The 60,948-nt window shown below is 70.1% G+C and overlaps 3 protein-coding genes across 4 annotated transcripts in view; 2 read left to right on the top strand and 1 right to left on the bottom strand.

Annotated features, from left to right (window-relative positions):
* Positions 1–275: 275 nt before the first annotated feature.
* On the bottom strand, positions 276–13,369 carry LOC123814970 (translation initiation factor IF-2-like). Its single transcript, XM_045833125.1, has 4 exons — positions 12,623–13,369; positions 8,043–8,498; positions 4,319–4,722; positions 276–649 (listed from the first exon to the last, which is right to left on the bottom strand). The coding sequence occupies exons 1-3, from the start codon at positions 13,367–13,369 to the stop codon at positions 4,336–4,338; spliced, it is 1,590 nt and encodes a 529-aa protein (XP_045689081.1). The 3' UTR covers positions 276–649; positions 4,319–4,335.
* On the top strand, positions 12,974–31,174 carry SLCO4A1 (solute carrier organic anion transporter family member 4A1). Of its 2 annotated transcripts, none has more exons than XM_045833433.1 (12): positions 12,974–13,116; positions 20,144–21,013; positions 21,383–21,473; positions 22,863–22,984; positions 23,285–23,396; positions 25,489–25,643; positions 26,731–26,926; positions 27,443–27,608; positions 27,707–27,879; positions 28,033–28,097; positions 28,375–28,523; positions 29,157–30,296. In XM_045833433.1, exons 2-12 carry the CDS (start codon positions 20,194–20,196, stop codon positions 29,253–29,255), a joined length of 2,148 nt encoding a protein of 715 aa, XP_045689389.1. In that variant the 5' UTR covers positions 12,974–13,116; positions 20,144–20,193; the 3' UTR covers positions 29,256–30,296. The 2 variants fall into 2 exon arrangements, with proteins under 2 accessions (XP_045689389.1, XP_045689388.1); XM_045833432.1 differs by having other exon boundaries at positions 12,977–13,116; positions 30,158–31,174.
* Positions 31,175–44,370: 13,196 nt separating this feature from the next.
* Positions 44,371–60,948, top strand: part of NTSR1 (neurotensin receptor 1) — an 18,982-nt gene continuing 2,404 nt past the window's right edge. Inside the window, exons 1-2 of the mRNA XM_045833675.1 lie at positions 44,371–45,075; positions 59,615–59,816. Of these exons, the coding sequence (XP_045689631.1) occupies positions 44,371–45,075; positions 59,615–59,816 (907 nt within the window). The remainder of the gene's footprint in view (positions 45,076–59,614; positions 59,817–60,948) is intronic.

Genomic DNA, 60,948 nt, shown 5'->3' with positions numbered 1-60,948 from the left:
TGAAGGCATGAGCCCCCCGTTCACAGTTCCCACCAGGTGCTGTGCGTCCAGACTGGTCGCTGCCAGTAGGAACACCGTGCAGAAATACCCCGGCCGGGCGGGCCAGGGGGCTCTGAGGGGCCCCGGGGGGCTCTGGAGGCTCGAGCCCCGGTTGGGGCCTGTATGAGGTCACTGTCTCTCTCTCTCTCTTTCACTTCCACCCTCTCTAAAAGCAACGAACATATCCTTGGGTGAGGATTAGAAACACAAACGAAACATACAATGCAGACCGTGCGTGTGATTTTTACATGAACGAGGGGGAATTCATTTGCATCGCTTTTAACTTAATCCAATATCACCCCACACTAGCATTTCAACATGTCACGGGCATCAGGAATTATTAATGAGGTGTTTTAATTTCCTTTTCCTCCGCGGAGCCTTCGAAATCTGGCGTGCGCTCTTCTAGGCTGGCAGCTCGCCTCCACGCAGCGGGGACACGTTTGCCGGGAACTGTTGGCGGTCCTCAAACTCCGTGAAGTGTGTCGTCAGGAGGGGACATCCGTTCGCCTGAGCTGCTCCACACACGTGTGATGGTTTCCAGCGGCCTGAGTTGGATTTGAAGTTTTAAATTTGGCCCCAGCTGGTGTGGCTCCGTAGACTGAGCACCAGCCTGCGAACCAAAGGGTTGCCGGTTTGATTCCCAGTCGGGGCACAGGCCTGGGGTGCAGGCCATGATCCCCAGCAGGGGGCGTGCGAGAGGCAGCCACAGGTGGATGTTTCTCTCCCTCTCGTTCTCCCTCCCTTGCCTTCTCTGTAACAATAAAATGTTTAAATCTTTTTCTTAATTGAACAGATGTCGTGTTGGGGTGCTCCGGGGCTGCTGCCCGGGGGTTGGGATTGCAAAGCCCCCAGGCCCCTCCCCCCACATCCTCCACCCAACTCTCAGACGGCGGCATCCGGAGGACACCGTGAGCCCGAGCCCGGCACCGGCACCGGCACCGTCCCCTCCCCCGCTCCTCTCCCTCCCAGCTCCTTCCCAGCACCAGGCCCCGGCCCACCCCTCCCCCCAGCCCCGGACCCTGACCTGGCTTCCGACCCCGCCGTCTGGTCTCAGGGTCGCACTCTGTGACCCGGTCACGCCAGGGGGCTGCGAGGCCACCCCCGCGCACCTGCCCGGGTGTGGAGGCTTGCTTTCTGCCGCGGCCCCAGACATGGCCCCAAGTCCCCTCGCTGGGCGGCCCCGTCAGGCCGCTGCGGTCCCCCGGCCCCTCCTCGGCGACCTGCCGGACGCTGAGCGTAGCTCCTTCGGAGAGCTCAGGCCCCGCCCTGGGGCTGCGGCCTGCACCTGTGTGTGCGGGGGTGGCGGTGCCCCACCGGCCACGGAGGGGAGCGGGGGGAGGGGAGACCTGAGGCCTCGGTCACCTGTGCAGGCCGGGGGGCTCCGTGAGCTTGGGCCTGCCGGGACTCAGAGCCTGACCCGGGCCCCGGCGTGTTCTGGGGCCTGGGGGCTGATGGGGCGCCTGTGCCCCTGTCCGTCACTGCGGGGCCCCGCGCTCCTGGAGGGAGCCTTGGGTCTGCACACGCCGCTCGGAGCCGGAGCGTGCACCCGCGCGGGGGTGCCTGGGACGCGGCCCCCGCTGGCCCGGCGAGGGGCTGCTCTCCCGGAGGCTGCCCCCGGGAGGGAGCCCGGTCCCCCGGCCGGCCGGGGCCGGCAGGGGACACTTCTCCCTCACGCCTCCCGGGGCGCAAACCGCTCGAGCGCTCTGGCCTGGTGATTTTCCAGAGCAGAATTTTCCCTCTGGGGCAGGAAGGGCGTTGAGACAGCAGCAGCTCGACCAGCAGCGGCTGCACCCCAACCGAAGTCAGTGGCAGGTGCGAGAGCGGGCTGTGACTCAGCAGCTGGAGGGAAGTGGGCAGCCTGGGGGGGGGGGGGGGGGGGGCTGAGCCGTCGGGCTCTCCCCCAGCTTTCCGCCTGCGTGCATCGCTGCCCGCACTCCAGCGGCGGTACGTGCAGAACTGGCCGTGGCCGGAGGCTCCCGGGAGCCAGGACTCAGGCCCTGGCCAGGGCGGGCGAGAGGGCAGCAGGGGCGGCTCACTCCGGCCCCCCCCTCCCGTGGTGGGAGCATCGGGAAGCAGGAGGTGCAGGCCCTGTCCACCCCGAGGCCGCAGGGCCCCTGTCCCTGAGCACCTTGACTGTGGCCCCGGGGCTGGAGTCTGCCAGCTTCTCCAGGAGCGAACCCTGCACCAACCCCCAAGGAAGGGCGCCCTGCTGTGCTGGGCCCAGGCCCCTGTCCGCCCTCATGGCCCGTGGCAGGGGGCCCTCCCCCCACCGTGGACAGGGGGCCCACTTGGGAGGCATCGGGAAGGGCCCACCCCCGTCTGTTGGGAGCCTCAGGACCCCTCCCTCCCGACCGGAGGCAGACGAGGTCGGGCTCTGCACCGAGGCACCGGGCCTGCTGGACCTGCCCGTCAGGGCACGGTGACAAGGCGGTGACAGGGCCACCTCGGGACGGGGTGCGGCCCAGAAGCAACACAGACTGAGCTCTGTCTTCGGAGCCACTTCCGGGCAGTTCCGTATTTGAGTATGTAAAGGAAGCTGTTAATTATTATCTAAATATGTCATTGTCAGAAAGGGGAAATGCCCACCCAGACCGCATGGCTGCCAGTTCCGCCCGGCAGGGCAGGCTCCCGAGACTCGGAGCGGGAGGCCGCCGCAGGCCTGTGCTGCAGGCGGGACCCTGGGCCCCGGGGAGGGGGCGCAGGCGGGCTCCAGCCAGGAGTCTCCGGGCAACGCGGATGATGGGAGGGCAGCAGGCCGCGTCCCCAGGTCCCTGCCTCCCCAGGCCCCCGAGTCCCGGTGCCCCCGTGTCCCTGCCAGCCACTGGTCTGAAGAGAGGCCGGGGGTGCATGCGGGCCCCGGCCCCCGCCTCCCTCCCCAGGCCAGAGGCGAAGACAACATGAATGCCAAGCCCCTTCCACGAGCTCAGGTCCCCACAGACGGTTTGCCCACGTCCCGGGGGCGGGTCTGCCCGGGAGGGGCAGCAGCTTGGAGCCCAGCCTGCCTGGGGCAGAGGAGGCCCTGCCCCGGGTGCAGGTGGGAGCAGCCGGGTGGGTCCCCGCCCCGTCCCCCTGAGGCAGGGACACCTCATCACCATCACCGAAACTCCACTGTGCCGTGTGCTGTGACGTTCCCAACGCGTCTCTCCTTCGGTTTACCTCCGTGCCGCCCTGAACCGGAACAGGACAAGCCGTGACCAAGAACGCCCGTCCTGGGCCGCCTTCCCTCCGCCCACGCGGGGGCCGCAGGGCCCGGGACAGCAGCTCCGGGAACGCAGTGTCCTGGCTGGGCCGGGTGCTGCAGAGACGGGGCCCAGAAGGCCGCCCAGCCCTGCCTGGGCACGTGCGGCCCCCGGGGCAGTCCCGCCGGCCGGGCGCGGGCTGGTCAGGGAGGGAGGCAGGGAGGCAGGTCTCCACGTCCGGGGCCGAGTGCCGTGGAGCAGCTGAGCCCAGGCTGGGACGGGCAGGGGCCACTCAGCGGGGCCCCGGGCGCCGGCTCCGTTCAGGTGGCGGACCAGGCGGACAGCAGCCCCCCTCCCCTGCGGCCTGGCCCTTTCTGGGTCCCCTCCCTTCACAGCGGCTCGTCCCAGACGCCTCAGGGACGACGCCCAAGGCCTCGGACCAGGGCCCGGACTCTGCAGAGCTGAGGCTGCGTCTGAGGGGGCGGGGAGTTCGGTTCTGTCCCTTTATGAGTGGGGAAACTGAGGCTCTGAGGAGGTTTGGGACTCGCCCCAAGCGCCTCAGGGTGCCTGACGGGGCGCAGGGACCGGGGGCCTCGCCGGGTGGCCTTCCTGGGTCTTCCTACGGACCCTCCCGCTGGGCCGCCGGAGCCGGCCCAGCCTCCAGCCAGGCATCGTGGGCCAGGCGCCCCTCCTGCCGGGCCCCCAGCAGACTCCGGGCTCTGGTCAGCCTCAGCTGAACCTCCGGGTGGAGGAGCCCCTGGGGAGGGGTCGGCCGCCTCCCCGTGGGCATCTGGGTGCTGCCGGCAGCCTCCAGGGTCGCCAGAAAGGTGGTGACCCATGCCCTCCTCTCTGAGCCCCACCCGCCCTCTCCGTCACCCCCACCCAGACCCCCGAGGGGCCAGACCCCCGGCCTCGGAGCCACCTGGAGGCCACAGCAGGTGTCCCGCTTTGCACCCCCAGGCCCGACCGTCCTTGGAACCCAGGGCGGTTTCCCCAGCTGCTGACTCACTGTCACCTGAGGGGCCAGCGGGCCTCTGGAGCTGCCCGGGGCAGACACCTGGGTTTCCACACCTGAGACCTCTCCCCAACCCCTCACTCACCGGCGGCCCCCTGTGCCTCAGCCGCATCCGCTCCGGGCTCGCCCCGCCCCCACCAGTCTGTGGAGGGGCGAGGGGCTAAACAAGAGGTGTGAGTGCCCGCGGGACGGGCAGCCGCAGGACGGGCAGGTGGGGTTCAGGACGGCGGGCTTCCCCCTCGGCCGAGCGAGGTGGGGGCCGCCCCGACTGGTTAGCTCAACTTCCAGTGACGAGCGGCCCACCGCAGCGGCCCCGGACCGGGGACACGGACACGCCGTAGGGCCTTCCTCGGCATCTTCCTCCTGGTCGGCAGCAGCCAGGCCCTCGTGACGGTGGCTGTGGGAGCGTCTTTCCACGTCTCGGCCTCCGACGTTGGAAGCAAACACCCAGGGGTGGAACAGCCAGATGGCGGGGCGACTCTCTGGTTTCTGCGGGAACCCCACACTGGTTTCCACAGCGGCCACGCCGTTTACCGCCCCCCCTCCCGCCCTCGGCCAGCAGTGCATGGGGAGGGCTTTTCAGACACCCCCCAGGGCAGGCGGGTGGCTGGGTCCTTGGGAAGTCCCCCTGGAGGAGGAGCCCCCCGGCCTTGGGCCCTTGAAGGAGCTGGCCTGTCACTTGAATGAACCGGGGCCCCCTGCCCCGCCCCCCGGGTGGGGGGGCCGCAGGTGCAGGACTGACTCCTGGCCCGCAGGAAGGAGCTGGGAGAAGGGACCCCCGGCTGTGGGACGCCCAGCAGGGGGTCGGCCTGTCTGGCCAATCAGCCTGGGTCTCTCCCGAAAACCGCTCACTCCCTGGGTTGCCTGGCTGGGCCGCCGTGCCAGCCCGGGCGGCCCCTCTGCCGGGAGTCGCGCCCCTGCACACCCAGGAGCCACCAGCGCCTCCCCCAGGGGTTGGATGGGTGGGGTGGGGTGGGGTGGGGCACCTCCTCCGGGGTCCAGGCCGCTGGACCTGGGGAGTGGGAGGGAGCTTCCCCCTGAGGGTGTGAGGGGCGGTAGGTGGGGGCCGGATGGAGCCGGGAGTTGCCTGAGCCCACAGGAGGCTGTGGTCTGAGACGGGGGGACCTGAACCGGGTGGGCACTGGCGGACAGAGGCGCAAGACCGCACCGGGGCACGGCCTGGGTGACGGGTTGGATGGGGACACGTCTGAGGGAGGCTGCTGGGCTGTCCGCCTCCAGCTGAAAGGGCTGGAAGGAGGGAGCCCCTCCCCGGGGTGTGGGGAGCCTGCCGCCTGAGGGCCACGCCGGGAGATGCCCAGCACCCGCCCCTGCCCGTGGCTGGGCCCGGCTCGGACGAGCTGGACAAGCCGGACGTGCGTGGGAGGGAACTGCGGAGCCGATGGCTGCGGGCAGGGGCGTCCCGGGGGCTGGTGCCTGCGGCGCAACACCCCCCTCCCCGCCCAGGACGGGGACCCATCTCTGGGGCGCCCTCTGAGGACCTGGCCGCTCACCCCCGCCCCCGCCGTGGGCTGCTTGCTACGCTCGCTCAAGACAAGGGACCGTGTGCTGGGGGGGGGGGGGGCGGGCCAGGAGGCCTGGCCAGGGCTGCGGACACGGGGCACCCGTGGGCCCCGCGGAGCCTCGAGCCGCCTCACTTCCTGCAGCAGCACAGCCGTCTGGGCTGCGGAAATGGGCTGGCACTCCCAGCCCCCTCTGGGGCTCCCTGTTTCCAGGAGAACAGGCAGGCCTCTCGGTGACCCCAAAAGTCGCATTTGCTCCCTGCAATGGGAACAAAAGCCCCGCTGAGTGGGAGAGCCCGCCGGGCACCGGCCACAGGCCCCGCGACCAGAGGGTGTGCAAGGCTTTCCTGGCCGCGGAGTGGGCCCCGGCGACGTCCACCACCTCCTCTGAGAACCGCCCTGCGCCCGCCCGGCCCACAGAGCCAGCACGCCCCGGGTCCGAGCCTGCTGGTGCGCGCTTTGGGGGTGGAGGGGGTTCCCAGCTCCGAGGACAGCACACCCTCCCCAGGAGGGGAACTCGGGGACGACAGACACCCCTCTTCATGCCCGGCCTCCCCGGACCTCGGCCAGGCGGCCAGGGAGCTTGGGGAGGGTCAGGCTGGCCACCCTGCCCCTGGCAAGGCTCTCCGGGGACAACAGGCACCCTCGGGCAAAGCCCCACATTCTCAGCTGCCCCCATGAGGGCCGCCCTGGGCCGGAGGACCCCCTGGGGGTCTTCACCCTGCCTGCGGCTGCTGCCGTTCCCGAGCGTGGCCAACCAACTCCCGACTCGGTGGCCCCTCAAGGAGACAGGACCTGCTGGCGGCTTTCAGCCCCCCCACCCTCGGTGCCCAGCGCTCACCGAGTCGAAGGGGCAGCTGCGTGGCCCAGGGCTGCCCAGGCCTCCATTCCAGCTGCCCCAGGACCACCTCCCACTTCAAGACCACACACACACACACACACACGGGACAGTGCGTCCCCGAGACCTGCCTGGCCGACGCCGGCCGCCTCCCAGTCCCAGCGCCATGGCCACTCGGGAGCTCCCGGGGGTTGGTTTCTTGGTTGGGGATTCATCTCGTGCTCCCCGGGGAAGGAGGGGAGGGGTCTCAGGCCCCTGCAGCTCATCGGCGGTCCGCCGGGGTGGGGTGGCATTGTCCAGGACCCCCGCCGAGGCTGCCCCTCCGAGGCTGGAGGGTCATGGTGGGGGAGGGCGGCAGGCCAAGGGCTCAGGCCGCTGACCGGCCTGCTCGGCCAGCCCTGAGTGCCGGTGACTCAGTGAGCACGGTCAGCAGGACAGGGAGTGCGCTGGGGTGGGTTCCGGGTCGTGACATCCAAGACGGGTGTCACAGGGGTGGGGAGGCTCAGGCCTTCCCTGCCTCTGGCCCCCAGCCCCTCACCCAGGGCTGGGGCACTGGTCACTAGGCGATCGGCTTGCTTGAAGGTTCTCCAGAAAGCGTGCAGCCTGCCCGGGGCCAGGGAGAGGCCCGCGCCCACGAAAGGGCGAAGAGAGACAGAGCCCAGTCGGCTTCCAGAGTGGAGGAGAGGAAAGAGAGGAGGTGCAGTCCCGGCAGACTTCCTGGAAGTGGCGGGATGAGATTTGCATTGACAACAAAGGAGGACATTCTCAAGAAGAGGAACACTGGGAGTCCAGAGACACAGGGGTGGGGGATGACCTCTGGGGTGTTCGGCTGGAGGGGGGATGGGGCTGGGCAGGGCGCTGAGAGCCAGACCGGGGTGAGCTCCATCCCTGGCCAGGGGGAGACACAGGACGAGGGCACCAAACAAGGCAGGGTCAGGGCCGGAAGGGCACAGGACCCAGAGGCGAGGGCAGGACGGACCAGCGGCTCCACAGGAGGAGCGGAGGCCCCGGCCGTCCCGCGGCCCGAGACCGTCCCACCCAGCGGCCTCCTGTTGCTGGCTGTCATGAGTAGCAGCCGGGGCACCTGGTTCCTGGGGAGGCGGCAGCTGGAGGATGAAGGTGCCCAGGGCAGGGCTTTGGGGACAGGGAAGGGTCCCTCCTGCCCAGGGCGCTGGGGTCCCCAGCAAATTAAGACACAAAGAGGCACTTAGAAGGGGCTGCAAAGAACTGTGGGCCCCGAGAATATTTGCATTTAACGCATTTAACCCGAGCACCCCAAAGCGATACAATGTTGCTAGTCCCGCGGCCCAGCGGGGATCTACAACCACATTCCGCATGGGAGGCGAGCGAGCTGACCCGGCAGGAGGCTTGACTGGGCTCGCCTCTCCGCCTTGCCAGGAGGCCCCGTGGCCGCCCGCATCGCTGTCTGCGAAGCCACCGTGGTGACTCACCTGAGGTGAGGTCCTTCTGGAATGTGCGGCCCCTGCCAAGGGGACGGCTGACCACCCCTTCGCCCAGACCTGCCGGGCGGGCGCCGGGCCAGCCCGGAGCACGGGATGTCCTCTGGACGCAAGGGGCCTTTCCCCCTCTGTCGACGCTGCACAGGAGGGTGGAAAGGGGGCCCGCCGTGACGCTGAGCTCCCTGCCTGGGAAATGCCAGTCCAGACGAGGCCGGGTCTGGGCAAGGCCGGGCTCTGCGGGCACCAGGATCCAGGCTCCCCCGGGTCCCGGGCGCCTGCGTCACAGAGCTGCCCGCACGGCCGGGCTCCCCCCGCCAGCGGAGTCAGCTGTTCCTGGAGCTCAGTCCCCAGCGTCCCCGATGGTGGTGCTCGGAGTTGGGAGCCCGCTGGCCTGGCAGGGGAGGGCAGACTGCGTCTCTGCCCAAACCCGATCTCCAGCACCAGGCTCTGAGCCGAGACTGCGTCGTGGGTGGCCCGGGAGAGAACAGACACCCCCCACCCCCCGCCCCGGTATGGGCCCGGGCCGGCTCAGCCCCCGGTGCCTGCGGGGAACTGTGTCTGCGTCTGCTCTCCCCGGGCCTGCCGCCAAGCAGGGCCACCTGCGCGGCCCCGGTGAGCACGGTCACTCCCGTGTGGTCTCTGTGCGGCTGCAGCCCCCCCGCCGCGTCTGGAAGAACGCCCCCACCCCGGGCAGTGGAATCGGGCTCCCCAGCAGCTGCTCTGGAGGCTGCACAGGGAGGGGCTGGCAGCTCCACCTCCCGAGAGCCGCGTTGCCGCAGGACGCAGAGCAGGGGGCAGCTTGTGGCCGGGCGGGCTCCCCGCCCTTAGCCGGTCTCTGCTGCCCAGACTGGACCCCGGGCCTCTGTGCACAGCTGGCCAGGGGCCCGGCCCGGCGAGGCCGCCGCCTCAGTTCACGTGAGAGGCCGCAGGTCAGCGTGGAAGGGAGCGTGGCACCTCACATGGAGGGGTCACGCGTGTGGGCCCCCACAGTGCCAAGGGCCATGAGAAGGGGAAACTGAGGCCCAGGGGAGCTAACGCAGTGCCCGGACCGCAGCCAGCGGGTGGTCCCGGCGGGCTCTCTGGCCACACCCTGCTCTAATGGGCCCTCTCCGCCCGGACCAGGTGGCCCAGCTGGTAGGAGTGTCACCTGACATCGAAAGGCTATGGTTAGGCCCCCGGTCCAGACCCATACAGGGGACGACTGATCAACGTTTCTCTCTCTCTCCCCCGCTTTCTTCCTTCTGAAAAATCAATAAACAGCCCTGGCTGGTGTAGTTCAGTGGGTTACGCTCGGGCTTGCAAACCAAAGTGTTGCCGGTTCAATTCCCAGTCAGGGCACAGGCCTGGGTTGCGGCCAGGTCCCCAGTAGGGGGCACTCGAGAGGCAACCACACATGGATGTTTCTCTCCCTCTCTCCCTTCTCTTCCCCTCTCTCTGAAAACAAATAAAAATAAAATCTTTTTAAAAAATCAATAAACATGTCCTCGGGTGAGGGTTTATAGAAATAATTTAAAAGAACAATAAAGGGGGCTCTCCCCTCCTTGGGTGGAATTGTGACTTTGGGGACCAAAGTGCTTTGGACCCTGTGCGGACCCCGGCCACCACAGACCTCCCGGTCTCCTGGGCCCTCCCTTCCCCGGCCACCTCTCGGCCCCAGGAGGCGCCGCCCGGCCCGAAGTCCGAACGCCCCGCTGGGCCTCTTCCTGGGACCCTCCGACCTCCCGCTCGCCTTCCCTGGGGCCCACAGGCAGCCTGCACCTGGACCGCCGCACCCACGCGTCCTGCCCGAGCGCAGTGCCCGACAGACCGCGGCCGCCGCCCCGCAGCCTGCGCTCGGCCGCTGGGGGGGCAGAGCTGCCCTCGGCGGGGGCCCGACTCCCCTCCAGCTTCCCCCAAATCCTCTTCCTCGTGCAACACCGTGAGGACCTGCCTGTGGGCATTTAAAGCAGCACAAGGTGTTTCCAGAACCTCCACAGCCTCAACCCGGGACCCAACGGGGGTGGCGTCCACGGTCACCCGGCTGCGATGTCCACCGTGGGGAGTCGGAAAGGGACGACGTTGGCCATTCCCGAGGCCCCCCCCGACTGCCACACTTGAGAAACTCTCCAAAACAGAAGGGGCCACAGAGCGCAGGGCTAGCACGCAATGCCCGTGTTTCCAGGACAGGGCGCCGCCCGCCGACCCCGGCGTCCTCGGACACGACCCCCAGTGCCCCGCACCTCGGGCCGGGTCCCCAGACTGGGGAGCCGAGTGTTGACCTGTCCCCTGGCTGGAGAAGGTTTCCTCCCCCCGCTGCCTGCCCCCCTCCCCCCGTGGCCTCAGGAGGACAGACCCCCTCCCGGAGGTGAGGGGGCCGTGAGCCAGCGGAGTGGGCGGGGCGAGGGCGCGTCGGCACAGCCAGCACCCCGACTTCAGCGTTCCGGGTGCTGGGTGACATCATGGAGCGGTGGCCGAGGAGCAGCCAGTGCCTGGCCCTCGCCCCCTGGAGATGCCCGGCGGGGAGCGGGGCGCCCCCCCCCACCCCAGGCAGGCCTCCTGGGAACCCGGGGACCTGGGCTCGCCCCTCCCCTCCTCATTATTCTCTCTCCAGAGGAAGCCCTCCGGGGCTGGGTTCAGGATGTTCTAGGACACTTTAGTAGGCTGCCCTTGTTCTCGAAGCCGCCGTGCTCTGTGGGTGACCTTGGGGAGCCCCTCCCTCCCCGCAACCCCTCCACTGTAGGAGGGGGCAGAGAGCAGGCTCCAGCCCCACCTGCAGTGCCCCTGCGGGCAGGGGGCACCGGGCGGGGTCCTGGGGCACACAGGGTTTCCGGCCTGTGGGGGCGGCCCGGGTTAGCCCTGGAGGGCCCGGGGCCTGCGCCTTGCACCCACGTGCCGGAACGCCAGCTCCTGTCTCCCTCTTACGTGGCGGCTGCGGGAGGATGGGGGGGCCCTCCCACGTGACCGGTTTGGTGGGGCCGTGAGCCCGGGCTCCTTGGGGGGCCCGGGGCCACCGCTCCTCAGGACGGTGATGGCCCGGGCGTGTGGGCGCTGGAGGCTGGCACGCAAGACTGCAAACCGCGGTGAGCTGAGGAGGGGGGCCGGTTCTCCCCCCTCCCCCACCCACAGCGCCCACCGAGGGCGGGAGGCAGGCCCCCCGCCCCGGCAGGTAGATCCGTGACACCTGGCTGGCACGGCCCAGGCCCCTTCTCGATCGGGGAGAAGCCGGCCTGGGCTCCGTGTCCCCGGCGGGTAGCAGCCGTTCTTGGCGGGAACTAGGTGCCCCCCTCTCTCTCTTCTACCTGTTTTCACGGTGCCCTCTCTGCAGTGATGCCGCCAGTTTACCTTTTTAAAAAATAAACTTACCCCTTTCGTAAAACACATGAATTGTTTGTGTAAACAATGGTTCCAAGGAACCAAAATCCAAAATGAAGTTCAAAAACACCGAGTACCATCCTGCTTCTGACATATGAAAGCCCCTCAGTGGCCTCATCAGAAAATTGGCCAGCTTCGCTTACACACCTCCTGTGATGGGGAGCTCACTACCCCTCAAAGGCATCTGTAGCCAGCTCTGCTGGGAAACGCTGTTCCCAGCAGCTTCCACGGCCGAGGCCAGGTGTGCAGGGCAGCTCTGCTTTCCTGGGGGAGGGGTGCACAGTGCACCCCTCCCCTCCTAGCAGCCTCTTCTTCCCTGCCCCTCGAGCAGGTCCCCATGCTGTTGGGGGGACCTTCTCCATCGGGGACAACAGCTAATGTCTTTTCCTCTTTAAAGCGCCTGTTTCAGGAACAGAGGCCCCTCTTCCAGGAGCAGCAGGACCCTGACCAGGCTTCCAGGAATGGAGGCCCGACCGGAGGCAGCCGGCGACGTGTGGTATCAGAGCAAGTGGGCACAGGCCCCTCCTCCTGAAGAAAGATCATTTCCTAAGTAACTGGAATGTGGACATTTCCCCCGAAACCCAGCACCGCCTCCTCCCCACCCCCAGCTCACAGGAAGCTGACCGAGGCCTGAGTGTGCTCCCTAAGGCCATGTTCTGGACACTTCCTCCTGACCCCAGGCGACCCCCGATCCACACACACCCTTGCACGAACACGTTCATTGTACAGAAGCCGCGAGGGGACAGCCGGGCGTGTCACGGGGACCAGCTGTTGCTGAGTTCACTGCGGGGCCTCGTCCCGCTCCATGGCACTTCACGTTTCCACCGCGGAGGGTTTCCAGGGGGCGGAGCGAGGCTCGGCGGGCTGGAGTCACGTGCGCAAGGTCACGGCGCGGGCCGGAGGCAGGAGTTCAGGCGGGACCTCCCGGTGGGGTCGCTGTGTCTGGTACTCCCCGCGGCCTGACGTCAGTGCTGACTTCCAGACAGGGTCGTTGCAGGAGAGGCAGCAGGAAGGAGGCCCTGGGTCCCTCCGGCGAGGGTGCGGGCCTCGCTGTGCACCCGGGGCGCATCCCCAGCCGGCCCTCCCCTCCCCCGAGCGCGCGCGCGCGTGCTCCATGCCCAGGGGCTGCTCCAGGGAGCGCGCCTGAGGCGCTGCGCGCAGGTGGGCGTCCTGGCCGGACACAGCCGGCTGCGACCTCCGCTCTCTGGCCTGTCCCCCACCCGGCCACCGGCCGCCGTCCCTAAAGATGGGGGCACAAAACTCCGCTCCCGCCCGTGACATCTGCCAGCGGCCTGGGTCGCAGGGGCCCGGATCCCGAGCCAGTTCGAAGCCGCGCGGCCTGGGGAGGAGCCTTCCCAGCTCGGCTTCGGTGTCCCCGCCGGCAGCCGGCGGGGCCGTGACTCTGCGGCTGGGGAAGGACTGGGCAGCCCAAGCGCGCCGGCTCCAGGGGCGCTGGGATCCTGGGCCGTGGCCCCGGGGCAGGAGGCTCCCAGTCCAGGCCCCAGCCCCTCGCCCGGGGGGTCTCGCAGCTCCCCCCGCCCGGTCCCCGCCGCGGCCCGCACCTGCCCCTTCAGTGGGCGGGCCCGGGGGCGCGGTTGGGGCGGGGCCAGAGCCTTTCCCGGCGGGGGAGGGCCCTGCCGGGAGCACTTGAATGAAGAGTGGGCTGCCGACGCCTCCACAGCTCCCGGAGCAGCGCGGCGGCCGGACCGGGACGGTGAGTGCTCCGGGGAATGCGGGCTGGGCAGGCGCGCCGGGCCCGGGCCTGCTGGCGGCAGGAGAGCGGCAGGTGCCTGCTGGGGGCGGCGGGGAGGGGAGGCGGGCCTCGGGCCTCGGTGACGCTCGCGCGGGCGGCGGGGAATCCGGGCCGGGCAGGAGCCTGGGGTCCGCAGAGCGCCCCGAGACGCCCCGGCGGGCGTGCGGGACAGAGCGTGGGCCAGCGCCCCACAGCCCGGCTGCCTCCCGCGCATCGGCCGGAAAACGCATCCCTTCTGGCTCCCAGCTCCGCTGTCGGGAGCTCTGGGAGGAGACAGGCGACCGGCAAGGCGAGCGCGTGGTGGGCTAGGGGCTCAGATGGGGGATGGAGCGAGCGGGCGGGGAGGGCCGGGGGTCCAGGGGGGTGACCAGGGCAGGCCCGGGCGCCCGTGCTGGAGCAGGCCCTGAGGGCCACGCCGGATGCAGCCGCTGCTGAGTCAAGGAGGAAGAGGCCGTGAAGTTTCTGGAGGGGCGCCGTGCTCTGTTCCCGCCATCCGCACCCCGGGCTCGCCGCACTGTGGGGAGGGGAGCGTGGGCGGAGGCAGCCCCAAGGGGCTGCTGTGGGTGGCCGCCTGGGCTGGTCCCGGCCCAGGTCAGGCCCACCACATGCCAGTCCCCGCCTCACCACGTGAGGTCCCACGCTGGAGCCCCGGGTGCGAGCGGAGGGCAGGGAGGGTGGAAACGAGGGTGCGCAGCCACCCCCGGTCCTGGTCCTGGTGGGCACACGGGCCCCCAGACCAGGAGACTGGGCTCTCGGTGGAGGGGGCCTCCGCCTCTGGGAACCGGGTGGAGAAAACTGCTGGGGCGGTGGGGCGCCAACTCGGGGGGAGTGGAGAGGGGGCCGGTTGGCCTCAGAGCCCCCAGGCCCCGCTCCCTGAGTGCCTGGGCTCCCTGGAGTGCCCCCCCCCCCCGCCGGGCGGGAGGAACCGCAGTACTTTTCCACAGGGTTCACCCAGCCCCAGCCTCCGCTGGATTTCCTCTGGTCAGAAACTGGTCTGGGAGGCGGCTGGACTCACTGAACCCTGCAAGGCCGGGCCGGAGGGGTTTGCGCCCTGGGCCCGGTGGGACCTCAGAGCGCAGGAAGCCGCCAGCGGCGGCCGGGACTCAGACCGTCACAGGGATGAAGACGGCAGGGGCTGTCCGTGCGGCGCTCAGCACGGGCCAGCCCTGTGCTGTGGGCCTGGAACCCCACGGTGCCGATCCTGGCCACTGCGCAAGGCGGGCGCTGCCGCTCCTACTTTCCTGGCCAGCAAACTGAGGCCCGGTGCAGTCAAGCGACCAGCCCGTGGCCACACAGCGTGTCCGGGTGGAGCAGTTTGAGTCCGGGTTTTGGGACCCTGGACATGTGGAGTTCTGCGTCTGGGGGTGGGGGAGCCAGGGACAGGGACACAGCTACAGCGGAACGGTGTCCCAAAGAGCAGGCCCGCGGTCCCAAGACGCAAGGAGGAGCCTCTCGGCAGCCGGCCTGCACAGCCGGGCTGCCCCCGTGTGGCGGGGGAAAGGCAGGAGGGGCGTCTCGGGGGGACCCAGGCCCCGACTGCCCCGCACAGGTGCCTGTCCTGCTTCCTGCTGGGCGGGGCGGAAGGCACCACCTGGAAATTCTCCGTGGGGCCGCCTCCTTCCCGGGTGTGGCTCTGGAAGCAGGTGCCAGGCAGGGCCTGTTGCCAAGGCGAGGTGGCCGGGTGCCGGGACTCAGGCAGGATGGTGGCCCAGGGACTGAGGGCCTTGGGGTTGACCTGGCCTTATTATTAGCCCACCTGGCTCCGAGGGGCTCGGCGTGGAGTGCCCGGCTCTCCCTGGCCTCGACGGACCCTCGCCTAACAAACCCAGGCTGCGGCGCCGGGTCTCCTCCGAGTCCAGCCTCCCGCCGGCCGAGGTCGGCTTGGCTCCTGGCGAAACCTAAGTCAGCATCCCCCCTGCGGTGCTTTCCCTCCAGAAGTCTCCGGCGGGGGGGGTGGGGAGGGTCAGGTAATCCACCCCCCGGGTCAGCATTGCAGAGCCGCATACACCTGTGGCTTTGTTGCAGACTCACACCCCAGGGGCTCTGGCCGCTGCTGTGGCGAGTTTGAGCCCCGGGGCCTCCCTGTGGGAGACGTGGGTGATGGGCAGGAGGGAGCTGGGCCGGGGCGGCCGGCCCGGCGGGGGACGCAGAGGGCTTGCCTGGCCACGCCGCTGCCCACTCCGGGTGTCGTCTGCCTGGGGCGTGGACACAGACCACCAAAACGGCCCCCCCGAGGCACGTGGCCGCCCGTGCCCAGGCGTGCCCAGGAGCCCCACTGTCTGCTTTTGGAGGGGGGCGCACAACGGGCCTGGGGACCCCGAGTCCGCCTGTGTTCCGGGGCACCCAGCTGCTCGCCTGGCCGGGCCAGGCCTGCCGTGGGCGTGGCGGGCGTGGCGGTGGGCCGTGGAACAGGCCAAGGACGGGCCTGCTAGGGTTCTGCAGGGAACGGGGCGCCCGGGCCCTGCGGGGGGAGGCAGAGGCACCCAGCCCGGCTGCCTGAACGCCAGACCCGCAGGGTCCCCTCGAGGCTGCCGGCCCCGGGCGCACCTCGCTGTCCTCAGTGGCCCAGGCAAAATCCCGTTCCAGAGCCAGCTCTCCAGCCGCAGGTGGACGCTGTCACAAACCAGGTCTTCTGCAGGCGCCGCTCACGGCGAGGCCAGGAGGGGCCCGTGCACAGGGTGGGCTGGGCCGGCTGAGGGGGCTCCCGACAGGCCTTCTGCCCCCGCACGGAGCTGGGCCCCCCCGTGAGCACCCTCACCCATGGGGGTTGCCTCTTCTCAGCCACTGTTCCGCTTGGCGGACCGTGGGGTTCCCCTCAGGGGGACCCTGAGCCACAGGGGGCTGGGCTGGGCTGGGCTGGGCGGAGCGTGGCACCCCACCCCCACCTTGCTCCGGCCCTTAGGTTTTTGGGGCGTCTACCTCTTGGCAGGCACCAGGGGCCTCGTACTCGGACCCGTGGGCCTGAGAGGCCCTCTGGAATCGGCCAAGTCCAGCCCAGGCAGGCCCACCCTGTGGGCAGAGCCTGCTGCCCCCAGCACCCCCCAACGGCCCTCAAGGGCCCCGTGAGGACCCTTCTGTAAGCCTGCATGTCCGATGAGCCTCAAGTGGTGCGGGGACCCCTTCCCAGCAGGGAAACTGAGGCTCGGACGGGCCTGAGCCGAGGGGGAGCACCTGCTGGGCTCAGAGGCAGCTCCTCTGCGCGCCCCCCCGCACTTGGGCATCGCCCTGGCGCGGCACGGGACGGCTCTTTTTATATTTTCTTTGATCAAACATTATTCATTAACGTTTGATCAACGGAAGAGGCGTAAGCTCCCTCAGCCGCCGCACCCTGGCGCACCCCGCCCTCCCCGCACTGGGGCTCGGGCGCTGGGCACAAGCGTGGGAACGGGATCAGGACACTCCCGGGAGGACAGGCCCTTCCTGCACACGCTCAGACAATCCGGCATTGTCGGCCTCCGCGCACAGCAGCTCCGAGCTCCCGGAGTATGCGAATCGGGCCACCAGGCACCGCCCCGGGGGCCCCCCCGCCCCGGGCGGGGCCACAGGGGTGTGTGTCGTATAAATAGCCTCGAGTCTCGTCTTGAAGAAGTGAAAGTCCCCCTCCCTGCCCCCAGGGGGGACACCGGGGCCGGCCGAGAGAGAAGGCGGCAGCTGCCTGGGGCCTCCCGGGAGCCACTGTGGGGCAAGCACCGAGGGTGCGGCCAGGGTGCTGGGGCTCAGGCCGGGGTGTGGGGCGTGTCACAGCGCCCAGTGTGGTGGCTGCCAGCCTCAGAGCCGTCGGGTGCAGCCAGGAGGGACTTCACCGCTGGCACAAACCGAGACAGAAGAAACGAAGTCTGTGATTTCCCCGGCAGCCACGTTACCAGGATGGCCCCGCACAGAGCCTGGGGGGCCTCGAAAGGGAAGGGCTCCCAGGGGGCATTTGCTGGGCCGGACCCCAGACTACCCCGCAGGGGCTCAAAGCGGCGTCCCTCGGGGTCACCCGGCTTCCTTCCCGCCTGCCCCGATTTTTGTGAACCTCCACCCAGGACGTGAGGCGCCTGCCTGCGGGGACCCCCAGAGGCCCCGGAGGGAATAACAGGAGCAAGACCAGTGGGGGCATCCCGAGCGCCTCGGCCCTTTGTGGGAGCTGGGGTCCCGGTTCTCGAGGACCAGCCACGGCGAGCCACCCCCTGGGCCACTGACTCATCCCAGAGCAGCCTCGGGGCCTGGATTTCCTCTCGGCGGGTGGGGTGCGGCCCCCTCCCCACTCGCTGCCCTCGGCCGGGAGTCTCCCGCTGCCCACCTGGCCAAGGACGGCCCCCTGCCCCCAGGGGGACCCACTGTGCAGCTGCACCTGAGCCCGTGGCTTGGGGGGTGGTGTGCGTGGGGCTGGGAGTGCCAGGCGGACGCCCGGCTCTGGGGTCCTGTAGCTGGAGGGCCGGGAGGGAGACCCCGTCTCTGGTCCTGGGGCTCAGCCAGCCGTGGGGCGTCTCCTCCAAACCAGGGGGTCTCCTCGGAGGCTCCCAGGGACACGGGACCGACCGCGGGGCCGTGAGCATCGGGCGTCGCACCGCCCTGGGTGTGCTCAGGGTCCGGCCACTGCTGGTGGACTCCAGACGCCGCGGCTCACGCACGGCCGTGTTCCAGCCACCCTGCAGCTCCGCACCGCCGTCACGGGGGCACCCGGCTGCCCCTTCCGGCCCAGACGCGCCGACAGGGCCCCAGCCCCCTGAGAAGGGAGCCCGCCACCCGTCGGTGGGACAGGAGCCCGGCGCAGCGCTGACAGGCACTGTCACCGCGCTCGCCCGGCCGAGGGGGAGTGGGTCCCAGATGAGGCCGGAGGGCCCCCCCGTCCTCGGTGGCTGTGGCCTCGGACCCTGAACCGGGTCCCGGGGCCCTGAGGGAGGCCTCGGGGCGTGCGGCTGGCGGTGGGGCGCCGGCCGCCCTCTCGCACGAGAGTTTCCGTGGACGAGTCACACACGCGTGCGCGGTGCAGGGCCCTGGGTTGGCCGTCGTCTGTCTGGGTCAGAGGCCCACGGCTCTCGATCGGGCAGAACTTGGCCTCGGGGCTGCGGGGACCACCCACCACCCGCCGTGCGGGCCCTGGGGTGTTGGCCGGTTCGTTTCCAGAGAGGGAGCTCTCTCCCTGTTTCTTCGGGGCCACCCCTCACGACCGAAGCCGGCGGCCCGGGGAAGGCCTGGCCCTGCTGCGGCCCGAGCGAGCCACGTGCAGGGCCTGCGGGCAGGTGTTCGGCCGCCGCCCCTCGGGCCTGGGTCCGCGGGAATTCCGGGGCTGCGGTGCTGACCCTCCGGCCCGGCACGGGGCTCTGGGTGGCCACTGCAAGCCCCACCCATCTCTTGGGGATCCGCTCCAGCCCTGGGTGGAGGCCCAGGACCCCGTGGTTTGCCTGTGCGGGCGTGCAGGCGGCTGTGTGTGCGTGTGTGCGAGTTGTGGGTACATGTGTACATGTGTGCACGTGTGTGTGTTTACACATCGTGACCAAAGACACAGGGCGGGTCCGAGCCAGGGGTTTCGGGCGGCGTCCCGCCTGTTCCGCCTTCCTCTGTGTTTCTGTGCCTCCGGCCACCGGAGCTGCCGGGCTGCCGGGTGGGGAGGCCGTCCCGTCCGAGGGCCCCAGCTGGTCACCCTCCAGGCTGCCCACTGCCTCCCGCGGGTGGGCCGGGGGTCACCCGGGCAGCCACCAACCGGGGCAGCTGTGCGCGGGGGCCTCCCTCTGTCCGGCAGGAAGCTCTGGCTGCCCCCTCCGGCCCAGCTCCCTCGTGACCGAGCCGGGCGCACGAGCCCGCACCGGGCGGCAGAACAGCCCCGGGGAGCGTCGGCAGTGGAACCGCTGCTGCCCGCCCACGGCCCTGAGATCGGCCGCCGATAGCCGGGCGGCGGCGGTCTCCAAAGCAAACAGCCGGCCGGCGTGTAACTAACTGCCACTGGGTCAGAGGACAGCGGTGACGCGTGGGCGTGGCCCGTGCAGCCAGGTGGCGTGGACAGGTGCCGTTTGTGGCCCCGGGCACCTTGCGGCCCACTTCCCTTACCTGCACGGTGGGCGTGGCCGGGCGTGCGCAGGGGATGCCCCCAGGGAGTCTGGGAAGGTGTGATGTCACCGGGAGGGGAAGGGGGCCTGGCGGCATCCCCCCCACCCGGCCGGCCCTGCAGAAGGGGGTGGGCGGCTAGAATCATTAGCTGAGCGGGCGGGTGCGCCCTTCCAGTCGCTCGGAGGAGCAGGGCGGTGGCCCCTTGCCCACTGCCTCAGGGACGCGGCCCTGCAGGCGGCCCGGGAGCAGGACAGGGCTGTGGTGGGCAGACGGGGACCCCTGGCTCTGAGGCTCACTCCACGGGGTGCCGGGGTCCCCGTGCTGCCACAGGAGGGGTCACAGGGAGATGGGTGCTGCTTGGTCTCCCCAAATGCAAAGCTGCCTCCAGGGACCAGGGTAGGTCCCCTGGGTGGCTCCCGGTCTGTCTGCCAGGGTTCCTGCCGTCCGACCCCTCAGCGGCCACACTCCCAGGGGTTGGGGGTCTGTGCTTGGCCCTGTCCCCTTGCTCACTTCCCCCACCCCAGAGTCTGGACCGAGACGGACTTCTTGTTTGCTCGGAAGGTCGCAGAGCGCTGGCAGGGCCTGGGGTTGTTCAGAAGGAAGGCTGGGCTGGACACTGGGCGGGGGAGGGTCTCTTGGGCACCAGGGGCTGCAAGGGCTGGAACTCAGCTCAGCAGGGCGGGGCTGCCCCACGACCGGGGCCCGGGCACATGCCCACCCCCGGACCACCAGCCCAGCTGTGGCCAGGGACAGGCCGCAGCCCTGAGTGTGTGGGTCCAGGTGGGGCCCTGGATTCAGGGAGGCGGCTGGTCCGGAGCGGGGGTCACCCGCCGGACTGGGCACAGGTAGGGCCCTCAGCCGGCCCGGGGGACAGGGTGTGCGGGCCTGTTCTCCCCGAAATGTCAGTGTGTCTGGGGGTGGACGCCAGTCTCCTCACCGGAAATTCTTCTCGCAGAACCGACCGGCCCCTGGAGGACAGCCGCCGCTGCCGCCGCCTGGACAGAGATGCCGCAGCACGCGATGGGGGACAAGCCCTTCGCCTCCTTGCCGCAGCTGGTCTTCCCCGGCGCCCCTGCGGCCCTGGACGACGGGGGCGACAGCACCCCCCCCAGCCGGCAGGCGTCCCTGGGCTCGCCCCTGAGCCTGGGTGCCCTGCATCCGGCCTCCCATGGCCCCCAGGACTCCTCCGTCCAGCCCCTGTGCCAGCCCACGGCCCAGAAGCCCGGCGGCCAGGTGGCCCGCGCCGCGCGGTACGCGTCGGTGGGGCCGCAGAGCTCGGAGTGCGGCTGGCGGCACTTTGCCCCCGCGTGCCTGCAGGCCCTCAACACGCCGAGGGTCTTCCTGCTGTTCCTGTGCGCGGCCTCCTTCCTGCAGGGCATGACCGTCAACGGCTTCGTCAACACCGTCATCACCTCCATCGAGCGCCGCTTCGACCTGCACAGCTACCAGAGCGGCCTGGTGGCCAGCTCCTACGACCTGGCCTCCTGCCTCTGCCTGGCCTTCGTCGGCTACTTCGGCGGCAGTGGGCACAAGCCACGCTGGCTGGGCTGGGGCGTGCTGCTCATGGGCCTGGGCTCGCTGGTGTTCGCGCTGCCCCACTTCGCCGCTGGCCCCCACGCGGCCGAGGGGGACCCGGGCCTCGGCACCTGCCCAGCCAACCGCAGCGGCCCGGCGTGTGGGGGCCGGGCCGCAGGCCCGTCCGGCTACCAGCTGGTCTTCGTGCTGGGCCAGTTCCTGCATGGTGTGGGTGCCACGCCGCTGTACACGCTGGGCGTCACCTACCTGGACGAGAACGTTAAGTCCAGCTACGCGCCCGTCTACATCGGTGAGTGCGGCCGGCCGGCGCGCGGGGGGACGGGCCGCGAGGCGGCGACGTGGCGATGTGTGGCATTTTCCCGTGGCCCCGGGGGCTCCTAGGTGACGGGGGAGGAGCCCCGAGGGCGCCTGCTTTTTGGCTGCGAGAGAAACATTTTTAAATCCCTTCAGAGAGTTGGCCCCGGCCGGGGCTTCAGAGACGGAAACCCTGATTTAAAGGGACCCGACCCCGGGCGGGTGGGGGGCCAGTCGGGTGCAGAAGGCCGGTGTGGGGGGCTCCTTCTCCCAGACGGGCCCGCGGGACGGGACTCCGGGCGCCGCTTCCCGCGAGCCGCGGGGGGCGGGCGTGGCAGCACCCAACGGCCCGCTCCCCGCACAGCCATCTTCTACACGGCGGCCATCCTCGGCCCCGCGGCCGGCTACCTGATCGGAGGCGCCCTGCTGAACGTCTACACGGAAATCGGCCGACGGTGAGTGGCCCGGCTCCCTGCGCCAGCACAGACAGACGTCGCCACGCTGTCCACACAGCAGGACACGGTGCCCACGGGGCAGGTGTGCGGGTCGGGGGGGGCAGCCCTGTGTACCTGCGGGTCTGGGGTGGCTTGGAGAGCAGGTGGGGGAGCGGCGGGGGGAGCCACGTGCGGCCAGAGCACCCCGAGGCCCTTTGCAGAACTGAGAGGGGGTTTTCCGGCTGCCGGCGAGACCGTTGTCTGTGGGTGTTCCCACGCCGAGCCGTTCCCCAGACGCCAGCTGAGCCCTGACACCGAGTTCCCCCGCTGGCTTAGCGGCTCGGTGCCCCCAGGCTGCCCCCCAGTAAGGATGCCGGGTCACCCACGAGTTCCGTGCCCCTCGGGCACAGCGCAGGGACCCCCACGACCTCCTCCTCCGCCCCGTGACGTGCGCGGAGCCTCCCAGACCTCGGGGAGGCTGGGTCCTCCCTCCACCGCCCGGCGCTCACGCCGGGAACAGTGCAGGTGGCAGAGAGCGCAGCGCGCTGGCTGGGCAGGGCCAGGGCCCCCTCCGCCACGTCCCCCCGACCCGGGAACCCCGGGACGCCCTCCTGCCAGGGCTTCCTGGAGGCCTCACTGCGTAGGTGCGGTCGGCTGCCTCCCCGGGGGTCAGGCGAGCGGCCGCCAGTCCCGGCGCGCCGGCCTCACGGCGGGTCTTTCAGGCACCCAGCCCCTCCGAGGCCCCGAGGCACCTGCCGGGAGGGGCCGGCTGCACTCGAACATGAGACGCCACGGTCCCCCAGGACCTGCAAAGAGCTAGGGAGCTCTGTGCCAGGGACCGGGGCAGAGGCCAGAGCCGTGTCTCCGGTTCTCTGGTCACGTCAGCGTGCGTTCCTCCTGTTTCCCTGCATTTCCCTGCGTGCTTTGCTCGTGATGCTAGCTCGTGTACGTCTGAGCAGGAGAGAGAGACAGGGCCAAGGTGGGACAGGCAGGCACAGAGGGACGGAGAGACAGAGAGAGGTGAGTGGGGGCAGAGGAAGGAGGCGAGCCTCCCCACCCCAGCCTCGCGGGCTCTGCAGGTGGCCCCGCCCTCCGGGCGTCGCCGTCCGGGTAGTGGTGGCCCAGCGCCTCCTGAGGCCCGGGGCGGGCGCGGTGGGCTACCCCTCCGACTCTCTCTGCAGATGGCGCGCCTCCCGCCGAGGTGTCTAGTGCCCTGCCCTGGTGCGAGCGCCACCTGTGGCCTCGGGGTGCCTAAGTGGGGTGTCGCTGTGCGCATTCGGGGCGGTGCAGGAGGTAGGTGGGGCCGCGCCCCTCCCTGGCTACGCCCTCCCCCTGGCCCGCGCGGGCCGGCAGCCGGGGGGCGCCCAGCCCGAGGGCCCGGGACGCTGACCCCACCGTCTCTTCCCGCAGGACCGAGCTGACCCCCGAGAGCCCGCTGTGGGTCGGCGCCTGGTGGGTGGGCTTCCTGGGCGCCGGGGCCGCCGCCTTCCTGGTCGCGGTCCCCATCCTGGCCTACCCGCGGCAGCTGCCAGGTGGGTGCCCTCCCAGGTGTGCCGGCCGCCCCCTCCCCGGTCTGCTGAGCGGCGCGGGAGGGTCCAGGTGTCTGGTGGGTCTGCGCCGCCCCCCCCCGGCGGGGTGCAGCCGGCCAGTGGTGCGCCCCGCCCCCCACAAGGCCAGGGGTTCCGTGGGGGATGGGAGCACCTTCTTTTCCTTCTGGCCCCAGCTCGTGCCACCAGCTCTGTCCCACCCTCGTCCCCGGGGTGCATCCTCACGCCTTCTGTCCCATGGGGGGCCCCTGGCCCCTGCCCTCACCCAGGTCCCTGTCCGCGCAGGCTCCCAGAGCTACGTGGTCGTGAGGGCCTCTGAGACGCAGCAGCTGAAGGGCGGCGGCGACGAGGCGGCCAGCAGCCCCGACTTCGGGAAGACCCTCCGAGACCTGCCTCTGTAAGGAGCCGGGGGCAGCCGCCCTCCGCGCATGTGCCGTGCGCCTCGAAGACCCTTTGGGGGCCCCCCGCAGGCTGGGCTGGGCCCCCAAACTAGCAGTGTCCGAGTGGCCCTCTGGGGCCCCGTGGGGAGTGCACGGCTCCTGAGTCCCTACCATGACCTTGTGCCCAGGGACGCGGCTCTGACCCTCCAACCGTCCCCCGGAGTGGCCGCAGCCCCTCCCTCTGGCACCCTCCCCCCCTTTTGCTGTCCCCACTGCCCAGCACCCCTCCTCCTCCCGGCCACACCTGCCTCTCGTCCCCCGTCCTCCCTCTCCATGGTCTCGCTCTCGTCCCGGTCCGCACACAGAGCCCTGGGGGCTGCAGGCTGCCCTGTGCCTCCCCTCCAGGGGGGGCCTCTCCCCACTCCAGTCCTCGGCCTCACTGAGCGCCCACCCACCCCTGCAGCCCCCCCAGCTGGGCCACGTGCCTGACTTCGGCACAGGAGGGTGGAGGGGGCGGAGGGGGCAGCCGGGCATGCGGCAGCCCCCCGGGGAAGCAGGCGGGAGTGTGGACCGTCCCCACCACATCCAGGGCGTCGTTTCCCCGCCCAACTTCCTGTGGGCGCTTCCCCCCCACGGAGAGCCCCCCCTCAGGAGGGTGCCCCACCAGGGCGAGCTGGACTGGGTGCCGGTAGAGAAACAAGCCCCACCACCAGTGCCTGTGGTCAAGGCCAAGGCCGGTTAGCTCCCCGAGCACACGCCACACAAGATTTCCGGCCAGGCCCCCGCAGGCTGGGGGAGAAACGAGGAAGTCTGCCCGCCACGGCCCAGCCGCGCGGGCGGGTCTGGGCAAGGCGGTGGGGGTGCTGGCCACGCCCACTCCACACCCACTCCACGCCCACTCCACGCCCACTCCAGTGGCGTCTCACCGGAGGCCTTTCCTGCGCCCGGTGAGGAGGCCCGCCCGGGCGGCAGCTCCGGGCCGTCCGTGGCTGGAGGCCATGACAGGGCGGCTCTGAAGCTCAGCCGAGCGAGCCCCTCGTGTCTGACAAGACAGTCGGGCGGGCGTCACCAGGCGGCCCCCCTGCCGGCCACCTGCTCCGAGGGTCTGGGCGCCGGGGCCCCTCTCGGCTGCCCTGCGGGGTCCGGCTTCTCAGAGTGACACCGGGTGCCGGCCTCTGTTCCCAGGGCGAGCAAGAGCCCGTGGGAGCCCATGTTCCAAGCTGCTCTGACTTGTGCGGCAGGGGCATCGCAGGCGTGAGGGTGGCCACGGGGGCGCGGCTCTCGGGGCAGGACACCCGGGAGGACAGCGCCTGCCGCCCCTCGTGGGTCAGCCTGCAGCCACCACCGAGAGCCCCTCGGCGGCCGCAGCGAGACTCTGAGCTCAGCAGAGCCGAGCCGGAGCCACCCATCGGTCGCCGATCACAGGGCCTGCTTGGTGGTCAGGGTGCCCAAGAGAGGCCGTCCCACCCGACCCTCGTCCCTCGTGGCTCCTGGGCACAGGGTCCCAGCCCCATCAGCCAACATCTCTACGCTGGGCCAGGCGCCCGCCGCCTGTGGCTCACGGGGGCTGGGAACCGCGGCTGCCCAGTGGATCTGTCTGTGCACGGGCTGCTGCCCACGTGGGCCGGGCCCTTTGCCCCCAGACCCCCGGGGCCGGGACTCCCGGTTTGCTGTCCTGAGCTCCGTCCCCCTTGCTGGTGCCTTGCCCAACACCGCCCCCATCTCAGAGGGCCGCTCCTCCCCCAGGGGCTGGCCCTCCCGGAGCGCGCGTGCCCGTCCCTCGGACGGGCTGTGGCCTGGCAGCAGGTCCCCAAACCTGCGACTCTGGGGACGCCTCCCCAGTGAAGCTTCAGGACGTGACGTCAGCTCCTCCAGGCCCACGGCCCACGGCCGACACTCCTGAAACCCTTCCCTCCGAGGCCGCGCAGGGCTCTGAGCCTCCCCCCAGCCCCCGTCCCTGTGGAGCAAATCTGGGGTGCCTGCCCATGCCCTGGCGGCCCGCTCTGTCCCCTGAGGAGATGGGGCGCAGGGACCGCGGGGTCGGCACGCCCTGGCTCTGGCTGGCTCTGACGCCCCGTCTCCTCTCTCCCCTCTCCCCCCCGCCGGCAGCTCCGTGTGGCTCCTCCTGAAGAACCCCACGTTCGTCCTGCTCTGCCTGGCCGGCGCCACCGAGGCCACGCTCGTCGCCAGCATGTCCACCTTTGGCCCCAAGTTCCTCGAGTCCCAGTTCAGCCTGAGCTCCTCTGAGGCCGCCACCTTGTTCGGTGAGAGAGCCCCCTACCGCTCAGGGGCCTTCCGAGGAGCGAGGGGTCTTTGAGAGCGAGTTCCGGAAGGCCCCGGCGTGCTGCCCCCCCACCCCCAGGCGGCCCTGCCCAAACAGGGGGAGGCCGAGAGCCAGGGCCGGGCCACGCTGCTCCCGGGTCTGACCGGAGCAGACCGCCCCTCCTGAGGGGGCTGGGTGTGCGGACCGCCGCCTGCCCGGTGTGCTGATGGGTCCCTCCGAGGCCGCAGGGCGCCCACTCTGCTGGGGGCACGGGGTGGCCGCTAACTGGCCTGGCACCTCCTGCCCCACCTAGGGTCCTGGCTCTCAGAGGACCTGCCGGGCTGCAGGCGCCCAGGAGAGGGGGGACCCTCCTGAGGCCCCTCCTTGGGCGGCTCTGGCTGCAGGGCAGCCTCGGCCCGCTGAGAACGTGCCTGGCCGGGGAGGGGGGGCCGCCCCAGCATGCGTGGCTGCCACGTGGGCGCAGTGGGGGCCTCCAGGCAGCGCCCCTCAGGCTTCCATTCCTTCACAGGGGGCCCATCAATTAGGGGCCACCCCCTTTCTCGAACGCCCGCACTCCTCTCCTTGCCCAGCCTCTCAGCGGCTCCCCCACCCAGACCCCACCCACAACAACTGCCTCCGGTCCCACAGCAGTCCTCGCCCCGTCCTGGGACAGCCGTGTCCTCTGGGCCCTGCTCCCAGCCCCCGAGGGGGCTCTGACCAGTGCTGGGGAGATGGATGGGTCCCCCCACCCCTTGGAGCCTGACTCTCATCCTGGGAGCCCAGGATGCCAGCCCCTCTCACCTTCACTCGGAGAGGCCACGGCCGTGGCTCCAGACCCGCCCCCACAGGTGGACGGGCGGTGACCGTGTGCGGGGCCTGGGCAAGGGGGGGACTCGCTGCTCCCCAGAGGCAGCGCGGCGGTGAGCTCCGGGCAGGGCCTGGACCCCTGTGAGCCCAGCGCTGCCGGACGGGGATGGCTCTGCGCCTCGGTTTCCCCGTCCGTGAAGGGGGATAAGAGGACGCAGAGGGCTCGGGGCCCACCCCAGGCCCCCACGGAGCCCCTGGCTGAGCCCCACCCTCTCCCGCAGGGTACCTGGTGGTGCCGGCGGGCGGCGGCGGCACCTTCCTGGGCGGCTTCTTCGTGAACAGGCTGAGGCTGCGCGGCTCCAGCGTCATCAGGTTCTGTCTGGCCTGCACCCTGACCAGCCTGCTGGCCACCTTGGTCTTCTTCGCGCACTGCCCCAACGTGCCGGTGGCCGGCGTGACGGCCCACTACAACGGCAGGTAGGGAGGGCCACAGTGTGCCTGCGGGGTCCCATGGGCGGGGAGAGGGCCGGCTGAGCTGCGGCCGTCGCTGCACAGACGGCTCTGCCACCGCTGGAGGGAGGGGGCGCGGGCCCTGGGCCCCCCCCAGAGGCAGCAGCGTGGGCGGGAGGGCGCAGAGCAGGGCACACCGGGCGCCCGCTGTGCGAGAAGGACTCAGACCACGTGGCGGCTGCCGGCCCGGCTGCAGCAGGACGGTGTCCGGGGGGCTCCGTACCTGACACTCCAGGCCCCGGCATGTCGACGCACGGGGACCCGCTGCCCACACAAAAAACACGCCTGCGGAGACGTGTGTGGCGCACGGTGGGGTCCGGGGCTGGGTTTGCTTTGCCGCGATGATCTCTGGGGGCGGGGCAATCCCAGCGGGTAGTCAACCCACCGGCGAGGGCTGTGGGGGCGACACGGGGCGCCCCTGTGTCCGCGGGGCACCCCGCCTGGCCCGGCCTCCGCCCCACCGCACGCTTCTCCCACCGGCAGCGCCGCACCCGCGGGCCACCTGGAGCTGGCGGCCGCCTGCAACGCCAACTGCAGCTGCCGGCCCGAGCACTACAGCCCCGTGTGCGGCTCCGACGGGCTCACGTACTACTCCCCGTGCCATGCGGGGTGCCAGGAGGAGACCCCGGCCGGCCCCGGCGGCCAGAAGGTGAGTGGGGCCACCACCTGCACTGTGTCTGCCCGCACTGGGGCCCCCGGGGCCCCGTCCCTGCCTCCCGTAACCGGCGCTGTCCTCGCGACCCGCAGGTGTACTGGCACTGTGGGTGTGCCCTTCAGAACCTGCCCTCCGGCCCCGGGCACGCCACCGCGGGGAAGTGCGCCTCCGCCTGCCGCAGCAAGCCCCTGCTGCTGGTCCTCATGTTCGTGGTCATCATCTTCACCTTCCTCAGCAGCATCCCCGCGCTGACCGCCACGCTCCGGTGAGCCGGGGCCCCATCCGCCGCCTTCCCCCGCGGCAGAGAGAACCGCGCCTCTGTGAGGCGCCGTCCAGCGGGGGGGACGCGGCGGGGCAGCCTGGGGCGCGGCCCGGGCTCGGCCGCCTCCCTGGACGTGACGCGGCGGTCCCCCCGCAGGTGCGTCCGTGACCAGCAGGGGTCCTTTGCGCTGGGAATCCAGTGGATCGTGGTTAGAACTCTAGGTACGCGCCCCCGCCCAGCCGGCGTGCTTGCGCCCGGGAAGGGTGCCATTCCCGAACGGCCCACTAGGGGGACCCGCGGTCACCCTCTGCCCCGCGAACCCAGGGGCTCCCCGGGGTCAGAGGCCACGGGGCTGTCCCGGCCGGATGCCGTGTCCCCCCGATGTGGCGGGAACATTTAGGTCCCCGCCGCACCCCCCCCCCAGCCCCGGTGGCGGCGGCCCCCTGTCCGGAGCCCGGGCGCGCGGGGCTCTGAGCGCCTCTCCCGCCGCCGCCGCAGGGAGCATCCCGGGGCCCATCGCCTTCGGCTGGGTGATCGACAAGGCCTGCCTGCTGTGGCAGAGCCCCTGCGGCCGGCAGGGCTCCTGCTTCCTCTACCAGAACGCCGCCATGAGCCGCTACATGCTCATCGCCGGGCTGGCGTACAAGGTGAGCCTGGGCCGCGTCTGCCGCGGGGGGCGGGGGGCCGCGGGGGGGGGGCGGGGCCCGGGCCCTCCACCGGGACGAGCCCGCGGCCGAAGGCCTCACCGCTGCAGCCCGCGTGCAGAAGCGCCCCTCCCCCGCCTAGAGCTGTCCCCTGGACCCTGGCGGTGCGGCGGTGCAGCGGCCGGGATAGGCCCCTCCCTCCCGGGACAGGCCCCTCCCCTCCCGGCTCGCAGCCCCGCCCCTGCCTTCCCGGGCCTGGGGCGTAGAGCCTGCGGCTGGGGGCGGCTGAGGCTTTGGAGGGAGAACCCGCAGCCCCGGCACGTCCAGGCCGCTGGGCGTGTTGGGCTCGTGCCAACGGGACGGTGGGGGCCTTCCTGCCCCCCCCCCCGCCGCCGACTGGGCGTTTTGAGTCTCCCCCCACCGAGGAGAAGGCACAGGACTTCGCAAATAAGAGGGACCCCTAGGGCCCGGCAGGGAGAGCGTGTCCACGGGCGGGAGGCTGGTCCGGAAGGACCCGGGCTGACCCTGGGTTAGCTTGCTGCGGATTAGCGTAAAAATAGCCGCGTGTGACCGGGGATCTGGGGCGCCGCAGAGGAGCGCCGGGCTGGGTTTAAAGAGACACGGCCTCCTTCCCAGGGAGCTGGCCCCCGGTGTTCTTCTGTGTGTGTGTCCTGTGGTCCCCTCCCCCCTCCCGCCCGGAGCAGCAGGCTGGAACCCCGGCCGATGACCCTGTGACCTCTGCACAGCCAGCCTGCATCGCCCGCTAGTTCCAGCAGGGGGCGCAGGCGGGCGTGCCCCTGAGTCCCTGGACTCCGGAGTGGCCCAGGCCTGGCATCCCCCCAGAGAGGCTGCAGGGGGAGCCGGTGGGCGTTTCTGCTGGAACCTGCGTTTCCGGGGTGCACGGGTGCCTACAGAGGCTGGCGTGGGCGCCGCGCTCCGGTTTTCCGGGCCGCATCCCGTTCGGTGGGGAGCACCAGGCTCACCAGCTCTGGGTCCGGTTACTGAGCCACCATAACCAAGGCCTCCGCACCGGGCCGCTTAAAACGACAGGAATTGATGGCCAGTTCTGGAGGCCAGAATCCAAGGTCAAGGTGCCGCAGGGCCGGTTTCTTCTGGGGGCTCTGAGGGAGGATCCATCCAGGGCCTGTCCCCCAACCTCTGGGGGCTGCCGGCCACCCGGAGCTGGAAGACCCATCACCCCATCTCCGCCTCCATGGTCACAGGGTCCCCTCTGTGCTTCCGTGTCGAACCTCTGTCCCCTCCCTCCTGCACGGACACCAGCCCCTGGACCGGGGACCCCCGGCCAGCATGCACTGGTCTCAAGTTCCTTCACTGCTCCTGTGGGGCCCTGTTTCCAAACACAGGTCCCGGTCCCAGGTTCCGGGGAGCAGGACTGGGACACAGCTTTGGGGGCACAGTGCTCAGCACCCCTCCTTCCCCGCTGCCTCTGCTTCTAGTCAAATGGCGTTTTTGTTCCTCGGCTAAGAGTGTTGGTGTCCACATGGGGGGGCTGGCCGCGCTGGGGGCCTCTCGCCGCGGCGGCCAGGCGTCCTCGGAACCCCCAGAGGAGCCGGTCTGGGCGGGGCGGGCCCCCCGGGCGGGCAGCTCCACGGCTCCAGCAGGGCCTTTCCCCCCAGGCTCTGGGCTTCCTCTTCTTCGCCGCTGCGTACGCCCTGTACAGGCCCCCGTCGGGGCCCTCCCACGGCCTGGAAGTGTCTCTGCCCAGCCAGTCCTCGGCCTCCGACAGCCCCTCGGACCTCCAGGCCGCCCCCTCGGACCTCCAGCTCCAAAGCAGCGTCTGACGGCCACCCGCCCGCCCGGGGCCTGGGCCGGCCCTCGGCGCTGCCTGGAAACACCATCTGGCTGCTGCCCAGAAGGGCTGACCCTCACCGACCGCTCACCCAGCACTGAGCATGGGGGTGGGGGGGGCCCTCACAAATCTCCCATTAGATTCGGGATGGGGGGGCTGGAGCCGGGGGGCTGCGCGCATCTGAGCCCGGAAGGCGGCGAGGAGAGGAGAAGGAATGCAAGTCACGTAGAAGTGCCCGTGGGGACGGGAGGGGCGGCCTGGTATGCCCCCCCACCACCACGCCACCGAGCCTGTCTCCCCTGCCCCCTCTCCGGCCCTTTCACACTCTGTGGCCTTTCCCAGTGGACGTGGCCCGACCGTGTTGCCCACCAGGGGCCTCGGGAGCCCCGAGACTCGGGGACAGCCCAGCTCTGAAATCAGTCTGTGCCTTCCCGACCCAGCTCCGCCAGCTGCTGTAAAAACGTGCAGGGCCGTCGTGGGCCCAGGGCTGGGTGGGGAGCGTCGGACATGGGCCCCCCGTGGGTGCTGGCAGCCGGGCGGCACCTCTGAGCCCGTCTGCTGCAGGGCCCCGGCCTCCTGGGTTGTCCTGACAAAGGGGGGGCCCCGAGGGGCTGGCTCCGGATTCAGATCTGCCGTCACCTCCATCCTCGCCGCGGGACCCGCAGGGGGTGGGAGCAGGCTGCGGGAGCGTGTATTTATGGACCCGTATTTTGCATAAACACTCATTTCTAGAATCTGGTTTTTACCTGTGGATTCTGCCTGAGGGCGTCTGACCTCTGTGAGACACTTGTTTCCTGCTGCTGTCAGTCACAGTTGTGTGAATAAATATATTTTAATATTTAAACCATGCCTTGTCGGCGTGCTTGACTTCTGTGAAGCTGCGAAGTTTCCCCGTCCCTCCCAGCGCAGGAGTTTCCCCCTCCCTCCCTCAGACCGCGTCTCCCCTCCGGCCCTGGGCAGACCCCTGGGCCCCTCGACCTCCCCACCCCCACCCCCACCCCAGGGGCCAGCTGCTACCCCCCCCTGCTTCCTGCCCCCTCCTGTGCCCACCCCACCCTGCCGGGAGCTCCCACGGTGCCCTCTAGTGAGACACCAGCCCCTGGGCTCCTCACGTCGCCTGACCCGCAGGGAGGTCCCACAGACCCCCCTTCTGGACCATGCCCTCTGCCCTCCGCCCTCCGCCCTCCGCCCTCCATAGCCCTGGGGCCCCGGGGCAGGGTCCGTCACTGGGGGCGCCCCCCTCCACAGGCCCCACGTCCCACTCAGCCCTGAGCGTGGCCCAGCTCTCCTGGATGTCCTCTCGCCTGTGGCTCCCCAGGGGGGGACCCTCGGGGCCTGGCCTCCCGTGGGCTCAGAGCGTGCCCGGGTCCTGGGCAGACACCTCTCGGAGGAAGCAACACAGAAGCACCTGGCGCTGCAGCCGGAGGTGCCTCAGGGCATGGTTGATGCCTGGCCCGTCACGGGCTGAGCCCGCCGGGCGTTTCCTGATTCCGCCGGGACCTGGGCTGCCCTGGCACCAACTCTGGTGTGAGCCCCCACCGACCACCTCCTGCCGCCCAGCCCTGGGGGGAGGGGCTGCAGTTGCAGCCATCGGGCACCAGGGGGCAGCACAGACACGTCCTGGGTTCAGCTCCCAGAAGACCTCAGGACCCCAGGTCTCCTGCCCAGCTGGCAGGCACCCTCTCCCCCACACATGCCTGCCAGCCGCCAAGGGGTCTCTTCCTCCCACTCCCCCGGGAGCCGTTTCTGCGACCGTGAGCTGGACGCCACCCCTCCCACGAATGCCGACCTCCGCGGGGCGTGGGGTTGAGCGGCGAGAGGCAGTGGACCACCTGCTCTGAGCCGGGCCCTGGGCCGAGTGACGGCGACCCGGGCCCGGCAGGAGGGCGGCGGGCGGCCTGGGACCCCCCAGCTCCCCGACACCCTCTCCCGAGGGAGGACCGCCCTGGGCCCCCTCATCGGGGTGGGGACCCCAGGAACTGCCAGGAGCCACAGCGTCTAGATTCGCTCACCCCTGATCTGCCCGAGAACGGCTGCGCACACAGCCGGGCTGGGGGGCCCCCCGCTAAAAACCAGGGCGCCGGCACGCACGTGGGCCACGGGCCGCGCGAGTGCGCAGCTCAGTGGGTCTCGGCGCCCCCACGCACCGCGCTCCTGTCTTCACGGCCGGCCGGAGCGCTTCACCGCGGCAGAGCGAGCCCCGACCCTCGGCCACCGCCAGCCCCCCTCCTGTCTCCCCGGAGGGGCCTGTGCTGGACCTTCCCCTAAACGGAAGCCAGGCCGTGGGGCTCCGCTGTGGCCACGGGGCGTCGCGCTCCAGGCTCTTCTGCGATGTCGCAGGTGTCAGCGCAGGTGAGGGGGAATCGGCCCCTCTGCGCCCGGCTCGGAGGACGGCCCTGGCCAGCACGGTGCTCGACTGCCACGGTCCAGTGGCCCCAGGGCCCCGAGGTGACCCCTCTCTGGTCTGAGCTCGGAGGCTGGGGGTCCCTGAAGGGCCGGCTGCGCTGGTGGGCGAGCCCCCGGGTTGTGTGAGCGCCGGCTGCTCCGGGCAGTCGCCCCCGCTGAGAACCTGCGCTTGGACTTGTTCCGGTCGGCAGCACCTTCGACAGGCACGGGCGACAGCAACTTCGTGGCCGTTGCACGTGTGGAATGTGCTGTATTCTCGGCTGGCTCCCCCGGTGATTGCATTCCCCTGCGTTTAGTTCATGACCGGACCATCTACTCCGAGTGGTGCTGGGGGACCTCGGGCTCTCGGGAGCCGAGCCGTCGCTGAGGGAGCCAGGCCCTCCCTCCGGCTGCGCCCGCGGGGACGAGCCCGGGCTTCTCGTGGCTCTCGTGGGGGCTCCCAGCCGGCCGTGGCACGGCGACGACGACGAAGCAGATGGAGGAGCCGATACGTTATTACGGTAACATCAGATACATTGTTACCACAATCTAACAACCCAGCGTGTGGCCCGACCCGGCAGACAGGGCTGCCAGCCAGCGCCGCGTGAGTTGCACAGGCCTGGAGCGGATGTGCGGGGTCCTGGGCGTCTCTCTTACGCTTCCCGTGCCTCGGTTTCCCCACGTCCAAGGTGGGGGGGACACCTCAGTATCGACGTCACTGGGGCGTTCGAAGGCTAGAGGGGTCTCTGGATTAAACAGCAATTGCAGTAGCTATACGTGCTTATGAAATAATTAAAATAATCATCATCCCTGCTTGACGGGTGAGGAAACTGAAGCGCGGAGAGCTGAACCAGCAGCTGCCTCTGTCAGGGCTCTGCAGGGACACAGAGCCAAGGGGGGGGGCGGGGGCTGTGGACGGGGAGAGGAGCGGGGAGGGATGAACTGGCCCGTGGCTGCCCAGGCTGGGAAGCGGAGGGAGGGGACCGAGGTCCGGCCCAGGTGGACAGGCGGGCGCACGGCCCCCGCGGGCTGTGTGTGTTCTGCTCGGGCCATCAGCAAGCTGGACCGCCCACCCGCACTGCGGCCGGCCAGCCCTGCTCCCCTGAGCCCACCGATTCTAAGGCCAGCCTCCCAGACACCCCCAGAAGGACATTTCACCTGGGCCCCGTGGTCGGGCAGGTGGACACGTGGTATCCACCTTCATCCACTCGGGGCCACGCTGCCTCTCGGCAGAGCCTCGGGTCCCCCCGGCATGCCTGTCCCCTGGGCCGGCACTTCTTGGGGGCGGGACTCCCGTCTCTGCTAGAACCGTGTGGGAACCTGCTGCTGAGGCTGGTTCGTGCCCTCGCCCCTGGGTTAGACTCGGGGACGGGGGTGGCGTCCCCACCGGCAACCAAAGGGCACCCGGGGCCGCTGGCCATCACCGAGTTCAGGCCACTGTTTGTTTTGTGCGGCCCACCCCCCTCCCGCCCTCGAGTTTCCTGAGCCCACAGGCAACCCCGCCCCCACCCTCAACCGCACAGTCAGCCCCTCCCTGGAGTCACCGATTTCCACGGGAAGCAGCGCAGGGGCCAGCCAAGTGGAGTGCAGCAGCCCGAAGCCGGCAGTCACACACCTGGAAGTCACTGATTAGCAGCCTGATGAGGCCCGGGCCTCCGCCCCTCACCGCAGCGGCCCCGCACGGACGCCCTTTGCAGCTGAGGGCTGCGTCTGCTTGACAAACACTCGGCGCATGGACTCCCCACTTTCCCAGAGAACCCCCGCGCGGCAGCGTGGGCCCTGCAGCTCCACTCGCCCAGGGAGAGACCGGAGCAGTGACGGGTCGGGGGCGGCCACGCCAGGGCGCACGGGTCCGGCTGTGGGTGACCAGCCCTGTCTCTGCAACATCATGAAGCTCGGACGGGCCGGCCGCCGCAGGACGGATGCGCAGCCCAGGGCGTTGGGGGGGGGGGGGGCGGGGTGGTCTTAAGGGGAGCCGCGGGTGACAGCTGAATCGCTCTCCACGGTGACAGCGACACTCTCCCCAAGCTCCCAGCTCAAATCAGCCTTTCTCCCCAGGCAGCTGAGAAATGTGGCGGCCGCCCCCTGGTTACTGAGAATGACGGCAGACACGTGGAGTTTGCTGCTCAGTGAACGTCCCTGTTGCGACGGGATGTCATGTTCTCCACCTTCGGAATGAAGACGACCGGCTTCTTCGGGGGGGCGGGGGTGGGAGGGAGGCGGAGACAGGCAGGGCCTCGGGCACTGCAGGCGGGGCAGGTGGTTCAGGGCCTGCAGAGCAAACCCCATGTCTGCGCTCGGGGAGCTCGGACCCCGACGCACCGTCCCTGCCAGCTGGCCGCCATTCCACAGTCAGATCGGTCTTATTTTCTTTGTTTAAAAAATCTTTCTTTATAAAATATAAAGTAAAAGGGGGCCCATCCACTCCCAGCAGTCATTCACCCTCTAGTCTAAATTAGCACCCACTATTTCACCACAGGCAGATTTGGGCGATGTAGTGGGAGGGAAGAGGTGTCAGCGTATCTAGGGCCGCAGAGGAAAGGCAGATGGGGAGGGAACCAGCCGCCGTTGGGAGCAGCCTCTGGCTCCACCTCATGATGCTCTGAAGTCCACGAAGACGGCTGAAGGCCACAGCGCCCCCAGAGACACAGTGTGCTCAGTGCATTTGGTCGGTCAACAAACACATGCTGAGCGTCTTCCTGATGCCAGGCTTGGAGCTGCCACCCAGGACAGAGCCCTGGGCAACACCAGGACGACCCCAGGTCCCGAGGGGCCCTCACCCTGCACAAGGGCAGGTGCTAACACCCACTGAGTGGGTGGGGCTGGTGGAGGAAGTGACATGGGAGCTGAGGTCTGGGGAGGACGCAGCAGGGGAACCAAAGGACACTGCGTGGAGCAGGGCAGGGGACACCCCACTGTCCGCCGAGGGAGCTCTTCCTCCACCTCTGTGGCCAGGCCGGCCGATGAGGAGGCAGCTCCTGGAAACACAGGCACCACGCTGAAGAAAGGAGCCCCCCTCCCCTCTGTGAGACCCTGGGGGTGCGACGCTTCGCCCCCAGACTCCGTCCCCCAAAGGCCGGGCTGCAGCTAAGCCACACTGTGGGCCACACGCACCCAGGAGGGTCCCGGGACCCAGAAGGTCACCAGCACCTCCCAAACCCCGGGCTGGGGCCGCACCCACTGCCCAGCGCCGGTGAGCTGCAGAGCCAGAACCTGGGAGGCGGACACTCACCCGGACCAGAGCTCCCAGGAAGGACCCCGACACCGTGCCTACAGCGGGGAGACCTGGGGTTCTGAACGGAGGGGGGAGGGGACTTCCAGGGTCTTGGGGGCACTGGGGACCCCAGACTGGGGGGGTGGGGAGAGAGGCCTGTTGTTTCCTGAGAAGCCCGTGGATTCTTTCCAGTAACTGGATGAGCGCCTCTCCATCTGAAAGCACATCGAAACACATCGAGGTTTCAAAAGTGGAACCTCGGATTCTTCGCCAAAGCCCGTGAAAAGTTACGTTCCCATCAAAATGCCTTGGTCTTCCCTCTTGTAGTCGGTCCATTGAGCCAGCGGGTGGCCGGAGGGGCCGTTCCCAAGTGGACAGAGCCAGGCCCTCAGAGCACCAGGCCCGGGCCCCCGCACCAGACCAGCCTCCGCCTGCACCCCTGTGGGGACCACCCCTGGGCGGAGGGACCTGCCCCTGTGTCTTCCTGTGTCCGTCCTTCACCCGCCCTCAGTGATGCACAGGGTTTGTGGAGAAGCTGGAAGGGGGCCGACGCCGTCCTGGGGAAACCACGGGTACCATCTCTGCAGACAGACAGACAGACAGACAGGGCCTCCGGGTGGACAGCAAAGGGGACCCCTGCCCCGGACTGGGCAGGGCCAGGTCCCTCTTGAGATGCGTCTCCCTCTCACACTCCCCCCTTCCGTGGGGCCCGGGCACTGGGGGCGTCCCCGTGGCAGAGGAAGGGGGTGGGGCTGAGGGAAGCCCTCGGGTGAACACCCACCCTGCGGGAGGGGCAACGCTGACCGTGGGTGGGGGGGGCTCATGCCTCCCTTGCTCTGCTGGCACCCCCCCACCGTGCCCACATCCCTTTCCTGGACGCCTGTGTGGCAGCCGAATGGGGCCCAGCGAGCAGCCCCCCACAGTGGGATGCACCGAGGTGGGGGTCCACACGTCCTGGGGCAGGGCACCCACCTGCACGGCGCCAGCACCTGTCTCGTCAGCGGCCTCCCGCCTGGCCTCACACACCTGCCCCGAGCTCGGTGTCCAGCCCTGCTGCCACGCCGGCCTGCATGGACAATCTGCCCCACGTGTTTTCGGGGGGACCCCGGGGAGAGCGACGGTGGCAGCACAGCTGCCTGGCCATCGAAGCATCCCCACAGGTCCCCACCACGGCCCGGGCGGCAGAGCGGCACCCTGCCCTACTGCGCACGGGAGGAAGGGGCCCGGGGCCAGGAGCCGCCTGCTGGGGCCCCGGGGCCACCGACCGGGAGCCAGGAGCTGACCTGACTCCGCCCCTCCCTGCGCTCAGGGAAGGCTTTCCCCGAGCAGCGAGAACCCCGCCCAGGGAGCGAGCCGCCCACGCCCCCTCCCCACCTGCCGCCCCGCCGCTGGGGGCCCCGCTCCCCCCCACCCCCCGCCGCCCCTGGTCCCGGCGTTATCATTCCGGGTGCGCCCCTCCCTTCGCTCACGGAGAAGCTGTGACAGGAAATGAGCGTCGCCCCCTCTGCAGCCCGACGCCCGTGACTGGCTCCGAGACGCAGTTGCTGACAAGGAGGAGGACACCCCCGCTGGTTTGCAATTCCGAGACTTGGCAGGAGAGAGGACGCGCTTCCGTAAACGTGTTTTCATTCGCACCCCGCTTTGCGTGCGCTAACTGTGCTGCAGGAAGCGCCCACGGGCGTGTGCACCCCCCACCCCCCGGCCCCCGACCCCCGACCGCCGCCAATCCAATTCCACCCACTTGTCCACTGAGCCTCCCCCAAATTATTTTAAAATATTACTTAAAAAAGTCAGCCCCGGCTGGTGTAGCTCAGTGGTTTGAGTGGGGGCCTGCAAACGAAAAGGGTCACGGGTTCGATTCCCAGTCAGGGCACAGGCCTGGGTTGCAGGCCAGGTCCCCAGCAGGGGGCGCACAAGAGGCAACCACACATTGATGTTTCTCTCCCTCTCTTTCTCCTTCGCAGCCCCTCTCTCTAAAAATAAATACATAAAATCTTTTTTTAAAAAAGAAAAAGTCAAAGATCCCTCATCCGTCGATCCATCCACCAGTGAGGCGAAAATGGACAGAAATGTCGGCATCAGGTGACTCCCAGGACTCGGGAGGGCGGCCAGCCCCAGCCTGGGGACCCGGGGACTCGGGGCCGCGGGAGCCAGTGCGCTGGGAGCCGGGCAGGGACGCCCCCCAGGCTGGGGTTAGGGTCCTCGGTGATCCTCAGGAAGTCATGGTGAGGCCCTGGACATGTTCTCTCAGAACATTGCTCTTCCCCCTAAGGAAGTGGGCTGGCAGGAGGATCAGCCCGAGGCAGCCACCTGCTGTCACCAAGCCCATCGCTGGCTGTCACCGGAAGAGGCCAACCGTCCCCACAGGGTTCCACGAGGCCAGAGCCACTCAGGGGCTGACATCGTCATCATCAGAGGGGACGAACCCAGTTCGTGTGTGACGCCCTTGTCATCTCCGACTCATCACAGAAAAGCGACACCGCGGCCTGCTCTGCCCGCCCTTCTGCCGTCTGCCTGTCTTCGGGTACAAGGGATGCAGGACTCGGTGGCACTGGCCCCTGCAGTGACGTCTGAAGTGCCCGTGGCCACCGAGCTGGGGTGCGGCCGGTGGAAACACAGGAGGAAGGCGGAGCGAGCCAGGGAGCTCCGGGAGCCGCAGGGTCGGAGACCGAGGGTCGGGGTCTGGGGCTCTGGGCCTCTTCCGTCCCCGGCTCTGCCCGGAGCCAGCGGAGCAGTGAGCATAGGGCCCTGAGAGTCCATCTCGGCGACACGTCCATCCCCAGACCCGCCCCAGGCCCGCAGGAACAGCGGCTCTGACAACCGGGGCGGGAGAAGCGAGGCCAGCCCTCCCCTGGCCTCGCGCATGGGCTCTCAGGAGGAGAGACCCCAGACCCAGCAGGACGGGCGGGCCTGGGGCAGGTGGAGTTGGGCAGTGGGGAGGGGGGTCCCCGGATGTCTCCGCCTTGGGTCTGGACGAGCAAAACCAACAGATGTCCCCTCCGGGGCCGGGGCCAGCTGTTCCGGCAGAGCGGCTCTGTTTGGCCTGTTGCGGAGAGTAACGAGGGAGCAACACATGCCTCATCCGGAGGACCCGGCTGTCAAACAAAAGTGGCATTTGGAGGAGATTACAGGAGCCAGACGGAGCTCCCAGCGCCGCGGAGCACGCCGGCCGCGCGGCTGCTCACCCGGCGGCAGCCGCAGGGAGGGAGGATAACAAACACGCCGCGGCCCCCGGCCCTGGCGCCCGACGCGCACGGGCGCGTGTTTCACACACGCGGCGTGTGCGCGCGCGCGTGCCAGGGTCCAAGGGGCTGGGGGTGCGGCATCACCATAACAACGACGCAGCGCATTGATACCTACGGTGGGGGGCGGGGGGACCCCTGCAAGTCCCGTCCGCCTGGGCGCGTGCGTGAGGCGGGTCCTCGCGGACCGCTCCTGTGTGCCAGGACACTTGTCCCCTCAGCCCGCTCCTGTGCCCCCGCGGTGGTGTTTTCCTAGAGGCCGGACTGCACAGCCGCCCTCCGTGCGCAGACACGGGCTCCAGGGGATGGACCAAGTGTCCGCAGGGCCCCGCCCCGCCCCAGAAAGGGCTGCCCGGGGTCTGCGCTGCAGAGGGGCCCTCGGGGACACCTGCGGATGACCCGGGTCCCCTCTGCTCTGTGTCGAGTCCCCCGAGAAAGGAGCGGCTTCGCGCCCACCTCGCGTTCACTGACGGAGAGAAAGCAGCGCCCCGGGGCACGGCCACTGGCTGCCGCAGCCCCTGGTCGCTCCCAGGGCCCGAAGGAGGACCAGTTCAAGGTCAGCAGCTCCAGAGGAGCCTTCGGACCCCCTCGGCCCGGCCCAGACTTGCTGTGAGGGCTGCACCTCGCAACCCCCAGGCCACCCGAGGGGGGGGGCCTGCTGCGGCCTCTGCGGGGACCCCTCCTCCTCCCCCCTGCCCGGGCCGCCTGCCTGCATCCCCTCCCCCACACCCCCACACCTGGCTCCGTTCCCCGTGGGTGTCGCCTTGAATGACAGAGCTCCGGTGGAGAGTGACAAGAGAGACAGCCTTCAGGTGTCACGTTCAGAGCCCGCGAGGAGTCACAGGCAGAGGAGCGGCGCCCTTCCTCTTCCACTCAGGTATTTCCAGGCGGCCTGGCGCCGACAGCAGACAAAGGGGGAGCGCCCGCGTCTCGGGGAAGGGGCTGCGCCGCCGCCCGAGGCCGCGTCTGTGCCAGCTCCGTCCTCCCCTCCCCACCACCCCCACCCCCACCCCTGGGCCCGGAGGAGTCCCAGGGCCCAGGGCGCAGAGAGGCTGCCGCCCAGCTGCCCCTCCCTGCCTCTCCCCACCCCCCCCCCCCCGTCCGGACGCGCCCGCCCTGGACCCCACCCCGGACCCCACCCCCAAACCCCAGGACCCGCCGTCCCGGTCTCCTGAGCGAGCGACCGGAGAAGTAGTGTCAGCGGCGCGGGAGCCTCCGGCGTCCAGTGCCGGGTGCGCCCGCTGCCCGCCTGCCAGACGGAGCCGCAGCTCGGAGCCTGCACCCGAGCAACAAAGGCCGGGCCTCCCCGGCGGGCGCTGGCAAAACGCCGCTTCTCCTCGGAAACCGAGCAGATGGGACCGCGTGTCCTTCCGCGTCGGGCGTGCGCTCCGGTGGTTCGTCTTCTGTCGAGAGCAGACCCGCCCCAGAAAACGCCTTCCCGGGGGTTGGCACCTGGAGGCCTCTTTCCTGAGGCCACGCCCCTGTCACAGGTGCCCGCAGCCACCCGGCAGCGCGGGCCGGGTCGTCTGTGTTACAGACGAGGAAACCGACGCTCCTGCTGTTTTGCCACCTCGCCCTGAGCGGGCGGCCAGGGGAGCGTGGTCGTGGGGACTGAGAGCCGCCGCCCGCCCGGCCTCCCGCCCTGCAGCCCGCGTGGCAGTCTGTCCCTTTGGTTCCTCCCAGAGAGCACGGCTCCGTGTCCAGGAGGGGCCACTTGGGGACGTGAGGCACGAGGAGGTGGTGGCCGAGCCTCCGAGGTGGGGGCCTGGGCCGGGCCAACAGCCGGGATGCAGCGTGGGCGCCGCAGGGCGGGGGGTAGGGCCCGGCCAGGCCCGGCCCCTCCCCCGGCTCCAGCCTCACCTACGTCTGAGCAAGGGCTGGTCTATTTTTAAACCCTCCTCGGAACACTGCGCGCTCTGGAACGTGCACCGTTTCCACGCCGCCGCCGGCGGGAACGTCTCCAGCTAAACACTGCAGATCCTGTCCGTTCACGTCCTGAGTGTCTCAGTGACCCCGCCCCCCACCTGCCTGCCACCCTCAGGAAACACAGTGACAGTGACCGTGGTGTCGGCCGTCTGGGGCCACTCGGTTCACCGCACCGTGTGGAGTGGATAACCGGCACACGCAGGGTTGTGGAGTTAGTACTTTATTTTTTTTAGAGAGAGGGGAAGGGAGGGAGGAAGGGAGAGAGAGACACACACACACATCGCTGTGAGAGAGAAACAGCGATGGGTTGCCTCTCGCACACGCCCAACTGGGGACCGAACCCCCGACCCAGGCCTGTGCCCTGACCGGGAATTGAACCGGCGACCTTTTGCTTTGCTGGACGACGCCCAACCCGCTGAGCCACACGGGCCAGGGCGTGGACTTGTTTCTTAAGACTCGGGACGAAGCCCTCTCACAAGCCAGAGTTGCCAGTGGTGGCGTGGGGACCGGAGGAAAGAGAGGGACCTCGTGATGCACCTCGTGACGCTGGGACTCCGAGAACCGGGCTCTCGCAGCCCGAGAGGGAAGGAGGGGCCGGTCCCCTCCCGCCCCCGCCCCCGCCCCGGCCAGCGGCCAGCGGCCCCCCACAGCCGGGAGCCTGTTGGAAGCCACAGAGGACACGGCATGTCCCGGCCGTGGGCTCCGGCCGCGGTCTCGGCTCTTCCTCTGGGTCAGAAGAGTCCTCGGAGCCCCTACCGAGTCGAGCGCAGGCGGCCCCGGGGTCTGGGGCGGCTGGAGTGAGCAGAGGAGGACCCGGCTGCTCAGAGACCCCGGGGACACTGGCGCTGTCCCAGCCCGTCCCCTCCCTCAGCGAACCGCCTGCCTCGCCCGGGGAGCGGGACCCTCCTGAGCGGATCTGGGTCCTTGCTGCCCACTGGCGGGCCAGCTCCGGTCACAGGCAGTGGTGGGCATGGCGGGGTCGGGTGGCACCCCCCCCTCCAGGCTCCCCAGCCAGCCGCAGCCCCACCCGGTCAGCCCTCCCCCAGGGCCAGCCAGGTGGAGTTGGCGGAGTGGCTGCGCGACCCGGCTCCGGGGGTGGGGGGGCCTGGAAGAGCTGCCCCAAGCCGGACGCCAGGGAGCCGCGACCAGGGCCCACCGCCTGCCCGCTGGGCGGAACAAGGCCCCAGGGCGACATTGTCCGGGTGCTTTCGAGCGAGCTGCAGTCAGTGATGCCCCAGGCCCCTCCGCGGCTCCGAGACAAACCTCCGGCGAGCAGAAAGGTCAGGGCTTTGAAAGCCAAACAGGGAGAAGAACAGTGCGTCCAGGGGCGGGCGAGGCCCTGCTCCCGTGGGCCGCTGTGGGCAGCGTCCTGGCAGCCACGGCTCTGGCCCAGCGAGGGGAAGGCCCCAGAGGCCGCCAGCTGGACCTTCCTCCGAGGGGCTCCCCGTTGGGGGGGGGGCGAGGGCGCCGTTGCTGGTGAGGCCGGACGTCTCCACAGGTCCCTGTGGCGGCACCGAGCGCCTGGGGGCCTGGAGAGGGCACCCTTCCTCCCTCCTGTGCCGCGGGCACCCGGGTCCCGACTCCGCGACCTCGTGACTGCTGGGTCTGTCTTCCGACCCGGCCCACTCGGGCCGGGTTTTACAGCCACCTCTGCTGGCCGGGGCACTCCGCCCGCCGCCCAGCAGCGTTCTGGGCACAGCTGCACACTGAGCGCCGACCCTGTGCCCCAGCGGCAGCCCGGACCCCGGAGCGTCCTGCTGTTCCCGTCAAAACCGAGGCACAGAGAAGGGGGGACACTCGCCCAGTGAAGTACTGGGGCCCCGTTCCAGCCCCCGTGGCCCCCCCAGCTGGCCGTGCTGGCCTCAGGCGGGGGACGCTGCTGCTCGCTTTGAAGCTAAGCGTTTGGCTGCGCAGTTTCCCGCGCGCGCACGCCCTGCCGAGAACACGGGACTCGGTGAAGCAGGCAAGCCCAAAGCCGGCTGAAAACCGGAATACATGCGGACCCAGGTCGGCCATCAGTCAGCTCTTGAGGCTGAACTTCACCCCGGGGCGGGGCGGGGCGGGGCCCTGAGCTGGGCGGGGCTTCCTCCGCCTCGCCCCCCTCCCTCACCGCCCCTCCCGCCACTGCCCGCTTCGTTTCCTATTCCCAGCATCGCAGGTGCAGCCAGCCAGTCCACGCGGGGACAGGGCGGGCCCCGAGGCTGTGACCCCAGCCCACCCAGCACAGGGTCTCCGGGCTACTTCCGAGGGCCAAATCCAGACAGGGATAAGGTGGCCGCGGTGCCGGCGCACACCCGCAGCGGACGCCCCAGGGCGCTGGGATCAGGAACCCCGCCCGCCTGGGAGGGCTGCTGCTTTGTTCCCTGCTCTCGGCCCCCTCACCCACCCGGCTCAGTGTGCAAGCGCCCCAGGGCGCCCGGCTTCTGGCACCGCGCAGGCGCCCCGGGGGGGAGAGGCGACCCAGCCACCGCAGCAGGAAAGCCCCATGGACCCCTCTTCCCCGCTGAGCGAGCTGGGGGTGAGAAGGGGGCGGCTCCTTTCCTGGGGGCGGGAAAGTTGGGAGGACTGCAGCGGAGGGCGTGTTCCTGGGGGAGGGAGCTCGGAGACAGCCGACATCCCTACGCGCCCGCTAGAATCCTGTTCCCCCGAGCGCTCAGCGCGGCCGCGATTGCCCCTGCGGGCGCGCTGGGCCGACCGCCGGCCCTGCGCTCGGGCGGGGCGGGGACAGCGTCTGGGGCCGCCTCCTGCCTCCTCCCTCCTCCGGCGCCCCCCAGGCTGGGCGCACCGCGTAGCCGCCGACTCAGGAGAGGCTCCGGGGCCGGGAGAGCGCGGGCGCAGCGGGAGGTGTGCGGTGAGGGCGTGCGCGGAGGGCGCGAGCGAGGGAGTGAGCGCGGCGGCGGCGGTGCGTGCGCTCCGCTGGTCGCCACAGGTTCGCCCCGCAGCCCGAGCCGGGCGGGAGATCCGGAGGAAGCCGCCGCAGGATCGGAGCCCGGAGGGAACCCGCAGCCCCCGGAGCCTGGAGTCGGAGGAGGAGCGGGAACCACAGCCCACGGTGAGCGCCAGCCCTGATCAGGGGTCAACCGCGGTCGGGGTCCAGCGCTTCCCGCCTGAAGACGCGCCCCATCGCTCTTTGGCGCTCTCGCCTGGGGCTCCCCCCATTCTTCCCCCGTCGGAGAGACGCGCCCACCTTCCTCTGGACTCCGAGCGGTGGAGGCGCCAGACAGAGCCTGGACCCGACGAGCGGCGCGCGGCACCCCGCCCAGCACGCCTGCCATGCGCCTCAATAGCTCAGCGTCGGGCTCCCAGGGCGCGGACCGCTTCCCGCTGCCGCCGTCGGGGCTGGATGAGGCGCTGCTGTCCCCAGACCTCCGCAATGGCTCTGGCAACGCGTCGGACCCCGCGGGGGCCTCTCCCGTCAGCGACCTGGACGTGGACACGGACGTCTACTCCAAGGTGCTGGTGACCGTGGTGTACCTGGCGCTGTTCGCGGTGGGCACGGTGGGCAACGCGGTGACCGCGTTCACGCTGACGCGCAAGAAGTCGCTGCAGAACCTGCAGAGCACCGTGCACTACCACCTGGGCAGCCTGGCGCTGTCCGACCTCCTCACGCTGCTGCTGGCCATGCCCGTGGAGCTGTACAACTTCATCTGGGTGCACCACCCCTGGGCCTTCGGCGACGCCGGCTGCCGCGGCTACTACTTCCTGCGCGACGCCTGCACCTACGCCACCGCCCTCAACGTGGCCAGCCTGAGCGTGGAGCGCTACCTGGCCATCTGCCACCCCTTCAAGGCCAAGACCCTCATGTCCCGCAGCCGCACCAAGAAGCTCATCAGCGCCATCTGGGTCGCCGCCGGCCTCCTGGCGGTGCCCATGCTGTTCGTCATGGGCCAGCAGAACCGCAGCTCCGACGGCCAGCACCCCGGCGGCCTGGTGTGCACCCCGTTCGTGGGCACCCCTGCCATCAAGGTCATCATGCAGGTGGGCAGCCTTTTTTGGGGGGGCTGGGAAGAAACCGGGGTCTCACCTGGGCTGAGTCCTCAGGGAAGTCCCAGTGGGCCTCCTCCCTTCACCCCAAAAGCCATTTCCTGTGCGTGTGCCCTGAGATGCCTGAGGCCCGGGAAGAGGATGCAGGAGGGGCGGGGCTCGGGAGCAGCCAACCCCGCTCCAGGTCACCTTTCACCCCGGGGGGCTGCCAGGTAGCCCTGGTCCAGCCCCCTCCTTGTGTCTCGGAGTCTGGGAGCGAGGGTCACGGCCGCCCTGGGGGCGCCAGTGTCCCCGTGTGCCGGCCTCCCCCCAGGAGGGTCCCTTTCCTGGGCTTCTCCAGGGGCATCCGTCCCAGGAGGCCGGGTCTGTGTGTCTGCAGCAGGCACCTCCACCCCGGCTGTCCGGCCCCGCCCACACGCCCGGTTTGGCCTCAGTTTCCCCGCAGGAGCCCCGACCCTGGCAGGCAGAGGGCTCGAGGGGCAGTGGCGGGAGTTCCGGCAGGTCCCTGTGCCCAGCAAAGCTCCACGGTGACCCCGCCATCCTGGCTGGGGAGATCCTGGGGCGTCTGGGCGTGGTGGCAGGTGGGGGGGCCACTGTGTGAGGCAGACAGCCCTACAGCCCAGCGACCAGCCGCCCTCGAGGTCTGAGCAAAGCGCAGGGAACCCAGCCAGGTGGGACCCGCCCCGGTGACCGGCTGGGAGGAGGGGCCTGGCAGGGCAGGGGGTCCACCTGCCCCCGCCCCCCGCAGAAGGCTGTTCAAGCAGAAGCTGCCAGGGAAGGGCACCCACAGAGGAAGGGCCGGCAGAAATGGCGCTGGGAATGGCACAGTGGCCCCAGGACGTGGGTGGCCACGGCAGTGCAGGGCAGGATGGGGGTGCAGGCGAAGGAGGGTCTGGGCGAAGGGGAGGGCAGAGCCTGCTGTCCCCGGCCCCCCCCCCAAGCCACACCCGCCTCCCTCTGGCTGCCGCCTGGGAAGTCCAGTGGGCGGGGCCGGCAGAGGGGGCAGGGGCTGTGGCCGGAGGCTGCAATAAAGCTAAGGCTCCCCCCTCACCTGTGCTGAGAACTCGGATCTGCAGGTGCCCCTGAGTGGAGAGGCCCCCTTGCCCAAGGGGCTTCTCGGGGTGGGGGCAGTCAGAGGAGGGCTGCCCCCCGCCCCCCACCTTCCCTGCGCTCCAGGCGAGGGCGCCCGCGGGGAGTGCAGTCACCACCCCCTTCTCCGAGGCCTGTCCCCGTGGCCTGTCCCCCGCCCCTGTCTTTGACCGGCTGTGCCCAGGGGCCCCTTCCAGCCCCTGTTGGGGGGTCAGGGGCAGCAGCCACACCACCGGCCTTCGAAGGTGCAATGCCACGGCAGGGTCCGGTGGGCAACCTGCTGCCCAGCCGGAGACGCCCCCACGCAGACCCCGAGGGCTGGGTTGGGAGTCGTCGAGGTCTGTCCTCTTCAAACCCGGGGCAGAGGGGGCACAGCCCCCCCCCAGAGAGCACCCTCTTCTGACCCCCACGGCCTCCCCCCCTTTGTCCCACAGAACAGACACCTCGCTCTGCCTCCCAAAGGGCCACCGCTCTGAGTCCGTGGGGGGTGGCTGCGGCACCCAGAGCCTGGGCCATGTCCCGGCCACTCGTCCCCGGGCGTCCACAGTGGCCTGGCCTTGCTCCCACACCTGCATGTGCCGAACGCTTGCGGGCTTCCCAGCGCCCTTGGGGGCTCCGGCTGCGCCGGTGGTGGGCCGCTCGTGAGACGCACATCCCCGTGTCCGAGGGCGACGGCTGCCTGGGGCTCCAGTGTCCACCCCGGGCGGCTCCTCCGGCGTTGCTCACGGGGACGTGGCCTCGGCCTGCGCCCTTCCTCTCCTCCACCGGCCCCCACCATCTCGGGACACGGTCCCCTCCCCCGGGGAGGCTTCCTCGGGGCTCCCGGCCACCGGGCAGATCTGGGCACATTGCCACTGCTTTTAGAGTGACTCCTGGCCAGGGAGGGGCTGGCTGCTCTCGTCCCCATGTGTCCCCCGCGTCCTGTGGGTTTGGGGGTCCCGTCGATCTCGGGGTCCCTTTCCACAATAGGGTCCCTCTCGGCTGCCACGCTTGTGGCCCTCCTGGACACTTGCAAACAGGTCCTGTTTGGAAATGAGGTGGTTTGGCGATGAGATTTCCGAGCGACGGTGAACCATGGTAAACATGGGGGGGGGCACTGCCGAGGGCATCGGGGCCTGGGGACGAGCGAGGGGCTGAGCAGAGCCAAGGGGACGGCGGAGGCAGGGCGGCCCGAGTCAGCAGGGCGACTGCCGCGTCCCCGGCCAGTCCCTGCCCCGACCCCGGCCCTCCCAAACAGACCGTGGGTCAGGATGGGCGGCAGGGGCAGAGACGCCGTGTGTGAGCGCACGGCCGTGTGCCCGTCCCCAGAGGAAGTGCCCCCCCAGCGTCTCCGAGGTGCTGGCCGTGCCCGCGTGGCCTTGCCCTCGGGGGCTGAGTGCTGCTGGGTCCCCTGCCGTTCCGGCCGGCCCCACGTTCTGACCTCGGAGGCGTGCCTGCTGCGACAGGTTCCATGCCGGTGGCTCCGGAGGGGGCCGGGCCCCTGTGGGGCCCCACGGAGAGGACCCACCACGCAGCCGGCAGCCCGCAGGGCCGCGTGCAGAGACCGGCATCGCCAGGGAGGGTCCTGCGTGTGTCGTGGCCGAGGGCTGGTCCCACTGTCGCCTCGTTACTGCCATTTCCGGGGGGCCCTCTCGCCGTCCACACCCACCTGCCCCCAGTCCACGCCCCCCCCCGTGGGGCTGAGTGGCATCGCGATGTGTCTGTGCGGAGGCCGCCCCGCGAGACCGGTGCACACCCAGTGGGGGACGACGAAACCAGGCCGCCGACCACCATCTCGGTGTCTCCGTCCCCTGGTGCCACCGGCTGCGGCCCGTGACCACCCCCACCCCCCACCCCCACGGGGGGACGGACGCCTGTTTCCGGGTCTGAGCTGTAAACCCGCAGGACCGTGGACGTGCGTTTTCCCCGAGCGCCGACCGGGGGTCACACAGACCCCCCCCTCGGGTGGCTTCCGGGATCCCCGGCTCCAGGTCTCGTGTCGAGGGCCGAGGGCTGTTCCGGGTCCACGTTTCTCGGGGGCGCGAGACACCAGGGCGTTTTCTGCAGACGGGTCCGAACGGCCGCGATCCTCCGACGTGGCTCTTCCGCCCCCAGACCCTTCAGCTGGTCTGGGCCCCTCGCCTTCCACGGGGAGCCCGGGGTCAGCGCTGCAGTCCGTGCGCGTCGAAAGCCTGCAGCGGTTCCGGGCGGTTCCGAGCGGTTCCGACGGGCCGTGCTGGACGCCGGGCCAGTGTGGGGCCGTGGCCCCCCGCCCGGAGCCGGTCACCCTCGAGGTCGGTGCCTGGCCGGTCGCTCGGGGCCCCTTGCCCTGACTCCAGCCACGGTTTTCAGTGGGCAGGTCCCCCACACGGAAACCCTTCGTCTTCGCTCTCGCGGTGGCGGCTGTCGGCCAGCAACACGCGTCCGAGTTTCAAGGTGTGGCGACGCCGTTCACACCTGACCCTGCGACCCTGCCCACCCTCCCACCTCACCTGCAGGTCTCTCTCTCTCTCTTTTTTAAAAAGACTTTATGTATTTATCTTTAGAGAGGGGAAAGGAGAGAGAAAGAGAGAGAAACGTCAGTGTGTGGTTGCTTCTTGCAAACCCCCTCCTGGCGACCTGGCCCGGAACCCAGGCTTGTGCCCTGACTGGGAATCGAACTGGCGACCCTTTGGTTCGCAGGCTGGCGCTCAGTCCACTGAGCCCTACCAACCAGGGCTGTTAATTGTAGCTCTGTTTTTTAAGAGAGAGAGAAACGCCAGTTTGCTCTTCCACTGATCGGTGCCTCCTGGGTGGATTCTACTGTGGGCCCTGACCGGGGATTGAACCGTCACCGGGGCCTCGCTCCGAGGGTTCCAGCCCCCCAGCCGCCCCAGTGGTACGCCCCTGCTCCGAAGGTCACGGTCAGGACAATGTCCTCGAGGACAGAAACGGGTGGGTGACGGCGGGCTCCCCTTGCGCGTCCCCCCCTCGGGGACCAGGGTCCCGCAGTGCGGCTCGTCCGGTGTCGTCTGCAAACCCCCGAGCCCAGCCGGGCAGCTGTTTGCACAGGAGACGCAGCCCAGGGCCCCCGGGGGAGTCTTCCGTGGACCTGATCTGTGGACCTGAAACGCCGCCCGCTCTCAGAAACGTCTGAGGTAGTTGATGGGGAGAGACGGCTCAGAGGGATTGTGGAAACGGTGTTGCGAAAGGGCACGTAAGAAAGCCAGGAACAAAGCCGGAGACGGCGGAGGCGGCGGCGGCGTGTTTGGGGAGAGCTTAGACAGAGAACATCTTTAGCCCTTTGTCTGCCGAGAGGTGGATTTACTGCGAATTCCAGCCCCTCCCCTTGTCCTGTGTGAGGACTGAACCTTCCCCGGAGAGCCCTGAGCTCCGGTGGCTCCAGAAACCTCGAGCTGCCTCCCACCCCTGAGCCTGGGGGAGTCCTGGGGGGGCGGCCGGGGCTGTTGGGGGGGACCCCTGTTTAGGTGACCCCTGAAACTGCTAGCGGCGGGCGCGGAGGGCGGTGTCCAGGGCAACTGTAAGTCCCCACCCAGTTGGCCGCCCCCCCCGCCCCGTGCTCTGGCTGCTGAGGGTCGGGGACAGTGGAAGTGCGTCCGGGCCGTGTCCCTGGGGACACGAGTCCCTGTGGAGACCCGGGCGCGGGGCCGGGCAGGGCGCGCTGCCCTGCAGCCGAAGGCCAGCACTCGCTGCGCTCTAAGTGAGCGGCCTGGGCCCAGCGCCCGGCAGGATGCTCGTGGACGGAAGCAGCTGTCCGGCCGGAATTTATTGCCCAGACCAGGAGAAGCCTGCACACCGGACCCTGCCCCTCCCCCAGGACCCCGGGCTGGGCTCACCCTCCACTCCCATCACCGCTGGCTGCTCCCAGAAACCCCCCGGGGGGGGGGCACCCAGTGGGGGCCCAGGGTCCTTCTTGAACTCACCCCCTGGAAAGTCCCCTCTGGACCGCCCTCAGTGTGGGGAGCCCCAAAACACCCCCTGTGTGTTCCCCCTCCAGCCGTGGGCCCGGGGAGGCCCGGCGAACTCGGGAAAAGCTCTGTGGCCTTTGCAGAACTCGCCGGGGATCGCCGGTGGTCCGCCCACCATCCCCGACAGTGAGTCAGGGGCGCAGGGCACAGGGCAGGAGGCAGGGCGGAGAGAGGACACCCCGGGGCTCCTGTGTCCTCACAGGCCAGCCGCCTGAGGCCCGGATGCTGCCCAGCCCCCGAGACCCGTCCTGTGGGGGTGGGCCGCCCTCCCGGGGGGTGTCCGCCCCCACTTCGGGCTGCGCGGCGTGGCGGGCGGAGGGGCAGGTGAGGGCCCTGTGCGTCCTCAGAGGCCCGGAGGGTCGGGGACAACCGGGCGGCCGCAGTGGGCGGCCAGACGGGCACTTGAGCGGTGGCCAGGGGTCAAGGGTCCCCCCCCCGTGCGAAGGGGCTTTTCTGGACCAGGGGGAGCCTCTGGAGTCCCCGCTGTCAGACTCGCCGGTGGACCGGACGCAGAGGGTGGCGGGGCGCTGAGGCCGGTCGTCCTGACCGTCTGCCCGAGTGGAGGACGCGTCGGAAGTGCCCGCGTTCGCGCGGGTCTGGGGAACCGCCCGACCCTCTCAGAAAGCTCCCAGGTGGCAGCGGGGCAGGTCCTTGCGTTGTGGGGACACTCCGTGACACCCTTCGTCACTAAGGCCACGGGGAGGGAGCTCCATGGGCCTCTGGAACGGACAGGCTAGCGGCCGGGCCGTGGTCACCAAGCCCTGCCCCAGCCCCGGGCTGACGGAACAGGGGCCAAAAGGAGCCGCCTGTGGCCTGGGACCCGCCACGCCCGACCGAGACCCAGCCGGGCCGGCAGCGTGGGACCCCAGCCCCTGGCGGCCTCCCCCAGCCGAGGGGCCCCTCCGGGACGGACGTTTGAAGCCTTGAGCACCGGTGTCAGCCTGCTCTGGGGGCACCTCCTGCTGCGTTTAATGGGACCCTTCCCTGACCTTTGAAACCAATGCACAAAATAGAGGGGGCACCCCGGGATCGTCCCCCACCCCGAACTGGGAGCTGGGGTCACGCTGCAGGAGCCACAGCCCGGAGTCAGGCCTGGGCCCCGGGGTGGGGGGGGGCGTTCCCGGGAGCTGGCCGCCCGGCCACGGCTCCCACCTGCACGGCCAATAAATCAAACTCGCTCTCGTTCCTCCCCCGGGGAGATGGGCGGCCACTGTGGGAGGGCGGAGCCCAGGAGGACGAGGTTCCACTGTGTTCAGACTCAGAGAGAGAGAGAGAGAGAGAGAGAGGGACGTCGGGGTGAGGGGAAGACATTGATCGGTTGCCTCCGAAGGGCCCTGACCGGCTGTCGAACCCGCAGCCTGTTGGTGTGAGGGACTGCACCCCATCCAGCTGAGCCCCTGGCCAGGGCAGGACGGGCTGTTTGTGGCCCAAACCAGGGAGGGGCCCGTCCCCAGCGGCAGAGGGCAGGCCCCGTGGGACCAGGCCCTCTGCAGGCCACCTGTGAGGGGCCCAGCGTCCCCGCTGGCCGCACACGGTCCCGGGAGACCCCCAGACCCCCGTTCAGGGCAGGCCCTTCAGCACGGGGAACCGCCTCACGGGGCCGCCGTGTCCTGCTCAGCCTGGGCCCCTCGGCCGGGGGCTGGACCGGTCTGCGGTCTGCGGTCTGTGGGAGCGACCTGGGGGTGGGCGCCCCTCCCAGCCACCTCTGGGTCACGACAAGTCCCTCCTCCCCTCCCCCGCCCTCTGTCCCGTTGGGGTCGGGGTCGCAGTGGGCGGCCCAGGCAGGGGGACATGCCTGAGTCTGAGGGAGAGGGGCCTCTGGCAGCCGGCAACTTTGAAGTTCCGGAATGTTCTCCAGTGAGACGCCACCGTGGGCCCCGGGTGGAGCGGCGTGGCGCCGGGGCAGGCGGGGTGCGGAGCGTCGCGGCCGGAACGTTCTCGGCGGCGCTGGACCCGCAGACGCGGGGGCTGAAGTGTCTCCGGCCGCGTGTGGACGGGACCTCGGGAGGAGACGCGTCAGAGAAAGTGTGTCTGGAAGACCGGTCTCACCAGGGGAGCCGCCCCCCCCTGTGGCCCCGGCAGCCCCGCCCCAGGCTCCTGCACTCACACCACCGACCGTCTGAGCCCCGGCTCCTCCGGGCCGTCAGAGCCTCCCGCCGCGCCGGGCAGTCCGTCCGGCGTTGCTCCGGCTGTCCAGGTCAGGCGGAGAGTTCCAGATAGCTGGGCCTCAGTGGACACACTCGGGGCCTGGGTGGGCAGCTGGGGAGGACACGGCGTGGTGGTCCCGCTTCCTGGGGCGGGAGAGAGAGACACAGAGGGGCAGGGAGGGGCACCCCATGCTGCCGGCCACTGGTGACCAGGGTCCCGGCGGACGGGGAAGACGGCGAGACTCGGCCGGTGAGCTGGCCGAGGGCGAGGAGCCACGGCCGGGAGGGACACGTAGTCAAGCCACCACCTCGGCGAGGCCTTGGGACAGCCGGCACGGGGCTGTGCCGTCCCCGGCTCCGACCTTGCCGGCCACACCGCACAGGCTCCCCCGCCTGTGCGCGGGGCGCCGAGCAGTTGGAGTCTGGTGGGGGCCGGGGCGCGGTTTGCCCGGGGCCGCCCTGGCGTGGACGCCGCCCCCAGGGAAGGGGCTGCCTGTCAGCGAGGTCGTGCCGGGGCCCCCGCGACGAGGCCAGAGAGCCCCCCGGCCCCCTTCAGCCCCAGGAGGACCCCAGAAGGCGGCCTCACCAGAACCCGTCCCCCCCAGAGCCGCAGAAACGGGATTCTGTTGCCCGTCGGCTGCTCCCGCCGTGGTGCTCTGCTGCGGCCGCCGCGCTAAGACGGCCGCGGTCATTCATTCGTCCCCTCACGCAGCGTCTCCGTGACCGGGGTGGGAGGGGCGGGGGGCACCAGGCTCCGTCCCAGGCAGGAGTCCTGGGGGGCAGGGGGGTGGCGGGAGAACAGCCTGGGCCGCCCCAACGGCAGGACAGAGGGGAGGGCCCGGGCCGGGGCAGCGCCAGGTCTCGGGAAGCCGGCCGCTCAGAGGCCCCCACACGGTCCCGGCTCCGTGGCCCGCCCCGTCCACGGTTCTGCAAATTGCTGCGATTTGGGCGGCGGAAGAGGTGGGGCGGCGGCAGGGAGCGGAAAATGCCTCATTTGCTCTCCTCAAAGGGGGCCGGTGGTGCAGCCAGATTGCGGCTCTCGCCAACAAAAACCCCAGCGGCGCGGGCCTGGAGCTCTCCGCGCCTAACAAATGAACCAATTACGTCTTTGTGACAAACCGTTATTAGGAGGGAGATTAAATTTTTTTCGTGGGTGGAGGAACGGCGCAGACGCAGGGGCCGGGGACAGGACGAGACGCCCTGAGCAGCCTCCCCTCCTCCCCCCGCTGCCCGCTGCCCGCTGCCCGCTGCCGGGGGCTGCGGCCGGAGCCAGAGCCGAGGGCAGGGAGCCAGTCTGCGGGGCCGCCCCCCCCAGGGCTGGTCTCCGGGGGCTCCGGCCCCTCTTTGTGGGGAGGACGCAGCCCCCCCCAGGAGGGCCAGCACAGGGCGCTGGGCACTGGACCCTCCTGCTCCTCAGTCCGAGTGAGAAACGCAGAGTCTGGGTCCCTCGCTCGCCGCCACCCAGCGCACACACGTGTGTATGTGTGCACGTGTGTGTGTGCACGTGTGTGTGCACGTGTGTGTGTGTGCGCACGTGTGTGTGTGTGTGTGTGCGCGCGCGCACGCAGCCGCCGCTCCCCGTGCTCTGGGCCTACGGCTCGCGGAGGCCAGTGGCAGAGAAGCATTGTCTCGGGGCGGAGAGAAGGGTGGCCTTTCGCCGACGTGGCCATGCTGCCCGGGACGTGCCCTGGGAGGGGACGCAGGCGCCCCGCGGGCCCCCCGGCGGCCCTCGCCGGCCCCTCGTTCCTGCCGACCGACTTCGTCCTGAGAGGACCCCACCCAGCCAGGCTCTCCCGCACGTGGGGGCTGCCGGGGGGGCCGTGGTGCCGGAGCCCTAACCGCAGCCGTTCCGGGGAGGAAGCCCCAGGAGGGGGTGGCCGAAGGGGCACAGAGTGGCACAGTGTCCTGAGGGTCACACCAAGCCCAGGGGACACCAAGGTCCCCGCCAAGCCCAGGGACTTGGGAAGAAACAGCCGAATGCCGACTGGGCTGTGATGAGTCCCTTCCCTCCCCTGCCGGCCGCTGGGCTCCGGTCCACCCTAATCAGATCTACCTAAGGCAGGACGGAGCGCCAATTCTGTTGGCAGGAGCCAGGGCGCTGGGCCCGGAGCCAGGCGTCCACAGGGACCAGAGGGACCCACTCTGCCCGAGGACGGGAACTCGAAATCGCGCAGCAGCGGGGTGTGTGCTCAGCTGCCCACACGGTCACGTGCAGGAGAACACGCCACACCGTGGGGCTGGAGACGCGGCTGCTGGCGCGGACGGGCACACGGGGGGCGTGCGGCACAGGTGGGGGGGAGGGGGCGAGTCCCCAGGCCCAGCCAGGCTCCGGCTGCGGCGGGGAGGTGCCCTGTGCGCCGCCGGCCGGCAGCTCGGAGGGTCCCAGGTGTGCAGGCCTCGCCGCCCCGCCGCCTCGCCGCCGCGGGGTTGTGAACAGCCGCCTGCGAACCCACTCCCAGCGCCCATGCAGCCGCCACCCCCAGGGGTCCTGGTCAGGACCCGCCCCCAGCTCTCCCGGGCGGGGGGCCGGGGGGTGGAGCTCGGTGCTCCCTGGGCCTGACAGCTGTCCACCCTCAGCCTCCGTCTCACCCCAGTTCCGTCCGGCACGGGGTGGGGGCCGTGCGCTGGGGCCTGGCGTCCGCCCCTGCTCACTGCTCTGACCCCCACCCTTGCCAAGGACTGTTCAAGCCCCTTTGCTGCTGCTGGGCAGACGTCCCACAGATCTGAACATTTGCGGGGCCCTTCAGCCAGCGGACATTTGGAGACACGGGGAGAGGGCCCACGCCCCATTCTGGGAGGCGCAGGCGGGACCGAGAAGCAACTCGCCACCCGGCTGCTGCGTCCGGCGCAGGAGCTCTCGGCTCGGACCAGGGGCCCAGGGCGGGCCCTGGGCACGGCCCCGGGGAGGGGCCCCAGCCTGCCCCCCCACCCTACCCCCCAGGAGGACACCGCCCCGGCACAGGCACAGGGAAGGCCACCGCCCTGATCTGACCGGGAGTCTCCCAGCGGCCCAGCCGGTGCTGGGGCGGCCCCGCGGCCGGGAGCAGACAGGATGTGGCTCCCCAGGGGCCCTCGCGGCTGCGGCTCTGGTGCCCCAGGGTGGGGGGTGGGGTAGACACCCCGCACAGGGGCTGGAGCGCCTGCCTGCCCCTCCTCAGAGGGCGGGAGGGGCCTGGGGACAGGTCGGGAGCTCTGGGTGGCCTCTGCCCCTGGCTGGCTTGGTCCCTGCCGGCCCGGGTCTGCCCTACCCAGCACCCGCCCCACAGGGCAAAGTGGGCCGTATTGTCGTATTGTTGGGCACTGTCCGTGGTGCTGAATCCCGAGGCTCCTGGGACGGATGCCTCCCGTCCACTCAGGGTCCACACAGACTCTGGTCCAGCCTCTCCCAGGGGCCAGGGGCCAGGGGCCGGGGCAGAGCAGAGGGCCGGCCAGAGAAAGGACAGGGGTGGACAGACGTTCAGCCCGGAGAGGTCACCAAGGACTGGAAGTTATTCTCAAAAATGCTCCATTACCGCCCCCCGGAAGTGTGTCCCCTACGGGGAGCCGGGTGGGGGCACCCACCCAGCAGAACTTCGCGGATGAGAATGGATCTGGCTGTCGCCCCCACTCCCCGTGCTCCTCCGAGTCAGTTGCTCTGCGCGGGGCACCCGCCCGGACGTGCGGGTGAGTGCTCTGCAGCGGGTCAGACCGGGTCTCGCCTCACGGCCGGGCTCATTGCTGGGCCCGCGTGTCTCCCCCCCTACGGTGAGGGTGCCGGGAAGAAGGGCTCTTCCTTCCCATCTGGCCGCCCCCGTCTGGGGAGCCAAGGCGGGTGCCACTGGAGCAACGGGGCAGGATGCGGCCGGACGCTTCAGGGCGCGCCGCCAGCCGTCTGCGCTGTGCCGCCCCACCCCCGCCCCGCCCGGCTGATGAAGCCGCAGGCTGGGCCCCGAGGGTCCCGAGTCCTCCTGGGTCCGTGACGGTCCCACGGACACGTCGATCCCTGAGGCTGCCGGAAGGGACCCTGACGCCCGGCGGATCCGCAGACTGGTCCCCAAGCACAGGGGGCGGCGAGGGCTGCCGCCTGCGGCCACAGGAGCCTCGGCCCGGGGGATGGCCACGTGACCCGCCACAGTGCGGGGGGGCGGCAGCTTGGAGACGGCACGGGGCCCCCCAGCCCCACCGTTACCGCCAGAGAAGCAATGTCTGTAACACCCTTCCCGCATAAGCAGTTTAGGACCGTGCAAAATGCGCGGTGGGAAGCCAGCAGCTTCTACGCGTGGGTCTGAGGTGCGTGCGCGGCGCGGGGCAGGCGGCGCCCTGAGCGCGGCGTCTGGCCGACGTCGGCCGAAGGCTGCCAGCCAGCCGGGGAGCACGGGCTGGAGGCGCTGCATGCCCTCGGTCGTATCAGCCGGAGTCTGTGCATCCGACTCCCCTGCGGTGGGCCGGCTGAGCTGTGCAGGGCTGAGCCCTAAGCCGCACCCGGTCCACCGGGACCCCCTCCCCGTGGTGGCCTCTCAGGCAGCGAGATGGCCCCGTAGCCCCTCCAGGCCACACACCCCACCCCATGCCCAGGACGGCCCGTCTGCCCGGGACTCAGAAATGCCAGCAGTTCTGGGACCGGCGAGGGCGCCGCCCCAGAGCCCCACACCGGAGTTCCGGGCGCCGGTCTGGCTGTCTCCCAGACGCTTGTCACTGTGGCCTGCACGTGTCCTGCTGGGCAGCTGACCTTTGAATGCAGGGACCCAGCGGCACCTAGAGCATCAGATGAGGCACAGCTGAGGGCGAGGCGTCGCCCCGGACGATACTGGGGCGCAGGCGGGAGGCAGCCGATCCAGGCTTCTCCCCCACGTGGGAGTTTCTCCCTCTCTCCCTGAAATCCAGCAATGTGTCCTCGGGGAGGGTTGTTTAAAAGCCCCCTTCCAGCGTGCTCTCCCGGCCGGTGGGGCCGGTGCCCCCCACCCCGCCCTGCCCGGACCCACCGCTCAGCCTGTCCAGAAATGTCCTGGCTGTCCTCAGATTATACGGGGTTTTTTTCCACCGGAGTCTCAGCATCAGCCTGTCTGCTGCCACGTCACTGTCGTGTTTCATTGGGACAAATGCACAGGAGACACAGCTTGCTCGCGTCCTGTGTCTCCGTCCGGGGCCTGGCTCCCCCTCCGGCGGCTGTCCTCCCCTGTCCCCCGGAGGTCCTGCAGGTGGCTGACTCTTTGCTCGTCGATGGGGTGGGGAGCGGGCTGCTCCCCGGCCCCCAGACGTGGGGGGCAGGGGGCCGAAAAAGGGACCCGGCCCGAGCCCCCATCCCTGCCATGGGTCTTGCTGAGAGAAGGCAGACCGCCAGGAGTTGGGCACCCCCCCAGTCCAGACTCGTGTCCAGACTCTGGTCTCCAGGCTGGAGGGCGGGGGAAAGCCGGGGGCGGGGGAGGAGGCCCCTCCCCTCCCCTGGAGTCACCACTGGCCTGAGCACCACCGTCTCTGTGCCCAGGGCCCCCGGGTCTGCTCAGGTGGGCCTGCCGGGCCAGGGCCCCCTCCCCTCACACCCAGGACCTCCGGAGCCAGGGCCTGGACCTCTTCCAGCAGTGGGAGCCCCTGGGGACCTCGGGCCAGACCCCACAGCCCACTGGCCCGGCCCTGGGCCGCAGCCTGTGGCCCCACCCGACTGCCGGTGCTACTAGCTATTTATGCTGCCTGCCTGCCTGCCTGAGCTGCAGTATTTTAAATGTTTTGACGTTTAAAATCTGTGTTGGATACATTCGTTCTGTTTAAATCCTGTCCAGCTGCAGTGACTCACCGGGAACCCATTTGTCTGCTGGGCCGGGGCCCAGCAGCTCCCGGCTCCCCTGTGCAGCTCCCGGCCTGGCCCGGAGCCCCGGAGCCCCCCCAGAGCTGCCCCTCATCGTAAGGCGAGAGGCGGGCCGGGACAGAAAGCAGTGAGACCGAGGCCGGGGACAGCGCCCCCGCTGGGGGACGCGGAATAGCAGGGTGCCGGGCGCTGGGCCGGCCAGCGCGGAGAAGGCCGTCCTCCCGAGAGACTGGGCGGCCCGGGGCGGCGGCTGGTCCTCCGGTTCATCGCGGCCTCGAGCAGGTGGGGCTGGGGGCCAGCGGGGGCCCGGGTGGGGCCTGGCGCACCATGGGGGGCCCCGCCAGTGCCCCCGATGGCAGGACAGAGCCCCCCAAACACCTGGCACCTCTCACACTGCTCGGTGGCTGCGGGGGCTGCGCGGGGGCTGCGCGGGGGTGGGGCGGGGAGGTGCCGCATCCACGGGACAGCACCGCGAGTGACTGCCCTCGCCCTGCTGAGGGCATCACGGTCCTCCTGGTGGGGAGGCTCCGCTCTCACAGTGCAGAGGCGGCAGGAGGGATGCCTGGCGCCTAGGGGACCCCAAGCCCAGACCCCCCGCGCCTCCCCGGGCTGCAGCCCTTCCCAGCGGTCGCCGCGGGGGCCACCCAATGCGCCCGGGACTCGGAAGCGGGGAACGGGCCTTGGGAGCCAGCAGGTCGGCGGGCGGGGCGGAGCCGCCGCTGCCCGGCAGGGGGCGCTGCGGGACCTGACCAGCGGGGCGCCGGGACTCGACGCGCGTTCGAGCGCATTTACGGCGGATGAAATCCCTGCGCAGCTTTGACCCCCGCCAGGCCCAGGCCTGCTCAGCGGCGTGCACGGCCCGTCCGGGCTGCGAGCCTCCGCGCTGGTTCCCGCGGCCCGTCCCGGCTCCGCCGCCCGCGGTTCCGGTCCATCGTGAGCAGCAGCGCCCCCGCCCCCCGGGAGGAGGCCCAGCCGCCCCCCGCCACCATGCACAAGTCCAGCCTCAGCCCGATGCCCTGGAGGGCCTCGTCAAGTCCACGTCCAGCCTCTTCTGAGCAGTGACCTTGGCCGGCCCCTTGGCCTCTTCGAGCCCCGGTTTCCCAGATGTGGAGTACCGCAGGAGGGGCAAGCGCTGACAAGAAACCCTTCACAGCGCGCGGGGGGGCGGGGTAGGGCAGGGAAGGGTTTGCGTCCACCTGCAAACTGACCGCAGACGGTGGGGGACGCAGGCCTCAGCGTCCTGGCGAGAGGTTGGGCAGGGCAGCCTGGCGCTCAGGGGTGGCAGCCCCGGATGCTCTGCACCCAGACCTGGGGTCACAGGGCCTGTCCCCTGGCCACAGCCGGACACTCCAGAGTTTGCCTCCTCACCGCCTGCAGGCTCCCCCTGGGCGGAGGGCTCCCCCAAGGGCCGGGGAGGCTGCAGACCCGCTCTGAGCCGGGGGCTGGGTGCAGGCGGAGGCTCGAGTCGTGTCTGCTGCCGGCTGCCCGCTCCACCGAGCGCCTCCCACACTGGGGCCCGAGGCCCTGCCAGTGGGCCTGACGGGCTCTCCGCCCCCCTCTCTCCTTAGGTCAACACCTTCATGTCTTTCGTGCTGCCCATGGTGGTCATCTCCGTCCTCAACACCATCATCGCCAACAAGCTGACGGTCATGGTCCGCCAGGCGGCCGAGCAGGGCCCGGTGGGCACGGCTGGGGACAAGCACTCCTCCTTCAGCATGGCCGTCGAGCCCGGCAGGATCCCGGCCCTGCGCCACGGAGTCCGGGTGCTACGTGCGTACCCGCCGGGCCCTCCGAGGGGCAGGGGCGGCCAGGGTCCCGCGCTGCACCCCCAAACGGGGCGAAGTTTAAAGACCTGCAGAGTGGGGCATGTCAGGGCCGAGACTCAGAATGCGGGCTCCCCCAGGGCCGGTGCCGCTTGTTGCTGCATCCACTCGCCCATCCATCCACCATCCACCATCCACCCACCCACCCACCCATCCATGTATCCATCATCCATCCATCATCCGTCATCCATCCACCCATCCATCATCCATCATCCATCCATCATCCATCCATCATCCATCACCCATCCATCATCCCTCCATCACCATCCATCATCCCTCCATCATCCATCATCCATCCATCATCCATCATCCATCCATCATCCATGTATCCATCATCCATCCATCATCCATCCATCCACCCACCTGTCATCCACCCATCCATCATCCATGTATCCATCATCCACCCATCCATCATCCATCCATCACCATCCATCATCCATGTATCCATCATCCATCCACCATCCATCAGCCATCATCCCTCCATCACCATCCATCATCCACCCATCCACCCATCACCATTCATCATCCATCCACCATCCATCAGCCATTCATTCAATCACCCATTCATCTACCCACACTCCCTTGCTCACTCCTCAGGCATTCATTCACTCACTCACTCACTCACTCACTCATCAACCATGCACCCGCTCCGCAGCCCCCTGAGCACTGACTCTGGGTCAGACAGTGGCTCCCAGAGCTGGGGCGGCAGAGAGAGGCAGGGTCACCCCTCACTGCCTGCGGGAGCCCGGGCTGCGCCAGAGGGAGCAAACGCACGTCCCAGGAGCGCACACAGTGGGGAGCCTGAAGAAGCACATGAAGCCGCGCTCCGAGGAAGCGACATCCCACTGAGACCGGCGAGAGCAGGGGCCGGTCTCGGCCCCAGAACTGCAGGCTGGGGGCGCGGCTCTGCGAAGGCCCTGGCGTGGGGAAGGCTGGCGAGAAAGCCAGCCAGCGCGGGGAGTGGGGTCCCGGGCCTGCCCTCTGTGGCTGGCTTGTGTCACTGAGCGCCTGGCCTTCAAGGGGCGTCCACAGAGCCTGTGTCCTCAGGGGCAGGCGGGAGGCACCCTGCTCTCCGTTTC

The sequence above is a fragment of the Phyllostomus hastatus genome, unplaced genomic scaffold, assembly GCF_019186645.2.
Source record: "Phyllostomus hastatus isolate PE091 unplaced genomic scaffold, TTU_PhHast_1.1 phas_contig_17, whole genome shotgun sequence".
Lineage (NCBI taxonomy): Eukaryota > Metazoa > Chordata > Mammalia > Chiroptera > Phyllostomidae > Phyllostomus > Phyllostomus hastatus.
This window is presented reverse-complemented; position numbering and strand designations above follow the sequence as displayed.

Excerpts from the sequence above, each read along its gene's own strand:
- LOC123814970 (XM_045833125.1), bottom strand. The coding sequence starts at position 13,369 with ATGCGCGGGAGGCAGCCGGGCTGTGGGGCGCTGGCCCACGCTCTGTCC. Across the intron at positions 8,499-12,622 it reads GGACGGCGGCCGGTGGCCGG|AGCCTGGTGCTGGAGATCGG; the intron begins GTGGGGGACAGG and ends GTCTCGGCTCAG. Across the intron at positions 4,723-8,042 it reads CCAGAAGGACCTCACCTCAG|AAACCAGAGAGTCGCCCCGC; the intron begins GTGAGTCACCAC and ends GGGTTCCCGCAG.
- SLCO4A1 (XM_045833432.1), top strand. The coding sequence starts at position 20,194 with ATGCCGCAGCACGCGATGGGGGACAAGCCCTTCGCCTCCTTGCCGCAG. Across the intron at positions 26,927-27,442 it reads ACGGCCCACTACAACGGCAG|CGCCGCACCCGCGGGCCACC; the intron begins GTAGGGAGGGCC and ends TCCCACCGGCAG. Across the intron at positions 27,880-28,032 it reads GCGCTGACCGCCACGCTCCG|GTGCGTCCGTGACCAGCAGG; the intron begins GTGAGCCGGGGC and ends GTCCCCCCGCAG.